General features: G+C 42.8%; 2 protein-coding genes across 6 annotated transcripts; both read left to right on the top strand.

Annotated features, from left to right (window-relative positions):
* The first annotated feature begins 4,548 nt into the window (after positions 1-4,548).
* Positions 4,549-7,764, top strand: unm_hu7912 (un-named hu7912). Its single transcript, XM_030789599.1, has one exon. The coding sequence runs from the start codon at positions 4,549-4,551 to the stop codon at positions 7,762-7,764; it is 3,216 nt and encodes a 1,071-aa protein (XP_030645459.1).
* A 2,806-nt stretch (positions 7,765-10,570) lies between these two features.
* gapvd1 (GTPase activating protein and VPS9 domains 1) lies at positions 10,571-41,798 on the top strand. Of its 5 annotated transcripts, XM_030774569.1 has the most exons (29): positions 10,571-10,694; positions 18,618-18,833; positions 19,671-19,938; positions 20,320-20,895; positions 21,025-21,111; positions 21,296-21,430; positions 22,642-22,834; positions 24,124-24,204; positions 25,321-25,478; positions 25,889-26,018; positions 26,468-26,593; positions 26,902-27,075; positions 28,647-28,784; positions 30,656-30,790; positions 31,723-31,842; positions 32,211-32,288; positions 33,463-33,815; positions 33,950-34,037; positions 34,825-34,857; positions 36,301-36,363; positions 36,507-36,647; positions 36,817-36,916; positions 37,311-37,423; positions 37,884-38,043; positions 38,532-38,719; positions 38,868-39,081; positions 39,196-39,268; positions 39,484-39,681; positions 40,799-41,798. In XM_030774569.1, exons 2-29 carry the CDS (start codon positions 18,649-18,651, stop codon positions 40,937-40,939), a joined length of 4,449 nt encoding a protein of 1,482 aa, XP_030630429.1. In that variant the 5' UTR covers positions 10,571-10,694; positions 18,618-18,648; the 3' UTR covers positions 40,940-41,798. The 5 variants fall into 5 exon arrangements, with proteins under 5 accessions (XP_030630429.1, XP_030630444.1, XP_030630452.1 ...); XM_030774584.1 differs by lacking the exons at positions 24,124-24,204; positions 34,825-34,857 and having other exon boundaries at positions 25,324-25,478; positions 36,501-36,647; XM_030774592.1 differs by lacking the exons at positions 24,124-24,204; positions 34,825-34,857 and having other exon boundaries at positions 30,659-30,790; positions 36,501-36,647.
* Positions 41,799-60,948: the final 19,150 nt, after the last annotated feature.

The raw sequence follows: 60,948 nt of genomic DNA, 5'->3' as shown, positions 1-60,948 counted from the left end.
TACATACTACCCACATCATATATTTTGTATTATGTGTTGTGTTTGCTGTTAAAGTAAGTGACATAAAAGTATGAAGAAAGCCATCATATCCGTGTAGAACTCATGATACCACACATATCACAAATTGACCTGTATTACATAGCCTAATCCATATTAAGGATGTGGAAATTAGTGAATAATTAGGGGTGATAAGGCTTACCAATGCTATTGCACATACAGACATCAGTAGTCATCTGCTCTCTTTTGGCCTTTTAAGCAAATTGATGGTCTTATAGTGCATTCCTGCCTGTGAGGAGAACACAGAATGCTTTATGAGTGATGATACTTTTTGTGACAGATGGGTGATTATCTCTTAGTGTGGGACTGGGTGTTCAGCACACAATCACAAGGACAGGAGCCTCTGCAGAGAATGCTCAAAGCTCCAATCTTTAGATCTGCCAACTTTCATAAGGGTGGGAAATATTGAACATTCTCTGGTTTTTTTTCCCTTTAAACTGTCACAGTAAGCGTTTTTTTTTTAGAAAATACATTTTTTGGGGCAAAATGAAAGATGATGTAGAGACAGATTTGAAGCTGCTTGTGCGATTTTAAAATTGTTTTGGGTGACTTAGCAGAAAATCTCTGTCAAATTTATTTCAGTATATTTGTACTTGTTTCAATTCTTCCTCTTAAAATTGGCCCTTTTCCAACATATATTAAATATTTCATCAAGATAGTTGATTGTCCTGAAAACAATATTTTGTGCTGTATATCTGTTCTCAACAAAAGAACTCAGTTTGCTTCAAACAAGTAAATGTTATTGCTGTGACAGATTACAGTAATACCAGTAACAATTTGTTGCAGATTAGAGAGTAGTTCCAATGACAGAACGTTTCGCAGTGCAAGACAAATAGTTTCCGTGCCTCAGTGGTTCTTTGACCTAGAATGCATCTACAGAAAGGGCTCGGAGTCGTTTCCTGAACTGGCACTACCTCACACAGAGGACACTCCATACCCTTAGTCAGCTGGAAAAACAACTTGGGGCAACAGTTGATTTCAGCATGTCACACCAGAGAGAAAGCTGATTTGTAAGCACCTTCCTTGAGGGACAATGTGTTTATAAATACCCCCGAGAACGTGCAAGTAAGGGGTAGTCGCAGAGGGTGATCCACACTTGGTGTAGACCTACGTGTGGTTGTCATTCTTTAAGCGCTGTAAAGGTTATCACCATTCGGTCTCGAATTATGCAGATTTTTGCAAAGTCATGGCAGACCGAAAGAATACTGGAGCTGGTGCAAATCTCTGTGCATCATATTTTTGCCTGTACCTCCATCCTCATCAGAAGCACTTATGGGAATTGAAAGATGTGATATGCTTTCAAATGGTTTTTATGACCTTGTAATGGCAGTTGGAAGTGTTTACCTCAGCTGCTTCACTTTGCAGTGTTTAATTCAACTGCTGTTTCTAAAAAAAAGTTGGCTTACTATTGATACTCTATAAATCTGTCAATTTACGACACTGGACTTCTTATGAATTATTGACTAAAACACCAGACACCCTGAATGGGGAGTTTTGGACACTGTAACGGAAACATTTGTCAAATTGATTAGACAATATTTACACATCAGAAACCTTGTCTGATTTCACCATCCATGAATAATCTGGACAGATATCAAAAGAAATGAAAATTAATTTTATTCTGGATACAAATTTCAATAACATATTTGTCTGTTTGTCTTCCTGATTTATGGCAGACTTTATCTAAGCTTAGGATTTATATGAGGTAACCACAAACAGTGATAAGACAATTTCATATGCTTTAAATGAAGGCTGGTTAATTTCAAGTAGAATTGGTAGGGGTGTAGAGAGTTAGACTATATAGACATGGCATGCTGTTGTGTTTGTGTTTGTGTGTGTGTGTGTGCGTTGTCCTCAGGTGTGTGTTGAGGAGCGAGTGAGGGAATATGAAGTAGAATGCTGGACAGTCCTTTCTCGGCAGGAAGAACAGATGGTTCTCAGGACAGGCCAGTGAGAAAGAGCCAATGGGAGGGCATCGCTGTGGTATCCTCTGTTATTAAAATGTGCCCTGAGAAGTCAGCCAGTGCAAACAACCCTTTGAAAATCATTTGTCACTGTCATACACCATCATATTTGCACAAGTATGAGGCGGCATTTCACAGCACCTACACTGTCATTTCTTATGTGATGATTAAGTAATGATGACAGTTGATTTAATGTTTAAATTGAAAATAGGTTAAAAATACCATTACATTCTAAATTAGGTCTACTCTTGAAGCTCATTGTCAAATATGATGGATCAGGCGACTTTCTTATAGTGAACCTAGCTGCCTGCCTCGTCCAATGGGAACAAATTGTGCCCTCCTATAAATACCCCACTAAAAATATACATTTGATTAAGAAGGGAAAAAAGCTCATTATTAACATGCAATGTGAATTCAGATCACAGCAAACTGTGATGTCTGCACCCTTCTAAAATTACTCTGAAAAATGCTGACGTCGCTCTCGATATGCGATTTATAGCACGCACCAGGAGAGACGCTATCAAACAAGAGACAGAGATCCACTTTGTTCTCTAGTGCTAATAGGACATGGAGAACAGATACTCAAGGGGACGAGACACTGCAGAACAGAGTGAAAGAATTAGAGCAGTCATAAATTTAGTGTAACCACACACCCTAGTCTGTACTATTGCAGTTCCTGAGTGTTCTGTGTGTAGGAAAGCTTATTTCATGCAAAGGTGTCTACTAAGATGTCTAATTCAATCACAGTTATTTACAGTTTTTCTTTTATATTTAGTTTACTTTTCAAGAGGCATCTTCTAATGCAATTTCTTTTTAACTCATTTCCAACCAACCTGTTATAAGTCCCAATAAGATTAAACGGCACAGTTTAATCTGTTTAATCACAGTGAATCTGATTAATATAGCTGAATCTAACACCAGTTGGTCAAACAGTATTGTATTTTTAAGTTTGTGTTGATCTTGGTATTGGTGTAGTATATTTTTATACAAGTCTTACATTCACTCTTTCCCATCTTGTTTGTTTAAGTTACTTCTACTGAGTATCACTGTAAATACTGTGATTATACATGATTATCGTGACATGAACACAGGATTGAAAGGGATATTTGAAGCTGACACCTTTTTTATCTTTTTGATTTAGTCTGTTATTTAATAACGCCAAGTATAGTTTGATCTTGCTAACTTAATATGCAATGAAAGAACTTGATTGATGTTTATTGATGATTAAGACTCAAATTGGTTTGCGAGAAAAAAGCTGAGCACTGCAGGGTAATGACTGCTTTAGCTTGTTTTGTCTGTTTTAGACTGTTTCAACAGAAGCCTCAGACAGAGAGAAGAGGGTGGAATAAACTCATTCATTAGTACAAATCCTCCTAATTTATTCCTTAGAGGGATATGATGCTCCCATTCCTTCATAATTAATGCTTATTTCTCATTCAGGGTTATATTACATTATTTATCTCAAATTTTGTGATTTCTGCCGCATAGATTGATGCATGAGAGAAACATAAAATTTAATAAGATCAGGAATGTACAGGCATATTTCAGGAGATATTAGAGAACACTTAATATAGCAAAGGCATTTTGTTTTCCTTCACTCTATGTTTAATTTGTGCTTGTTTTATTATATTTTAATGTATATCGCCAGACCTTTAGCTTAAATGGGTCCAACACGGGCAGACATTAGACTAAGTAATATGATAGCTAAAATCTTCTTTGCCAGTGCAGGACTAAATGTAATTTTTTTGGTTCCCTTGAGCATGAAAAAAGAAAAACAAAAAAAAAAAACAGAAAGCAAAACATTCAACAGCAGAACAGTCCTGTATTGTCTATGTGTGTGATTGCAGTTCAAATAATTGCAACCTCAACTGGAGTATTAATTTGTTATGGGTGAAGGACGATGGTATATCAGTAAAATCATAGCTTGTTCCATTTAGCATTGCTACATTTAGTGAACCATGTAAACTTAGTCTCATAAAAGCAAATTTATGTTGCAGTTAAAACTTCAACATCATTACTCACTTCCCCCAAAAGTCAGAATTTGTAAGCAAAAGTGAAACTTAGTGTTGTTTGTGTCTGTTTAATTATGGTTTCCCCTGAAAAGCACATCCAGGATTCATCCTCTGTAAAACATTTTGGCAATTACATCTCAGCTAAACATCTTGTTGGGCAGTTAAATCTTAATTCCTTCCCCTCCACAAATTAGAATAACCTTTCACAAGGTTTTGCTGTTTTTAATCAAGACCTTGATGCGTGTTCACTTGAAACACAGCATGGGGTGATGAAATTAGACCCTTCATCTGGTATTTACTCTGTGCAAACTAATGGATTAGAAAATGCCGGCATCAACACACTTCACGAGGTGCGGATAATGTTAGTTTTGAGAGTACATTTAATAGTTTGTTTACTTGTCAAGGTCTTGCTTGTGTTGTAATACGCTTCTAAATTTATTTTTGATTATCTTTCTTTCCAGGTTCCATTATCTCTAAGTCAGTCTGAGGGGGAAGAGTAGAGGAGTCCCATTAAGATGACACGGACAGATCCTCCTGACATACTAGTATCAACACTGTACCAAGACATAAAATTATCCCCAAACTCTGGGCCATCAAAGTATACATTGTCATCCACACAATGTGATTCCCAAATGGTCGGCACGCTGGAGCAAAACTTTGAAACCATCAACAAAAGGCACTGCCGTAGCTTTGATTTCATCGAGTCATTGGATGATCCAAAGATATTTTCCTCTTCTATGGAGTATCCTTACAGGACTGAACGGCAGACGATTAATAAAGATGTTGCCTGGAATGGTATCGGCCAGCAAGGACACTTACGGTTTTCCTCCCCTGATCTGTTCAATAGCAGGCTTTCCCAAGCACAGACCAGCACTGACATGACCAGTGAGGCAGCAAGGAGTGGTCCTCAAGGCAAACAACGATCAAAAAGTGCCCCTAGAGTTAGGGCCACCCTTACACCAGTACCCATAACAGTCTCTCCACCCTCAGCCAGGCGGGGTAGAGACACTCATAGGACTCCAGCTGACACTCATAAGAGACCTGAAGTGTTACCCCAAAATAGAGAGGCCTCCCACCCTCCAAACAGGGCTCTGGTCAATGAAGTGCACCCTATTAAGCTACAGCCTCATACACCCCTTTATGTCTCTGATTGTTTTGAGGAGACCATGCAGGACAAACCAGCCAACACTCCTCATGTCAGGTGCCGTGTGGATATTAAACCAGACGCATCAGTTATTCAGCATGCTACAAGAAAGCTACCAACTGCCAGAGCTGATGTGCCCTGGCAGCGATATTCTGCATCTGGAATCAGGAGTCTGTCTGTGCCCCGACAGATATCTACATCTCGGACACCAACCCCCACTGAGTGTTATAACATGGACTACAGGCAGTATCCTAACTACATACCTAGAAGCTACATTCAACCTGTAGATATTCCCTTGGGAAGGGCCTCTCCCAGAGATCCAAGGGAATTCAGGGAGTACAGGACTCTATCTAATCCTAACATCCCAACTAAATTTTTCTATACTGAGGATCCTTGCAGGTACCCTGTTCAGCCACCGGGGAGAGCATACTATCAGGATGACCAGTATAGTATTAACAGCAGTACCAGCCAAAACCCTTCACTGAGTAGTCAGTACGTACATGACCCAAGGACTCGATGGGTTCATACCATGCCTGTACGCCCATATTACACTGAGCCTCCTCGTGACCCTGTTGAGCCTTTCTATGGTAGGCCTTACTCGGTGAGTGAGCCTGGGCCATACTATGGGCCTGCGTCACAAGCTAGACCATACTACAGGGATGATCCACGAGTATATGCATTCCCATCTGAGCCTTCAAAGATTTTCTATTCAAGACCTTGCCATTCCCCATCAGAATACCACATTCCAGTTAGAGCTTATTATACAGAGGGACGGCGACACCCCCGCTTGTCTCAAGTCTATGCAGATGACTGGAGCCGGTCAAGCATTGCTGGATATTCTAGTCAATACACCTCTTCACAGGTAACCCCACAAAGAGTCCCAGTGCCGACCCCGTGGTTTCCCAATGATTTCACAGAGCCAAGTCGACTGGGAACTGATGTCAGGAACTATTCAAAATCCTGGGACAATATTCTCACGCCACATATGGAAAGGGAGCATGCAGTTCCACGAGGCCGGAGCTATGAGAACCTTTTCCATCAGGCAAGGGCAGGTGTTTCCTCTGACATCAGACAACAGCCAATCATTGTTAACCTTTCGAGTTCACCAAGACGCTATGCTGCTCTGTCCCTCTCTGAAAATTCTCTGGAGAAATGTCCTAGTGATGGAAGGAACGGCATGGGACGACATTGGTTTGTAACCCCAGAAATTACAATAACAGATAATGACATCCGCACAGGCAGCAGTAGGAAAAAAGAGGCAAGTTCAGTCAGTTGGGATATACCAAATGGAGTGAGGGTTCAAAATTCTAAATTGGATCAACCAGCAAATCCACCAGAAAATACCGACAGGAAACATAATAGCTACTCACTTCAGCAGAGTCTTGAGCAACTGGACGAACTTTTAGCAGACCTGGTGATTGATTACAAACCCCCAAATAGCAGAAGGCCAAGTGAGAATTTACTGGATCAACTCAAACAGCTAATTACTGATGATGATGCCAAAGGAGAGAAAATTGTAGGGCAAGAGGATTCAGGACTTTTAAACACACATACAACATCCTCAAAGACAAGCCCAGACACACCTAAAGACCCAGACAGTGGTTGTGATGGCTTACAGAGAAGCACTGAGGAACTTTCTTTGAATCATAGCACAGATGAAGATGACGCCATGATATGTGCCAACAGTAAATGTCGGCGCAAGGAAACTCTGTTTAATGCCTGCCTCTATTTCAAGTCATGCCACAGTTGCTACACCTACTACTGTTCCCGTAGCTGTCGTCGGGAAGACTGGGACACTCACAAAGAGAACTGTCTCTATGGACGTGTCAGTAGCATTTGCAGGCATATCCTAAAGCATTGCAGAGAAAACTCTGAAGTGCATAAAGCGTTCTCCCGCATTGCTAAAGTTGGCTACTTGTCTCGAGGCAGAGGTGTCCTCTTCCTGGGGTTTCCAAACACTGGTTCTGCTGATAACTTTTTGCAAGTTGGTCTTGAGGGCCTCCTTATGTCTCCCACATATTTGTCCCTCCGAGAGTTGGACAGCTTCAAGGACAACTTAGGTGAATACTGCAAGGAGCTACAGGAGGCTGGAAAGGAATATGATCCCAATGAATGTTTCCTCTTGAATGTATCCATAGCTGTAGGTGACATAGTGCCTAACAGACCCTCACCAAGACTACAAGCACCAACAGTACGTAAATATGCTAAGGTGACCTTGGCCTCCTCAAGCCCAGATAAAAAAGTCTTTAAAAAGGAGACTGACATGGAGACACTTATTCTTACGCCACCCCCTGGAACATCTGACATTGACAAGGAAGGGGAGGAGGGCAGGAAGGCAAGAGAGATCTGCTTTATCAACATCCAACGAGAGCTCAGGACCAGAGGGGTCTTCCTGCGACACGAATACCCACAAATATACAACCAACTCTGTGAGTTTGTTGAAAACAACAAGAGATTCACACCGACTACTATTTACCCCATAGACAAGAGAACAGGGAAGCAGTTTATGTGCATGATAATGGCAGCTTCTGAACCAAGAACACTGGACTGGGTTGGTGCACCACACCTGCTAGATGACATCATATAGTCCCATGTAACCTGTGTGCCATTGAGGTGTATATAAATATAATGTATATAATTCAGTAAACATATTTATGACTAATGTTTATAGATACATATTTTAATACAGAAATTGTATTTATTTATGATTTCCCTCATGCCACTGCGTACTGCTCAGAAAGGGAATTGCTTTTGGGATGTACGGTCCATTAAAAGAACAGAAAATAATTGGCCAGTGATTGTAATCATCACTATGATTTCTGAAATTATTTCTGGATCTCAGCAATTATTTGTGTTATTTATTTATTTATTTATTTATTATAGTAATACAGAGATCAAAAGTTTAGGGGCTGCAATGTGTTACATTTTTCAGTATGATTGACTATAATCTCTTGCCTCCCAAGAAAAATGGACAGATTATTATATGCTTGAACAGGTTATTATACAGCTTGCATGTACAGTAGAATGCATGCAAGGAAAACTCACTGGTATTTCTTCATACAAGTATATTAGTGCATCATGTATTTATTAAACTGAGTATTTCAGTTCAAATATATTATTTTTTTGCAGTTACTTTACAGGTAATAGTAGAATATGAAAGAAAAAGAGAGGGCGAGAAAGAAAGAGAGAGAGGGTGGGAGAGAGAGAGAGAGAGAGAGAGAGAGAGAGAGAGAGAGAGAGAGATCGATCTAAATCTACATCAGACAAACTCAGACATCTTTATATGGGATTTACTTACATTTTAGTCTCTTGAATTAGCCGAGAGTTATTATTATTATTATTATTACTTCACATGGAGCCACATGCCACAGTTGTGACTTGGATAACAAAGATATGAATGGCAATTGCATATTGTATTGTGTTTGTTTGATCATTTAAAAAGCTAAAGCTTGTCTCAGTTAAACATGGTGTTTGAAACTGAAGTATTCTTAGTGAACAAACTATTGACTAGAGTCACGTCTAACAGTATCCTATTTATGTACCAGTTTATGTAACAGAATGAAACAGTACCCAGTAGCAAAATGACTGATCTCATAGAAATGTTCAAAATTAACAAATTGAGCTATCCACAGTGCCAAATATAATTTCAAATGCAGATCATTCTGGTGAAGTGCATTCAACACTGAAAATACTCACCATAACATCAGAGGAACCTCTATATTTGTTTACTTACAATTTATAAAAAATAATTTTGTTTCAGGAACGTTTCACTTGAAATGATTGTTTATATTTTAATCACCTAATGATACTTACTTAATAAATATGGCTATATTTGAAATCTAATACTTTTATTATTAATATACAATTCTGAGTTCAGGGAAAGCAGCAAGTCTTCATTAAATATAAGAACAAGTATGCAATATAATCAAAGTTACCAAGCTATAAATGCCAGAATTGTTCAATGAAATGCTAAACATTGTTTCATGTTCACTTAACATATTTTCTACCCCGTAATAGATTTTGTCAGGCAAACATTACAGCACAAATATTATAGTGACACAAAGATTCTTGAAGTGATTCTTGTGTCTGTGATCACACAGAAAGGTATATATTTATGTCTAGTGTTTTTATTTACCCTTTATTTATTTACTTTTCCCTGCATATATGATGTTGTTATATTTTTTTAGCTCATGTAGTTTGTTTGATAGTTTAAATACACATGTTGTCCTGATGCATTTAACTTACAAAATAAAATCAAAAGTCTAATAAAACTATTCCTGAGTTCTTTTCATTCAGCTGTGTACAATGAAATGAAGCTCAGCTTGATGTCTATGATTGTAGCAGAATGTAAGCGATGTGAATTTTCATGATCTAATGTGTGTTAAACAACGAAGGTCACTATAAATTTGACAAGGAGGACCTATACAAATATGTATACTATATAACTATAGATGCATGTACAGTGTCTCGTAATTACAAACCTTCCTTGTTGGATTGTTAATAATGCATATACCGTGTTCATTTCCAATCGGACAAGAGGAACATAACGTTTTTCAACAGAGATGCACAGCTATTTCTCGGTTAGATGTTGTGATTCAGAGTGATTTACACCCTTCCTTGACAGTAACAAACTGACTGACCTCAAATAACCTGTGATTTGCAAACGGGGCCCACGCCCCTCATCAACAATGTGGCGCATTGAATCGCTACAGCACAGCGTCAGTCCTTGAGAAATAGTTTATAAACTAGCGCCATCTGCTGACAAGAATGAGACAGTAAAGAACATTGTTGTGAAGCCATCAACATCGGAGACGTTCAGGTCCTGTTCTTTCATGTGATTTGACTACCACCTGCTGGTACAATGGGATACTCCCATAAATCCATCAACAATATGCACAACATAAACAAACCTGTTTTGAAACCCCGTTTAAGAGAGCTTTAATGACACTAGGTGGGTAAAATGCTTAAGCAAAAAGTTACTTTAGTAAAATTCAGTCGACCTGAGGGCTCACTCAAAAATGTATTAATGGTGATCCAGCTGCTTTTCACTCGAGCCACGAACACAGAGACATCAACAGCCACACAGAATTCCGATATCTCTATAAATAATGTCTCGGACACTATTTTGAGCCTTCGTTAATTTGATCTGAACGCTGGCCATATGTAAATGGTGTTCTGAATGTAGTGTAATGCAACACCTTTGTACAGGCGCATTCATATTCAAGACGCACAGTCAGAGGTCGCCGATTCACCAAGGACCCAAGCTCCACAAACAAGCCTCTACATCCTAACCCACTATTCGCTTGTGCGCATGCGAAGCAACGTCCCCTCGTGATGACAACTGTCGTTGTGGGTTTTAGCTAGCGAAGAGAGGTAGGTTAGCCTTGCAAGCTTGAGGGCTTGCCATCTCTCTCCAAACCTAGGACCTTGGAATACGGAACCAGAATAATACTGTTCGTTTTTACCAGAGCCACTGACAATCGGGTGGATTTTGCAAAACAATTGTCAAGTTTGTTGGTAAGTTCAGTCGGCTTGGCGTTGTTTGAAATGTTAATTTGGAAAGATATTGTTAATGCTAGCTATCCTAGCTTTCCTTATAGTCATTGATACCTGGTATTTGAATGGTAACTCAGCTATGCTAACTTAGCTAAACGGACCTTGTCTTGTTTTCTAATGTAGCTAGCAAGTAGCAGACCTTTGCCAGCAAGCTATAAATGTAATTTGTTCACTGAGGACAGAATATTTTATGTCTCTCTGTAGACCTGCTAAACTGAATTGTACAAACTGTTTTGATATGAGCCAACGGATAGAGCATTGTGTTTATTATTGGTAGCTTCTTAGCATTATTTTTTCATATTAAACTTGCCTTACTTGTTTTCAAACGTAGATGGTTCGTTAGCTATGCTAGGTAGCTCGTTTTACTAGCTAAGCCTTTTTTTTTGGCAGGGATCATATTATGCTGTAAGATGAAATTAAGTGGTATTTTTAAGTAATTGCCAGCGATGAGGAAACGAAATGCAATAACCAAAGTAACGTCAGATAGCTTACCCACCCTGTGGCACCTCACTAGACACGAAAACACAGTCTATTTTTTCACTGGTTACTAAGTGCTGAACTTGAAGCTTCGCTTTAGATAGCAAGGTAACTCCACTGTTCAACGTATGACTTCTGTTACTTTAGCAAAGTTATTGTGAACCTAACTAACATACCTCAGTTACATGTGGAAGGATTCTGGCTCGAATCATGACATTTAGGTCGGTCGCCCAGCTAGCGTAGGTATAAGCTCAGACTTTTTCTAGTAGGGAATGGGACATATTTTTTTTATCCCCCCCCCCCGAAGCAGTTGATATACATTCTCACGGTTGATTATAACTTCATTGTGCACGAACTTACATTGCACAAATAACTAAATAATGAGTTGTGTGTTTGTGTTTTTACCTTTCCCTAACAGAGAGAGCTAACAAACTGGCAAGCTGTAAACACTCCCTTTGTAGTAAGTCGATGTCTTGTTTTGGTATAGGCAGATTTTTGACCACTGTATTCATTTGAAAGTCAGTCCTTTCCATAAGTACTATGGAGGTATAAGTACTTTTCTGTTGTCATATGGAGGTAGTATTTCTTATTTCTTGGCTTAATGAGAGGGAAGTTGGTGCAATATAAACTTGTGAAGTGTTATGTTGGACACATGATGCTCAAATTGCTCGTCACACTGCTTTAAATCTGGCATTTTTGTGCCGGCTTTTGTGCGCTTGACGTCATTCTGAAAATTAGTTAGTAGATAAATTAAACGTTCAGTGCAATTCTCAGAAATTACAGTTTTAGTTGCACCCCATATCAATTTTCAGGCAAATATTTGTGGTAGTTCAAGGTTTACGATATTTCGGTGGGACAAGAGGAGAAAGAGGAGATGTTTGGGTGAAGAGTAGGGGGGTTGTAGTCCATTGAAGGGCAGCTGCAGTTAGGACATGCAAACACACACCAACTCTGTCTCTCAGAGGCTTGCCAAATGCTGCTGCTCCCTTGTGTGTGTTGCTCTTCCCACACGCAGCTGCCTAACTGGCGTGGAGCTCTGCCCCCTTTCCACCCACCTGTCTCCTCTTACCCTCGCATGGGAAGTGTCAAGTCCCATGCCAAAGCCCAGCTCCAGATCCCGTCTGACTTTGGGAATGTGTGAATGGGACGAAAGTAAAACTTTCAATCAGGACACGTGGACAGGACTTGGAAAAAGACCTCATCAATTTTCACATGCTAATCTCTCTCTCTCAAAAAAAAAGCCTTCACGACGAATGCAGTTTGACCACAGGGAGTTGGAATGCATCTGTGTTTTTATAAAGAGATAAAAGTGGTGGTCCTCCTGCTTATTCAGCCCTGACTTTGTGCTCATGTGTCATTGTCATGCTTAAGGATTGTTTAATGACAAATAGCAAGCACAACCACAAAGTTGACAAAGGATGAGGCTGATCAGAGATTTGGCATCTGACTGTTCTTTTTCTTTGCTGCTATCTCTGCATCGGGTTTCAGCGTTTGCATCGCCGTATCATGTTGGGGATAAGGTGGTAATAGGAAGTGAATGAGCATGGTGTGCCTGGTGCTGAGTCAGAACAGCGGATGTCTGACGCGGTCAGTTTATTGCCGGTCATTGGAATGGGAGTTAATGCGGGATGCTCTGCTGCTCACTGACTGTCAGCGTACGCTGCAAAAACGTCAAGAGCAAAAACCTTCTCCTCCTTAAGGGCTAAACCACACCCCGCACAACAACATGGGCTGCTGTATGTTTGTCATTCACCCGTCACAATCTTTACCGAGAAGCCAGAGTCATTGTTGATCTCACTGTGGCCGAAACCACGTTGTAGCATCTTGATGTTGTCACATTTTACAGCTTTGCCGGAGAAAGCGAGGCATTTCCTCGGATTAAGAGAGAACTGTATTCTTGTGCGCTCCTGTGAACTGGCCGCTGCATCTATATGCGGTGAAGCAAATAGCTTTGGGAGAGGAGATAGGGGTCAAGAAGGCTTTGTTTTTTTTTGACACTGTCGGGAAGCTGAATACTCGAGAGGATGTGCCTGTATGTCTCACACACACACACAGACACACACACACAGGGAAACATTCAAACTCAGGCCGAGCCTTCCTGGCGCTGTTTGGCCTGAATTTAGCTAAAATCAGAGAGGTCATTAAACAGTCCATGGCTGGAACAGAATGTGCTAGTAGGCCATGGGATGTCAATGAAAGCTAATGGGGTTTTGCCTCTGCTCACATCCCTGACTTGTACACTGCTGCTTCAGTTGGAGGAAATTTCTGAAATACAAATCTACTGTTGTTACAGCATAGGCACTATTACAGCTATTGCTCGGGCCTGTTTCTCTGCAAGATTTGTGAAACTTCCATAGCAACGTGTCCACCTGCCAGGGTATTTGTTTTCTTTATTTTTAGGTCTCTCACACTCTAGGGGCAGACGGACTATAAAAATTAATATTTATTCTTTCACAGGCTTGACATTAGCAATGCAAAATGAGGTGGAAAAGAGCAATACTGGATGAGGCAATATGGTGCAAAAGAGCTGGTTTTGAAGCTCATACTTGAAATGCAAAATGAATTTGCTGCCACCACTGAAAAGCATGCAATTTTGATGCATCTCTTTGACTTTTTGATCGAAGGAGGCTATCTTATATAAAGCTACATACTTCACCACTAAGAGATTTTGTACAGAAAGAGAATCTTAATACATTTCTGTCACAGAGTTTTACTTTGTAGGGTGCACCTTTTCTTCTCCACGGGCTTAATACTGTTGGATTTTCTTTGTTGAATTTGTAACTCTGTCGTACTGTAAAGTTTGCGGAATGATTTGCTGGAGAGCTTCGACATTGTTTTGGTTTGTATTTTGCTGAGTCGGCTGTTGAGAGAAAGCGGCGGTTAGGTTTGCATTTTTCAGTCAGTGGAGCAGCTGCAGCTGGACATTTGTAAGCTAACATTATCAGGTGACTGAGATACAGGGATGACACGGGATGTCCGCCACAAAGCTATGTCACTGCTTTATCAGCTCTGTTTACCCAGACTGTGTTTAACAGTGCCATATATACCATTGCAGTGAACAAGGAATGTCTGTCTCAAATGCCCTTCAAGGGTTGTCAGATTACCAGAATGGTGTCTCTCATTTAAACATGGTGTTTTTCTTTATTTTGATATGTGTGGGATACCCAAGTCTGTTATGACCAGTGATGGTGTTACAGGGATGTACTGAAGGCCCGGTGTTTGTTTACTGTGGCTCCTGACTTGGTAACAGTTATAGTGGAGTGATAGTTAGAGAGACGTAGTGGTTCTTAGTGTTGCTAAGTTGCTATGTGAATGGTTGCATGGTTGAACATATAAAATTCATAGCTCAGGCTATAACTAACTGATGCGTCAAAGAAAAACATACATGAAGTATATGTTCATATGTTGAGAAGTGTTTACTGTGAATTCAAAGAGAAACCTGGACCCACCTGATATCTGGCACACTTCCCAGGCTCCTATGGCCAGCCCCAGGGGAATGAGTTCTGAGAAAGGCAATCTGATTAAATTTGGGGGATTTCAGTGGTTGACCAAAGCTCTCTGGGAAAGCAGAAGAGTGGATCCAGCAAAGCTTTCGGAACAAGTCCTCATAACGAGAGCTCTGTGTGTTTGTATGTGTGTGTGTGTGTGTGTGAGAGAGAGAGAGATCATTTGTTACCTTGTTACCATATATGTACCATGCTTCCTGAGTGGCTTGAGTTTGTAATTGGGTTTGAAGTGGTTGTGGTACAGGTAAAGTCACGGCATGGTTTCAGTGTGCTTCCTGCACTGCCTGTTCCTTTAAATCTCTGGCCAGAATTTGTCCTGAGACTCGGAGCAAACTTTCCGTGCTTTAATGAACAAGCTAAGGAAACCCGAAATAAAATGTGAATTAGGTGAGGTAGATGTCGACAAACTCCCGAGTGAGCAGGACAAAGGTCCTGAGTTTTGGGCTGTAAACATGAGAGAGAGAGAAAAAAGAAAACCTGATGCAGCAGTGATGCTGTGAATCATTTTCCAGAGAGTTTACTGAGACTCTGAGAGCAGCAGGACATAAAGAACGCAATTAGAAACAAAGAAGTGAAAAAAAAAACCGCGTTTTCCTGTACCTTCTCATACCTGGGTGTGACAGCAACCCTGAGTTTACTTGTTTCAGAACCTTTCTTTCTTTTTTTTTTTCTTTTTTTCTTTCTTTTTTTTTTTTTTTTTTAATAAAACGTCCTTACAGGCCTGGTCTAAAAGAGGGCTTGTCGTGTTTGCATTTTTTTTTTTTTTACTCATGCAAGGCCTTTAGGTAATCATTGATTGGCTAAGTTATTTGAACGTGGTCAGTCATTAGTCATGCTATTGGTTTTGCACATGCATACAATTTTGCATGCAAAAATGGCTTGAAGTGAGGTTGGACTAATATTCAGGCTAATAAAGTAACCAGTGTTTTAGACCTTACATTGTTTTCCTTCGTGCTTAGTGCCTACAGAACAAGCCCAGTTTGTCTTTCTTTAACTCTCTCTATCTCTGTCTCTCTCTATCTCTGTCTCTCTCTTTCTGTCATTTTCTGTCTGTGTCATACCTCAGGCAGTGGCCTGCTTTACCTGTTCTGGTGCTGTCTGGTCTAATCCAAGCTCAGCAGGGAGCCACAGTGGGGAAGTGAAAAAGGGGACCTTGCTCCAGTTCCCGAGTGCCTGTAGAAAGTGAACCTGTCTCTTTTCTGATCTAAAAAAAGCTCTTCCTACTGCTGCTAGCCAGCGTGTTTAACAGCGTAAATAAAGAAATAAAGAAAGAAAGAAGTTCAAATAAAATAAATAAAAGGAGGGGTGGGGGGGCTACTGAAGCAGCGCTGTCGAGTGGAATCGTAGTGTATATAAATAATCCATGTGCTGCAGTGATACTTGCTGGAGAGCTGGTCTCAGTGTCTGCAGAACAGTGCACTTCAGCCAACAGACAGGATACAGAGTGGTGACGGGATTGATGGCTTTGCAGAACATACAGGTCACTGTTTGTGCAACATGTGATGCCTAAAACCTCTAAAGAACCTGTCAAAGGCTGTTGAATGCTTCTCTTAGATGCTTTATGTGATGCAAACTCTGGCTCTAATGAATCGACAGTTCTGCTGGGTAAATTGTACAAGATGTAGGCTAAACTACGGGCTTTTGGCCTTGCTGTTAAGTAACATTTGATTTTAATAGTTTGCTTGGATTGTTTGCATGGTGCCTAGTACAGTTTGAGATTTTTAATAAGAGTGAAAGCACGTTTCCACTGTCATAACTCGCACAACCACTTTTTCTGTTCTGCTCTAGAATTCCCCTTACCTTTCCAGTCTATATGCGTGTTATCTCTCTCTCTCTCTCTCTCTCTCTCTCTTGCACTCTCTCTCTCTCTCTCTCTCTTTCTTTTCCTCTCTCACCCACTCAGACTTTCTCTCTTTCACTCACTCACACTCTCTCTCTGTCCTTTTTTGTCACAAAGTCCTAGGGCTGTAGTCTGCATCCATCATTCTCAGCTGTACTGCTGATTTACTGTCCTCTTTACTCTCAACCCTGACATGAAGTACCCCACATGCGAGTTTTGAGGTCTGTCTGTTAGTGTGTGTGTGTGTGTGTGTGTGTGTGTGTGAGAGAGTTTCACTGGTACAAATCAGTGTGCTTAAGAAGAGAATTTGGGGTACATGTGGGATGAATTCACGTTTTATAACCCCCGTTTTTTCAGTCTGCATTTGAAAGCCGAGCAAATAAAACCACAGTAACGTATCACTGCTCATGCTGTCATTATTTGGGTCACTCTTTTCATTTACAGCAAGCCCTGTGATACATCACTGCCTGGAATGGTTGTTCTCCCTGAACCATTTGGCTAATTTTTAACCCCACACCACATATTCTCTGACACACTAGTCCGCAGATACTTTCCAATTTGTAAAGCTATTTAAAACCTTTAAATCATCTCTCAAGCTGACCATGTCAAATGATTCCACTTTGGGGTAGGGCAGATAGTGGATAATGGGCTGCTGGGTGGCCTGGTCCCAACATATGGCCCTAAATGCCTTGGCCCCCAGGCTTAAAGCTCCACAAAGCAAATATGCCTTAGCACTCAGCTGTGAAACCAAGCAATGATTTGCTTCATTTGACATGAAAAGATTATGTCATCCCCCGCCGACGTGCCTGAAACCATCCTCATCCATACATTATCTGCATTAATGTGTGCACAGGCTCTGGGTCACATGGCACAGGAGCAGTAGCCTATAGACCCGGGATGCCCATTGGTGTTTACGTACAGATTCCCTGCCTTGCACTGTAAACGTCTGAGCTGCTCTTTCGGGCCTCCCTGTCCCACGCATCAGCCTGTTTTTTCCCCTCAAGCTACCCTCCACAAAGACCTCTTTGTGTCCAAGAATGCTGCCGGAAACCATTTACATTTTGTGTGTTTTCTCTCACTTGTGTGTCAGTGTGTGTGTGTGTGTGTGTGTGTGTGTGTGTGTGTGTGTGTGTCTTCTTCTCTCTCTCTCTCTCTCTCTCTCTCTCTCTGTCTCTTTCTCTTGCTCTCTATCCGTGTGTGTCTGTGCTTGTTTATGTTTGTCTGACGTTTGTAGAAGAGAGGGATGGATTAATGGGATTTGCATATTCACATAGGCCATTCAAGAGCCTGTGGGACACTGTTAGGCTTTTGGAGGCCCGGCATTGTTCTTGTATTAAGGCCACAATGTGTCTGTTTTTTTCCCTCCTCTTCCATTCTCAGTCTGTTGATGGTACCATGAGTACAGTGTTTCTGATGGAGTTAACCTGCTGTCTGAGAGCCCAGGCTGCTCTCCTCGTCTCTCTTCTCCTGAGGAAATGAAGCAGGTTTCCTGTTTGCGTCTCTCTCTTAATTTTCCACAGTTACACTTTTAACCCCTCCCCACTGTGCTTATTGACATATACGCGTTTTTTTTTTTTTGTGTGTGTGCGCGGGTGTGCGCGTTTGCGTGCATGCTTAGTTCTGTAGGTATTAGGCTACTTTACATCTAGAGTTTGTCACGTTTGTGGTGACAAAAAAAAGGAACTTCGCTGACGACTCTTCGTTCTGCTTTTTTTTTTTTTTTTTATAAAGTCAGCCTTTTTAATCTCCTTTGATTTAAAAGCACTTGATCCCATACTGTGAGTCATACTCTCCCCAGTGACTGAAGCTTCATTTGGATCACTGAGCATTGCAATCACAGCAAGCCCAGGTCCAGAGCGGCCTTTGTCATAGAGTTCCCTCTCGTTTTGAACTTCCTTTAAAAATCCTACACATTGTTCTGCCTTTCTCATCGTCGACCTCCAGGTCCAGGATACTCCATCTCTACTCTCTGTCAGATATTAGATTTCTTTTTATTGTACTCATCCTCACTTCCTCTCTGTCTCTCTCTCTCTCTCTCTCTCTCTCTCTCTCTCTCTCTAGCAGTGTGTGCTCTCTGTGGCTGAGCTGAAAGATGGTGAAGCCAGACATTCACACTCTGGCCCACCACCTGAAGCAGGAGCGGCTGTACGTGGCCTCGGAGAAGCAGCTGATCCAGCGGCTAAACGGAGAGGTGCTGAAGACGGCCGAGAGGCTCTACCGCGCCGCCTGGATCGCCAAGCAGCAGAGGATCAACCTCGACCGCCTAATCCTCACCAGGTGACCACAGTACTGAAGCCTGATTTCCCCGTTTCTGCATGGCCTGAGCGTTCCACCAGTCAGGCTCCATGGCCCTCGATGAGTGTCTGTCCAAGTTGCCGCAGCGTTTTAAGGGCTGAATCATTTACCCTGTTAGCTGGTTCTATAATTAGGTTAATTTGTACCATAAACAAAAGGTCTTCCGCCAGCAGTGGAAGTCATCTAAGAGTTTTTTTCCAGAACAAAAAAGAAATCAGCGTGCACTTAGAGGTGTGCTGATGGAAATTAAATTTGCAGATTTCCAGAAATCAATGTGACCTATTCTTGTTTGACCTTTCAGGTGATTGCATTGTTTTTGGCCATTTTGCTTGTTGTGAGAGCAGAGCTTTGAACACATTAATGTCTTAACTGCGCATTTATGGATTGGTTGCTGTCTGTGAACTTTGATACTTTAAAACGATCAGGTGGTTGATTATGTAAGTTTCGTTGCAGCGCCCTATTAAATCTTCAAATTCCTGAAGAGCAACGAACCTACAGCTGTGAACACTGGGCTTATTTAATAGCTTCATATTCTTCCTTTTTGCTGTTTGTAGCGATTGCGGCTTCCATTCTTGGCTTGACAGCCCTGCGCTAAAATCTGCCGGTCGGCTCGATACGTGACCCACTGAACTTCAACAGTAACTCAATTTGTTCTGTCAACAGCATAACTAGTTCAATTTAATGGATTGCTGACTGGAGGGTGCAGTGGGTAGGAAGAGAGGGCAGGCAATAAGCCAATCGGTTCTTTCCTCCGTCAGACGCAGAACCTTCATACTCGAGCTCTTGTTTTGAATGACGACAAGTTCTCTGTCCCCTCAGTGCCGAGGCCTCCCCGGCCGAATGCTGCCAGCACGCCAAGGTTCTGGAGGACACACAGTTTGTGGATGGCTACAAGACACTGGGCTTCCAAGAGAGCATCTATGGGGAGTTTCTCGGGAGGCTGAGAGAGAACCCACGACTGGTGGCGTCCTGCCTGGTCGCTGGAGAGAGACTGAATCAGGAGCACACACAGAGTGTCATCCACACTGTTTTCACCTCACTCTATGGCAACTGTATCATGCAGGAGGATGAGAGCTACCTGCTACAGGTACACGCATTCACTGTAGTAACGGGTTATGTACGCGTGCACTGGTTTATCCACTAAACTAATAGGAGCCTTGTGCAATGCTCTTCTCTTTTCTTGTCTTGGCAACATTATTTTGCCTATAAATTTGGCTTCCACACAAGCTGCATACCTTTGTTCGGTACGTGTCACAGAACTATTGCTGTCTGTGACCACATTCCCACTCTTTCTCTAAAAGCTACCCGTCTTGCTTCACGCTGCTCTTGTCACTAGCTGCAGAGTCACCGCTCTCAGCCCCAGTGCCATAGCCAGCGCCGTAGGAAACGTGGTTTGACACAAACATTCATTCAGTGCTTAACTCAGCGTCCCCTGTCACAGCTTTGATATGTCACACCTGGTTTCTAGGTGCTGCGTTACTTGGTGGAGTTCGAACTGAAGGAGAGCGAGAACCCACGACGACTGCTGAGGAAAGGAACTTGTGCCTTCAGCATCCTCTTCAAACTCTTCTCAGAGGGCCTGTATTCCGCCAAGCTCTTCCTCACCGCCACGCTCCACGAGCCAATCATGCAGCTGCTCGTGAAGGACGAGGACCACCTCGAAACGGACCCGGCCAAACTGACCGAGCGTTTCACGCCGGCCCAGCAGGAGCGCCTCTTCGGCGAAAAAGGCTCTGACGGATACCGGCAAAAAGTCCAGGCCGCCGTGGAGGCCAACGAGGCCAAGCTGGTGGCCGTGGTGAACTCCTTCATCAGCTACCTGAGACAGAACACCTACTGCTTCCCCCAGAGCCTCCGCTGGATCGTCTCCCAGATGTATAAGACTCTAGCACGAGTGGACAGACTGGAGGTGGGGGAGGTTCGCACCATGTGCACCGACCTGCTTCTCACCTGCTTCATCTGCCCGGCCATCGTCAACCCTGAACAATACGGCATCATCTCCGACGCACCCATCAACGAAGTGGCACGCTTCAACCTCATGCAGGTGAGTTGAGCGTCAAATGTATCGGCTCTCTCAACAGAAGGAGACAGATTAATGGGAAAAATGTCTGTTTGACTGTAGATATTCTAATAGCGTGTTGTTGTTTTTTTGTTCGATGTTTGAATCTTTTAGGTGGGGCAGCTGTTGCAGCAGTTAGCCATGGCAGACACTGATGATGGGGACCCACGACGGAGAAGCAATTTATCTAAATTTGACAAAGTAAGATCAACTCTTCCATTTACCAGTTCCAGATCCTCCAGTCTTTTGTCGTGTTTTCCATGAACTATCTCTGCAGATGCAGTGGAAGTGAATGGCCTGAAATGTTATGCTTATTGCTGTCAAATCCATTGTTGCTGCTTGCACCCTCTTAAACGCTTCTTATTGGCTGATTTGATCCACACAGAATTGCGTAGCTGCCTTTTTGGATGTTGTCATTGGAGGACGAGCAGTAGAGACCCCACCCATGTCCTCTATGAACTTACTGGAGGGTTTAACACGAACTGTGGTGTATATGACACACAACCAGCTGACCACTCTGGTAAGTGGAAGGGAATTAGCATCATCAGTCTTAAAGACTATGTGGCTCAAAGCTGCGCCGTGAAAGGTGAATCAGCCACTTCTGAATTCTTGTCTGTAACCGTCATGTGGCTATGGTTTGACCATATTTTTGGAAGACATGCTGTCTTCTGCCCTATGAAGCAAGAAAACAGACCAGTTTTATTGCAGCATCACACTGTGTTCTAATGAGTCAAGCCTGTTGGATTCCTGTGTCAGAGAGAGACAAGCTGAAGCCTGTCGGACCAGAAACAAACATTTCACCCACATATTGGTTCAGCATGCACTGAGGCTGCCAGTGAAAAATGATATACATGTACACTTTCGTCGGCGTGTGTGGAGATCTCCAATATGAGTGACACTTAAGAACATGTTTGAGGCGCGTGTGCTCTGCAATTGGCAAAGTTTCAAGAAAGCAAGAATATTGAGAGAATTGGCCACAGGAAGTGAAAACATTTACATTAGCTGAAGGGGATGTTAGTGAGTACTAACTGACAGGACAGCCAAACTTCTACATGTACAATTTCTCAAACTAATTTTCGGTTATCGAAAAAGCACATTATGTTTAACTTAAGCCTATATTCTTTTCTTCCACACAGAGAAGATCTTAGATCCTGAGAGATTTGTCTGTGTGTGTGTGTGTGTGTGTGTGTGTGTGTGTGTATCTGTATAAATATATACACATACTTTTCAATGCATATGTGGTTTTATATAGCTAATCACTACAAGTACACGTGTGTTTAACAGAACAGAGCATCCGTCGTGGTCACCATGTTGTCTGCAGAGCCGGTTTAGCTGTTTCCCATGCTGTTTGTACATTACACTCACTGTATGAACGTGACTAATGATGATCACCGAATGATGACACTCACCTGCTTTAATTATGAGCATTCATTTGGAACAGCAGCTTCAAAAATGAGCCTCCTCCCTGGTATTAGTTTCCACACTTTAAAATGAAGCATACTACATCTCTTTGAAGTCTCAAAATGTACCTAATTAATACATTAGTCTCTAGTTCATTCATCTGTGTGTTTTGCATGTTATATAGATTTCGTTTTTCAAACCACTTTATTATTTTTGACTGAGTTATGAAGCTTAGTTTTACTTTTCTGTCTCCGTGGAGGGTCCAGCAGCGCTGGTCAGCCGCTGTATGTGAAGAGATGAGTGTCATCCCCTGTGTTTGGTACCGTGCAGGTGGACTTTGTTCGGAACGTGACGGCGGGAGACCAGCTCCGAGAGGAAGACCACCAGGCCCTGCAGACCCTGCTGGCCAACGTGCCCAGGTCGCACACCGTCAAGAGCAACAGTCTGGAGCTGACCCCTTCCAACACGCCACAGCTCTCTCCTGCCACAACGCCGGCCAACAAGAAGAACAGACTGCCCATAGGTACTCCTGTTACAGAGCAGGCCAAGTACTCACTCTTAAACACTAACCAGCCTGTTCCCAGACTAAGATAACTCAGACTCTGCATGATGACCTCATCCTACCATGGCTTGTTTTTTCCTGTCAGGGTGTGCCTCAAAATAGGGTGTAAATTAGGCAGAGCCGTGCACTGGTAGACTCGCTAGGTTTGCATTTCGCTCTTGTCGTTGCTAGCAGCAATTTTTCGTTTTGAATACGACGACGTGCCAGTTTGCCAAAATTCATAAGCAGTTACTCATCTCTCCGAATGGTTTATTTGTTCATAACCGAAATTTTGACGATGATTTTCCCTCAAGAACGTAAACAGAACGTTTCTAGAATGTCACGCGTCAACTAGCGAGTGACTTCAGTTGCATGCTGAGCTTTCGTTGTGTTGCGTAAGGACTCGCTGCCCAGGTCTTGCCGCATACCTTTCCACAGGAGCGTGTATAAACAGTTCTCTCAGGCCTTCACTGGTCACCTGTTAGGATCGAGCCAATGGGAGGGAAGTGGGAAAATCTGACTGCAGCACATCACTCTCCATACAGTGGTTTTCTAACCCGCAAAAATATCGCTAGTTATTTAGAACCGTTCCTGCCTCGTCGTTAGGAGGCAATACAAACCGTTCGTGATGCGGAGTTATTGAGCAGAGCGAGCCCTAATGAGTCACTCTGATAGACGGCCAATTAAGAGCATCAGAAAAGGGGCGCTATTACAGAAGTGACAGCCAATTATACAGCCATATACTAATGCACTCCCTCTATCTGTAACGGCCGCGGCTTGAGAAACGAACGCCTCGGTTTTGCCACAGGCACATACATGAACGCAGCGCTTCCAACAGAAAACAAAAACATTTTTAAGGTGAGGCCCAGCTAGAGGCTGAGTCATGTCTTAAATGGCTTAAAGTAGGTGGGTTAAGGAGGGGTTACTTGTTAGTGTTCAAGATTTTTTTTTTTTTAGTGTAATATTAGTGCTGAATGTTTCTTTTGTTGTAAGAAACCACAATGTTACATATTTTTGGTAAATTTTTTCATTTTATCGTAATGAAATTGAGGGAATCCAAATGCGGTACAGTGGTATCTGAAATGACTGAACTGAACTACAGCTCTCATCAAATACCTTCAAAACCTCGTTCCATTTGACCTACGATGTTGTGACAACTTGATGTATGTTTCTCTCCTTCATCTTCACCTCCTATTTTTATGCTTCCTTCTCTCCTTTACCTCATTCTCTTCTTCTCTCTTGTCCTCCTTTGCTGCCAATGACAACATCAGGACAGCAGTTAGCTGCCATAACGTGTTGGGAGCCTTCTGCCACAGCCTTGTCTGCTCACATTCCTTTAGTTACTCCCTTTGGTGGGTAGCCCGCTGCTCCACTCTGGGACACTTAACATATTACCCACAACCCCCTTTCTCTGCGTCTCCATGCCGCCTCTCAGCTGTTCGTGTGTGCTAGCCGCTCGTCACTGTGACTGTTCATATGTGCTAGCCGCTCGTCACTGTGACTGTTCACTCTGTGCTTTCATCATGCTTGCTCTTCATCTACAGTTATACTAGATTGTCCTGCTTTTGTGGAGGTGTGTGTGTGTGTGAGCGACAGAGAGAGAGAGAGAGAGAGAGAGAGAGAGACTGCATAGCAACATCTTGGTGGGAGCAACAGACTCAAATTAGTTTTGGGTTTTCATATTGAACCCATATCTCATGGGTCTAATAAGTCCCCCCTTTTACCCATTTCCTTTATTCTTTTCATTGTTCCGAGAACAACTATAAAATCAGTCTAACTGAAGGGGCATGGACACTATCATTTGAAGTATAGCAGAGAAATTGAGTATGCTACTGCATTGTATATCTGTGTAACTGGATGGATATGTTCTTGTAACTGATTTATCTTCTGTATTTTGCTGAATCATCATCCGTAAATGTACTTTTACAAATCATCTCTGTCCGTGGCCCTCACTCACTACTTCCCGCTTCAACTCCACATGTTCTATGCAGTGTGTCTCTGGACCGAGGAAGTGAAAAGTATCAGACTGAAGCACTGAAAGGAACGTCATTTGAGATTCACCTGTTTGCTCATTAGCTGGACTGAATCTGAATTGACTACTCATTGGGTGTTGTCCCTTGATAAATTAATGTAGACGGCCCAAGAAAAAGAGAAAATGAGAAACGAAAAGGCCGGTTTGTAAACTCCCAAAACAACCTCTGTGTGTTTAAATGCATTATGTGTATTATGTAGCGTGATTTGTTGCCCTGCCTGTGGTGTGTGTGTGTGTATTGGCATTCGAGTGTGTTTGCATACCAACCAGCATGCTTCATCTCTGTGTCTCACAGGCTTCTGCTATGCTCAATCTAGCACCGGCTTCGCTTAGCTTGAGGCGACAAATGTGCGTTAACATTCAAAGCTAATTTGATCTTCTAACAGAGCTTCCCTCCCACCCCCCCCTCTCTCTCTACCACCCTCTACCCCCCTAGCAGCCTCGCGTAGTCGCTCCCGCACCAACATCGCCCAGGAGGGAGAGCTGGAGGCCAACTCGCAGGACTCGCTGCAGGAGGTGATGCCAGAGGAGGTGTTAGTCATCTCGTTAGGAACAGCCCCTCAGACGGTCCCAGGGATGTTGTCTGAGAGCGAGGTAAGACATGTGAGAATTCCAGTAAAGGCTCCCTTTTCCAACACGCTGACCTCTGCTTGTGTCCTGTCATTCATGAACACAGCCCCACAAATTGGCCTAGTGAGGTGAAAGCTGGGTGATAGTATATTTGTCCAGCGTGACCCTATGAGAGTAAACAGAGGCAGGGAAGGCTGGTCAGGCTGTGGCTGAGAGCAGCTCGACTCCAGATTGCGTTTGTCCATCATTTCTTCAGTTAAATTATCAAAACCTCAGCACAGTACAGAGGAACGTGTTTGTTTACTCCATAGCTCAGAGAAGAATTAGATTACATGGAGGATTTATTTGCTTAAACCTCTTGAGTGCTTCACGTCAGAGTTATCAAGTTCCGTTTTCGGCTCACGGGACGGCGGCGTTGTTTGCTCTGCTCTCAGGTGCTGACACTGCAGCTTTCTGACGGCGCCCAGGGAGACGCCCCGGCGGACGACGCCAAACTCCACGGCAAACCGGACAAAACGCTGCGCTTCTCCCTCTGCAGCGACAACCTGGAGGGCATTTCCGAGGGTGCGTGTTTCTATGGCAACCAGCAGAGGGCTCTCTCTCCGTCTCTTTCATGTCCAAACCCACCATCTATCATAATGTCAAGGAGCTTTGTTTCCATGGTTATTTCTAATGGAAGAGTGGGGGAAAAGGAGAGAAATTGCTTTCTTTCTTTTTTTATTTTTTTTCCATCTACCGCTTCTTCTAAGTTAAACTTTCATGCAAAAAAGAAACATCAAAGAGACTCGGCACCGGGGGAAAAAAAAAAGCTTCAGAGGAGGTCTATAAAAAATAAGAAAGGTTGCTTTTTGAACGATGCAGAACTATTGCCTGAGTTAGAATAAAACGTGTGGCTTTTTGAAGTTTACTGATTCTCAGTGTGGCTTTGAGAGAGATTAAGGAGCAACTTGTGCTCCAGATCAGAAGCATTGTGTGTGTTTGTGTGTTGATCAAATCCTCGTGTTTGGGGACAGGACCGTCAAACCGTTCCAACTCGGTCTCCTCTCTGGACCTGGAGGGAGAGTCTGTGTCTGAACTGGGAGCTGGACCGTCCGGCAGCAACGGGGTGGAGGCTCTTCAGCTACTGGAGCACGAACAAGGTTAGTGTGTGTGTGTGTGCGCGCGCAAGTGCCAATACAACTTTACATACAGGAGCCAGGAGTATCATGGCAAGAATGCCGTTAGCAAAATATTTTTTCCAATGAGAAAATGAATACTTGATGTGAAAATAAGAAAATGAATACTTGTAGCAGAAATGATCTCATATTTGTAAACTAATATAAAAGGTTTTGTTTACTGTTATTCTATTCTATTCTATTTATTTATTTATTTATTTATTTATTGCCTAATTAAAGTCTTTGTGTAGTAGAATATGAAGCAAAAGGTGAATTTGTTGCGTTTTTTGCAGCCACCACCCAGGATAACCTGGACGATAAGCTTCGTAAATTTGAGATCCGGGACATGATGGGTCTGACGGATGACAGGGATATCTCAGAGACGGTCAGTGAGACGTGGAGCACGGACGTCCTGGGCAGCGACTTTGACCCCAACATGGACGAGGACCGACTGCAGGAGATCGGAGGTCAGACACTTCCCCGCCTCCTCCTCCACCTCCTCCTCCTCACAGGCCATCTCTCAAAGCTCTCTCTCTCTCTCAAAGGGAGTGGTTATTAAGTTATGGAAGGACAAGCATTGACAAATGAATCACGACAACAGTGTTGCTCCGAAACAAACCTATCAGGGTTTGACGTTCAGTTGTCTCCTCTCATTTTTGTACAGTCAGTCTAAGGTCGAGTAAGGTCTCTCATCTGCAGCCTTAGCACTAAAAAAAAAAGGCTGAATACTGCCACCCTGTGGACACTTGAGGTATTGGTCTTGTTCAATTCAGCCTGACGTGTCAGCTTGTAATTGTACACACAATACTGCTGGAGTGGTACAGAGGTATTAGAAAGGACATCTGTCTTTTAAACTTTACTATTCAGCTGAACCAAAATCCCCCTATTTTCAAGATCTCATCACATTCTGAAGTATCAGTTTTGGATCATTTCATTTTCATTAAATCTCAAAATCTTCATTTTAACGGAGAATCACATTCCCATCCCGTTTTATCTCTTCTTTCCACTCTCTCCTTCTCTTTCTCTCTTTCCCCTCCCATCCCTTCTCTCTCTCTCTTTTCTCTCTCTCTCTCCCTGTCTCTCTCTCTTTCTCTCTCTCTCTCTCCCTGTCTCTCTCTCTTTCTCTGACATTCACGCGGTCCCAGCAGTCTTATTGACCTTGGTTCCTTCTCATTTGCATCCTCCATTTTTCATTGCTCGGAATATGGCGTTGGGGGACTTTTCCATCATTAAGTGAATTTACAGCGATTTCCTTATGTGTTTTCTCTGAGGGACTGGGTTATGAGATGCACATTAAATATCCATTAATACCTCATTATCCCACTGATAAGATTACCATGATAATGAGGCAGAAATTCTAATTGTTTCACTTCTGCGGGTGCCACTCATTTAATCATGCACCTGAAAGACAGGCAGCGGAGAGCCCCTGCTTCCCTCACTGTAAACAGGGCCAGCAGGAGAAGGCTCTCCTGCAGCCAGAGCCAGCCTGCCCCTGCACAGGCCTGCCGAGCGCGTGTGCGTGTGGAAGAGTGGAGTGAGGTGGAAATGTGGTCTGCTGGGAGGTGCCCCAGCATCACATCGTGCACTCACGATCTCTTCTCTTACCTGGCTATCAGACACCCGCACGCAAACATGCACCTGCCCTCTCTCTCTCTCTCTCTCTCTCTCTCTCTCTCTCTCTCTCTCTCTCTCTCTCTCTCTCGCCATCCTTCCGCCTTGTTAGGCGTGCGTGAGGCGGAGGAGGTTGAGGAGGTCTGGGTGGGAGGCTGGTTGAGAGGGTAATGAGCTTGTGAGTAATGCTCAACTCACTCCATGCCTCAAAGTCATGACCCCAAGGATACACCCTCTGTGTGTGTGTGTGTGTGTGTGTGTCTGTGGGTGTGTACATGAACACGCACCCAGATGAGGAGAGAGTCAGCCATTAACCTCCGACTGCACACCCTCCACCGTCTGCACTCTCACAGGTTGGGGTTGGGGAACCACCCATGACCCCACTCTCATGCTGTGTGTGTATATGTGCTGTGTGCTTTATCATCAGGAGCAGCCACTGAGAACATGCTGGGGAGCTTGCTGTGCCTCCCGGGGTCCGGCTCGGTCCTGCTCGACCCCTACGGATCCACCATCTCTGAGACCACGAGCGAGGCCTGGAGCGTAGAGGTCCTGCCCAGCGACTCAGGTCGGTGCCCTCTCTATGTGTGGGTAAAGCTATGATGCAACCAACTGCCAACAGCCAATTTCGTCTTATCTGCCAATCTGTGATGTCTGAGTTTTCTCAGTACATATGTCATTTTTTCTTATAAAGCCAATAATATATAGGCGTTTGTCAAACCCGAGGGTCATAAATGATACGTTTCAAGCCATCCAGGAGTGACTGCGAGTTCTGAAACGTCTGTCTTTTTACAAACAGGAGAGTCATTTGGAATCACAAACGCTCGCACCTGTGTGTGCTTTTCCGCGAGTGTGTGGGCACTGTAGGTGTGTGAGGTTGCTTATCTCCATATCACAAAGCGTTGACAGCTTAATGTGTGTGCAGCAGTGTCTAGAGGCAGATTTGACTAAGGCTTGATGAGGGCTCAGCCGTAGAGTCGAGCTCCCTGGAGAAAGGCCCAGGTGTGGGCACACCTGCAGAGAAGAACGGCATTGTGGGAATAGAACTGCGGAACACCCACACTGCAGTGGCAGGCATCTGTCCTCGTCCTTGGCCCTGCACTCTGCGGCATTTCTTACACTCACACACACACACACACACACACACCCTATACATGCTCAGACGCAGGACTATGCAGGCTTGTCTCTGTGTGATACTGAAACTCTGAAACATAACCAGAGTACCCCTAGTTCTTGAAGAGGCTGATTTAAACTGCTAAAGCAGCGAAGGCCGGCATGAAAGAGCTGAATTCAGTAAATGATGGAACCAGACAGGTTTGGGTCTCTTCTAAGACCAAATACAAGCTTCCTCTGGGGCTGATACAGCCAAGTGAAGAAGAAGTGATACTATAGGGAAGTGCGGTAAGATGATGTGTAAACAGTCTAGACTCAGAGATACATACAGCAAGAGGAGACACAACCTTCTGAAAGGAGAAAGATTTCCACATTTCACCCCCACCATATTAGAAATATTAACATTAGGTACGTGGATTCTCCATCATCTTTTATCAAGATGCTCTCCTTCAAGAGATCATTTGATTTGATTTTTTTTTTTTTTACCTTAATTTCCCTAGTTCATATATAAATACATTGACGGTCTATAAATTTGAACTAAGTATACAGACCCTATAAGAAAGTGTCAAAAGGAATGTATGGCATGCAGTTAGAGAGATGAGAATTTGAGAAAAGAAAACACTTTCTGACAGGAGCCCTCACCCTGACATAGCTGTTAATTGAGAAATCATTGGGCTTTCCTGGTACTGTGTTCAAATGGCATGCATGAATGTGCACTGCCAAAAACCTTTTCTCTGTGTGTGTGTGTGTGTGTGTGTGAGAGAGAGAGAGAGAGCGAAGCTTGTCTGCGGTACAGGGCTTGTTTCATGGCTAAGCAGCAGAAAAGTAGACTCAGAAGAGCAGTTGAGAAACACATTATTACAAACGAGCGAGTAAATGAGCTGAGAGCTTTCTGTCGATCTGCTCTCTGCTTGCCAACCTTAATGTGTCTGCGTCTGCGTCTGTGAGAACAACACCACTCGCTGGTCTCATCACAAGCATTTGGAGAAGGGTTTTTAGTTTGTGGACCACGCCTTCATTTTCCCCCTCTTTTAACCAAAGTCTTTTCCATTCACTGAATGTAAGATACCCAAAACGTAAGACAAATAACAAATAATCTCTTCAGAGAGGCCGTCGGCAGGTCTAACGTGCTGTTATGTAACAGAGGAAGAGAAACTTGTGTAACTTGATGACTTGCATAGCATAACCCTTGCGCTTTCACATGTGCAGACTCTCCATATAAGTAAGTCTGGAGATGTTAATGAATATGTGTGTGTGTGTGTGTGTGTGTGTGTTTGTGTGTGTGTGTATATGTGTGTGTGTGTGTGTGTTTGCTGTGGCTTGCAGAAGCAGCCGATCTGAAGCAGGAGGAGCGTTTGCAGGAGCTGGAGAGCTGCTCGGGCGTGGGGAGCACCTCTGATGACACAGAAGTGAGAGAGGTCAGCTCCAGGCCCAGTACTCCAGGACTCAGTGTCGTCTCAGGTACAAACACTCACAGGCACTCTTACCGACGCCCTTTCACTTTTCCTCTGGACCTTTCCTTCAAAGAGTGTCAATAAAACCTCAAAGCAAACCAGACCAATCACCCAAACAAAACATAATTATTCTCCAAGATTGGAGTTGTTGTGCACTTATTCGTCCCACAACGAAACCCCGAGACTCGGCTGTTGAGCGCTGTTTGATTTGCTTCGCTTGTGCTAACGCTGACACAGAGTTTCACTTTAAGATTAAGACGCCTGTTCTGAAGACGCCACAACAGGTAGTTGACTCATCCCCGAGGGGCTAAAGCTGATGGATGGTCCTTTCCCTCATCCCTCTTTCATTTCTCTCTGCTTCTGTCCCTCGTTCACGCTGTCTGACCTCCCCCGAGGATTACTTCGGTCCTCGCGTCCCCTCCTCTCCTCACCCTTGGGAGTGATGCCGCGATTTCTCCCCCCCCCCCCCCCCCCGCGGAACCTCGAGCGAGAGGAGCCGTTCAGCATCACTGGCACTACATCACAAAGCACTGCAACATGTCTCTCTCTCTCTCTCTCTCTCTTCCTTTCTTTCTCTCTCTCTCTTTCTTTCTTTCTTTCTCTCTCTCTCTCTCTCTCATGCATTTTTTTCCCTTCACAGCGCCTCAGTCATGCGTACGCGCACATTCATAAACGCTCAAGTACACTTACAAGCACATGCACACACTGAAGCCAACAAACAGGCTTTTGCCTTTTTTTTTTTTTTTGGCTCAAGATTGAGTTGTAGAAAAAGTAGACCAGACTGTTTTACAAATGTAGCAAAATCTTGTTTGTTTGGAGTTTTATTTCTTCGATATCCAAGGGGATATCTATCACTGAAACTGGTGTGTTTGTCCAGGAGAACCGGATTGACCTGTGTTCGTCTGTGTGTGTGAAATGAGTTTGTTTGTCTGATTCCAGGTATCAGTGCCACGTCTGAAGACATACCAAATAAGATTGAGGATCTTCGCTCAGAATGCAGCTCTGATTTCGGTGGAAAGGACTCCGTCACCAGTCCGGACGGAGAGGAATCCGCTCACGGTACGATCGCGTCCGTTACGCCTTCTCCTCCCCCAGGCTAATCAAGCCGATCGCTCAAACCGCACTGTTAATCGATCCGAGGCATTATTTAAAAACGCCCGTTTCCAGCACTGTCCCTGCATTCAGAATCAGACCTGTCACGCTCCATGTGAGGAGGTGATTTATTTTTCTCAGGGCGTGGTGCTTAAAGTCTCAAACAGCACTTTTCACTTAATGTCTCACTGGAAGATTTCTCTGGCTTTCTTTTGGTGTTGGGATAACAACTCTCTCTCTCTCCTTTCTTTCTTTCTTTCTTTCTTTCTTTCTTTCTCTCTCTCTTTCTTTCTTTCTTTCCTTCTTTCTTTCATCCAACCCCCCACCCACTGCAGGAGGGCACAGTCTGGCGTGTGCTGCCGCCCAGTCCGACTCACTGCTGGCCATGTTTGATCCCCTCTCTTCGGGTGAAGGTAGTTTCTGTTCCCAGCATGCTCTGCGAGGTGGTGGGTGGGTGGGGCGGGGCGAGGTTGAGTCGGGGTAAAGAGGCACGGCACTCGTTTGGCCCCGGAGTGCCGAGGAACCGGGAGAGCGAGAATCATTAAGGCATGTCTAATGACGTGAACTTGCCAGAAGCATGAGTGGAGAGAAATGAGGCATCCGAATGTGCCTCTCCTCCACATCAGTTCAATTCTGGGACGGAAATATCAGCAATGCTGCAGAAAGAAGCGTTATACGGAAATGATGGCTGTACTTTCTCATTTATAAGAGTGTCCTTTCATTAAACAAAAAGGCAAAAGTGCTTTTCATCCCAATCTAATCTTTTTTTTTTTTTTAATTATCCTAAATTAGTTCTTTGTACTGTGTGGTTATACAGGGCAAAGCATGATGTGGTGAGATGGTGAATGGCAGTACATGGCTGTGTGTGTGTGTGTGTGTGTGTGTGTGTGTGTGTGGCAAGGTGAAAGGGAATGACAGGTTGCTAGACCTCACCTCAGGCATTTTGGCAGCACGGCAGGTCCCCACTGTGTTTGTGGCAACGTGCTGCCATTGGAAAGCATGCAGCAGAGATGACGTACCCTTGGAACAGGTGGCCTACTTTCACCTGGGCTCTGTCTCTCTCTGACAGCTCTCTCAAGCAAACCTACACCATGTGTGTTTGTGTGTTTCGCGTCTTCATGACTATCAATAAGAATCTGTGTTTTGCATAACGCGCGTATCAAATACTAATCATACAGACCAATTAGGACACAGCATTCTCCTATTTTAGGTGAATTAAATACATCATCCTCTTTTTAATCTTCTCATTGACTGAAGTCAAAACCAGATTGACATCTATCAAATAGATCAAGGAAAATGATTGATAATTTGAATAATGAATTTAATTATTTCATTAAGTATTTCTGGCTGTCCACTAGACAGCATATGCCACCTCAGCTTTTCTACAACTGGTTCAACTTAAGTACAACTCAAGCCCTGATAAACTGAATTTGGGGTAATTATTAAGGAATGGAACAAAGAAAGTTTATTTGACTCCGTGGAACGAAAGAAGAGAGACCCAGCCCCTAACTAAAACTGACCTCTTTTCTGCTCTCGGCTGTCTAGCCCTGATCACCACGCTCTCTTTCACCCCCGTTCACTCTCCAGGCTCCTCTACTGGCACTATTGTGAGACCCAGGGTGCACCACCCCCGGCCCCCGCACCCTCCCCCGGACCCCCCCATCCCAGAAGCAGGTATTATTCCACCGCTGGAACCCGGTCGTCCATCCCTGTTCGGCCCTCACAGCTTGGCCCAGTCGGAGCTAGAGCACAGCAAACAAAGGCACTCGTACCCCGAGAGGCTGGTCCGCAGCCGCAGCACCGACATCGTCAGCACGGGCCGGCGGCCCAACAGCGACCCGGGCCTGAACCGGAGGACCATGGTGGACGAGAGGGAAGCCGCCGGGGTCTTCTCCACAGGGCCCACCTCATCACCCAGCAAGGACTCACTCAAAGGAGAGGTAAGGAGGAGAAGGAGGAGGGGGTTGTCTCTGGCACCGTGCCTCATGGGGTTTTTCACAGTTTTACCTGGCGCCGGCGATGTAAAATTCTTCACATGCTGTCGTTTTGTGTGTGCGTGTGCGTGTGTGAACAGGCGGAGGAGAGGAAGGACAGTGACGATGAGAAGTCCGACCGCAACAGACCCTGGTGGAAGATCCGTTTTGCCCCTGCCATTCCTAAAGGTGAGCAGGAGCCCCGCTGTTCAGTCTCCATCTGACCGTCCCATCACTAGGAGTCTGCTTTTGTCCCGACAGGACGACATTGTCCTGTTTGATCAGGAGCACCGCATGCTGACTGCAGTGCTGAAAGAATCACAGATATAATATCAAACACTGGATATTAAGAGGAAAAAAAAAAAAAAAAAGGCTCATTCAGCTTTGATATCTGAGTGGAATTCAGTTGTAATGCTAAACTGTTTCGCCATCAGTCAGTCTAATTGATATTCAATAGTCTACATGCATAACTTATTGTATTGTTTAGTGGACGCATGGCTTATTCTGCCTGCCTCGCTCCGACATTAACAGGCTAATGGACTTCACATATATAAATAATTCTGTCATTTGGTGCTGTTAGATTATAGATCTCTTGTTGCCACACACCAGTGCTACCATCGCTCATGTTCAGTGTCTGTCAGATAAACAACCAGATATGCCACGAAGATCGACTGCTCCGAGACGCAGATGACTCTCATTAGCAAATTGTATCATAACGTGTGGATCTTACTTAGCATTCTAATACTTGAGCTTGGCTAGGTTAAATCAACTGGCTCTGCTTACTGCAATCCTGCACCAGCAAGGAGATTCAAACTAATTAAGCTCAATGCGAAGTTAGCCAAGCTAATTAGCGTTAACGTCACATTTACTTACCGCCTAACTCTGGATGGCGAAACCGGTTAGCAGTTAGCCTGCTAGCGCATGCGAGGCCAGGTCTGTGTCTAAGGCCAACTTGTGTCTTGTGTTCCTCACACAGTTCTCTATTGGACAGCAGAGAGCGAAATACCAGGTAACACACGTCACAGTTAGTGCCACCCAGTAAGGGGCTGAGTATATGTGTTAGCTTCATGCTAGCGCCTGTAGACACCCATTTGCTCATCTTGTTACCTTTGTGTCATAGCTCTAGTATTGATGCAATGCTTGATATTCTCATTCATGAGAACATGTGCTTTAATTTTTTTTGTTTGCGCCCATTGTCATGAGTTAAAACCGGAGCTTTCAGCTCCTCAGGTGTTTTGTTTTGTTGTTTTTTTCCTCTCATCCCAAGGGGTCTCAGAACCTTCTGAGAATAAGAGAATGTTCTTTGAACTTCTAAGAGTAAATTAGCTTCTGTCTATAGTACAAAAAAAAATTGTGTTCGGGCAGGATTCATTTTGATATACTTTGAGTCGGCTGTAACGGCTATACTTTTTGCTTTGCTCAGATACACAACACACTGGTCTTTAAAAAAAGATCTCTTTTATGGATAAGCTTTTGCATGGAGCCACAGGCATCTTATCAAAAACCTAAACACTTATGTCTTTTTTCTCATTATAAATCTGCTACCAAGACATGACTCATCTGCTTATTTGTGAATATACATGCATATACACGTCTGTGTGTATATATGTATATGCTGTGAATATAAGTGGTTTCCCCTTTGGAGGTTGACCGTTAACTCTGCAGTTGCCTGATAATTCTTTTCTTTTACTGCGTTTTTAAGTTGCCCTGTGGAAGTGACATGCTATTTGACAGTGCTGTGCTGTAATTTGTTATTTATTTTATTTTCCTGTAGACTGCCTAGTGTTTTGTGAAGTTGATATTGGCGCTGTCCTTCTTGTGAACAGAAAAAAAAATGTCTTTTATGTTATAGGCAGTCCTTGTCCCTGAACGTTTATGTAACAACTGAACATTTTTTGTTACAGATATACTCTGTATAAATATGATGCAGAAACGCACTGACATATAAAATATGCCCTGACCAAAATACTCCTTAAGTACTTGCACAATAACAGTACAACTTTTTCTTTAAAGAATTTCTTGGTCTTTTTTTGGTGCTTCAGGAATGAACAGTAAGGTAACATGGTATTGAAAGCTTGCCTGCATATTCAGATGACACTTGTTACAATCAAACAAACATGGCTCTTTATCATGCTGTGTTATCAGCTCTTTTTAGTAAGTTGAAAAATAGCTTGATGGAAAGACACAGAAACCTATGTGTTGCTTGAAATAAGTGATACACTATTGAGATCAGTCATGTGCCGCTGCGCTAAGCTTCCAGTGAAGTGTGATCCACTGTTACTCTCTAATGGTGTCTTTACATTGTGGGCCATTCTTCCTCTGTAAGGTAAGACCAAAACAATGACCGTAGTTCAGAGGACGCTACGCTGCTGTGCAGACGCGGTTTGGATCTTTTGAGAGAGTTTGGCATTTTTAGAGCGTGCGCTGACAATTCCACGTGCTGTCTCTGCAGCTCCATTCAAGAAGCGGGAGAAGCCTGATAAAGAGGACGCAGGAGCAGAGAGAGCACCTCAAGGTCTGTTAGCGTTTCCCCCTCGCACTCACAATACACGCTTCTCACCGGCCGCCCCCACAGGGCTGCGCCACCGCGGAGGCCCTCCCCCCAGCGACCGTCACAGAATAACAGAGCGGTTTCACTCTCCGCGTGTTCAGGGTTAGGTATGTCCGACGAGCTGGCGCAGAACTCCCAGGCACAGGCGGCAGAAGACATCCTGGACAAGTACAGGAACATCAAAAGGACCAGTCACAGTAACGGGACGGCCGGCGCGTCCAATTATCCAGCGGATGAGCTGACCACAGGTACGTTCTCATAGGTAACACTCTGTTTTCAGAAATGCAAACCTAAAGCGACACAGGCTTTTTTTTTTTGGTCTCTTCGGTACGTCTCAGCTTGCTTATCTACTCACGTACAGTAAATTGCTCCCTAGTCTCTGACTAGTTAAGTGTGTGTGTGTGTGTGTGTGTGTAGATTCAGGCCACTGTGACATGAGGAATGAATGCCCTGAGCTACTGCAGCTTGACTCGGTTGACGCCCCTACAGATGATGCTCCGGAGAAGTTCTCCTTCAGGTCAGCACAGCACACGCCTTTATGAAATTCTTAAAGATACTAACACTCCATTGATGTTCTTTCCATTGTGGTCCGTTACACTGTATCTGTGAAATGCAGTCAACTGTTTCTCAATGCATCTGGAGAACAGTACCCAATACAAAACAATACGAGATGAAGGCTTGATAAACATAAGCAAATCAGAAAAAGTTAAATATCTTAATGTTCTTACTTATTTATTTGGATTGGCACAGCTTCTTACCGTCTTCTAGTAACAGAGGTGTATTAGAAAGTCTTAGTCTTGCTCTAGGTAATCCTTTTGCTCTAGAGGAGTAGAGTAGAGAAGCCCTGTATCACTGGAGTGATGTTTTTTGACACGTGTCTGAGTTTGTATTCTGTCTTATTCTGTTTCCAGTGATGCTAAAAAGAAGCTCCGTCTGGCACTGTGCTCAGCAGATTCTGTTGTCTTTCCCATCATGCACCCTGCTACCACACGCAACGGTCTCCCCGATCACACAGACCCAGAGGGTAAAATTTCCACACGTAACATACAGCCACGAAACGCAGCAGCCTCCTGACAGTGGCTCTGTTAATTAATACCATAGTAACATTAACATAATAGAGCAGCCCCGCACAGGCTACTGAGTCCACCCGACTCAGCTAACCACTGACACGCAATCAAGAGGTTGACTGGGCTGATTCAGGTGTCCCAGCTCTTGGCTAGAGCAAAACCATTTATGGCAGGAAGAGCTAGAGATGACACTTTGAGAATCACAGCTTTGAAACAACACTTTCCTGATTCCATAATGCAGCAGTGTGGTGTTCTCACTTTCTTTGCCATAGACTCCGCCGTTGTCTTTTTTTCGTTCCGCCCCGGTTCCCGTGAAAACACACTGGTGGTAGGCCGGTAGTGTTAAAGTAGGTGTAAATCATCTCTGAGGCTTTATATTCATAGCGAGGTTGTAATTGTGATCTCTGTTCTCTCCAGACAATGAGATCGTGTGCTTCCTGAAGGTGCAGCTGGCAGAGGCCATTAACCTGCAGGATAAAAACCAGATGGCCCAGATCCAAGAGACCATGCGCTGTGTCAGTCGCCTGGACCCGCGCACCTGCAGAAAGCTGCTCACAGCCATCGCTGAGGATTACAGGTACCTTCACTCTACTGCTCTGAGATCAGGGGAAAAGCCACGGAGAATGTGTGTCACGCCTACTCTCAGGAGTTGTATGTTAACTGGAGGAGGAAAAAGAGAGAGAGAGAGAGAGTGACTGAGAGAAGTGGTAATCCATCATAATGAACTTTGAGCGCATGCATGCTTTGTTCATGGCGGTACGTGTGTGTGTGAGTGTGTGTGTGTGTGTGTGTGTGTGTGCACACGTATCCATTTGTCAATGTATGCGTGGTGGCCATCTGGGTAAGTGTATGCTGTGTAATTTTATTTATTTATTTATTTTTTTGAGTTTGTATGTATGTCTTTTTAAGTATGAAAGTTAAATTAATTAAAAGTTTATGAATCTGCTTTTGTCCCTGTTTCGGCTTCTGTGTTGGAGTCATTGTGGTTGCATTGTGGAGTCAGCGGCCGGCTCTCACTCTCTTTGTCTCCCTCTGACTGTCTGACTGGTTTTTTTGCCGCGGTAGGAAGCGGGCTCCGTACATTGCGTACCTGACCCGGTGTCGACAGGGCCTGCAGACGTCCCAGGCTCACCTGGAGAGGTTGCTCCAGCGCGTCCTGAGAGACAAAGAGGTGGCTAACCGCTACTTCACCACCGTCTGCGTCCGCCTGCTCCTCGAACACATGGAACCCAAAATGCAGGAGTTCATCAGAGGTGTGATAATTGTGATATATATATATATATATATATATATATATATACACGTGTGATAGATGTGACACGTGGATGGCTGTCTGATTCAAACACTCTTTACCTGGATGAATCCCGCTCACTGTCAGTGTGTGTGTGTGTGTGTATCCAGCATTTCAGAGCTACACGGCGTCGGACGAGAAGACTGCGGCGGTGGAGGACTTTCTGCGGGACCTGTACGGTGCCATGGCCCATGATGCCATCTGGCAATACGCTAGTGAGGAGCAACTGCAGGACGCTCAGATGGCCATCGAACGCAGCGTCATGAACCGCATCTTTAAGCTGGCCTTCTACCCCAATCAGGACGGAGACATCCTCAGAGATCAGTGAGAGACTCTCTCTTTCATCCCCAGCCTTGGCCGGTGAAGGCTGTATCTGGGACGTGTGAGCTTGTTTTCATTCGTTTCTCTAATCTGTCGATTATGCTTCCTCTCCTCTAGGCTCCTACAGGACCACATTCAACGGCTTTCCAAAGTTGTGACTGCCAACCACAAGGCCCTGCAGATCCCTGACGTAAGAGAGAAAGAGAGAGAGAGAGAGTGTGTGTGTGTGTGTGTGTGCGTGCGCTCAGACCTTACCAGCCAGTTTGCTACTTCGGCAGTAGTTGATAATGCACACAGTAACATTTTGTTGATACTTTGTATAGGTGTGTTTTGTGCGTCTGAGTATATGAATATGTTTTGACTGTGTGTCTGTGTGTGTGTGTGTGTGTGTGTGTGTGTGTGCAGGTGTATCTGAAAGAGGCTCCGTGGCCGTCGGCCCAGGCGGAGATCAAGACTCTGAGTGCGTATAAAACCCCTCGGGACAAAGTGCAATGTATCCTTCGCATGTGCTCCACCATCATGAACCTGCTGAGCCTGGCCAATGAGGACGCAGTACCAGGAGCAGATGACTTTGTCCCGGTGCTCGTCTTCGTCCTCATCAGGGTGAGCTCACACACACACACACACACAGTCACACGCAAACACACACACACACACACACACGCCCACAGTCACAGAAAAATGCCAGCAGAATACCAGAGCTATAGGAGCATATGTTCAAATAGAAATTGCAGTCCTTTTCCATTTGACGCACTTGTTACCAGGGCCACTAGTTATGTATGGAAGTGTACTGAAGTGTGTATAGTAATTTAGGTGCAGTTCAGTTAATCAGAACGTGTATTTAATAGCGTTTCAAGGAATTTTCTATCTAATCAGTTCCCAGTGTGTTCATTAGACTAATGACAGAATCACTGTATTATTTGAGCAAATGATGCAGCCTCCATCAAGGCTATTCTTAGCAAGCAATGAAACTCTAATTCAGCCTGTACATTTTTAGCATTGTTATTATGAACATTGGCTGAGCATATGCAAAACACGCGCAAACGCGCATCCCGCTCTTTTCTAAATGAGAAGTGTACAGTAATCCCCTCATTAAAAAAGAAAAAAAGAAAAAGAAAAAAAAAAGGAAAAACAGCAGAGTGTCTTTGTGCATTCATCTCCCTTCCCCACCTCTTTCCCGCAGCATCATGTGTGTAAAACTCAGCTTCCTGCACTCTGTAAATCCACTGGAAAGGATGTGCGCATGAATAATTAATGTTAAGTAGTATTAAGAGCTTGCTACATTAAGCTGGATCTGCTCACAGTTGTGTACAGTATGCATAATGTATGAACGTACCCCCTTTACCTCCTGGGGCCACGGGCCTCAGCCTCGCCGGCGGCCTTGTAAAGCTCCAGGTTTCCCTGCTTCGCCCGTCTCCAAGGCCGCACTGTGTAAGCAGGCCTGAAACCCACACCGTAAGCCTCTCGCTGAAGATCCGCTCCGTCTTCGGAGCGGCGAGTTAAGCTTCTACGCTTTAGCAAAAAAAGAAATCCGCACAAAGGCCGAGATGTTTTCTGTTTTCCCTATGTTGTGCGTTCCTATGTTTTTTTTTTTTTGTGTGTGTGTGTGTATGTATATTTGACTGATATAATGCATGTGTGTTTGTGAGTGTGTAACAATGTTTATACATATGTGGATCTCAGATGTTAATGCCTTCCCTCTTTCCCTCCCTCCCTCCAGGCAAACCCGCCTTGCCTTCTGTCCACCATTCAGTACATCAATAATTTCTACGCCAGCCGACTGAGCGGGGAGGAGTGCTATTGGTGGATGCAGTTCACAGCAGCGGTGGAATTCATTAAGACCATTGACGACCGCAAGTGAAGCAGAACAGCCACCTGTATGGGCAGACTGCAGACAGGGAAGAGAGAGAGAGAGAGAGAGAGAGAGAGAGAGAACGAGAGAGAGAGAGGAGAGAGGAGAGGAGACGAGACATCCCACAACCAACTGCTCATCCCTCTGCCAAAGCCCTTACCGCGAGGCAGAAAATGCCTCACTCGTCCTCTCAATCTGTATAGCTTGTACATAGAGCCAGAGACATTTAACGTTTCAAAAAGTTTCGGAAACTATACACAAATTAAGTGGGGATTTAAAAAAAAAAAAAAGGACAGTTTTACTTTGGTGGTGTGACTTAAAATAAAAAAAAGTTGGATAAAGGAAAAAAAAACGTTAGAGCTGAGGAAAAAAAAAAACGGCTTTTGCGTTTAACCGGCCAACGTTTAAACCGCTGATTTGCATATTTTGCTCACATCTCTTTCTGTGTTGGTGAGGTGTCGGGGGAATTTATTAAGACATTTTATATCAGAGAAAATCATTAAGAGGTAAAACTGAATTCTTTAAATGCAGAAATCAATAGAAAAAGGGACCAGGCCTCCTTGCGACGATCATAATTGTGAAGGAGCAAGGAGGAGCTAGAAAAGCCTTGTGGTGAAATTGTGCAATCATCAAATTGAAAAACAAACAAACAAACAAACAAAAGAACATATCATTATGCAGAATCATATCTGAGGCATTCACCTATCTCCATAGCCATAGTCACATTAAAATATTCATCTAATCATGCTAATATTTGTGATTGCTACTCTTATTCAGTCATTTTATGGGGCAGCTTGTTCATTGAATGTAAACAAGTCTTGTCATTGTGCATTCATTCTTTTCCCAAAAAAAAAACAAAAAAAACCCAGAAAAACCTTTCTTTCACTAACATTTTGGACAATAAGAGTCCACATATATTTATATGAAATAAAAATGTATTTATTACTTTCATCCTGTATTTAATGATTTTGTTTTATTTTTTACCATTTAAGTATGTGGCTTAGCCGTGAGAGAAAAAGGTTTAAAGAATTATATGCATACAGTTGATTATAAAAAAAAAATATTACAAGGCTGAGAAAGTATTAATGAGTTGTTGTTTTTTTTTGTTTTTTTTTTCTTTTTTCTTCTGAAGTCACCGCAGATCAAATTAATGACAGTGGAAGAGAAAACAGGGTTGACATGTGTTTGGCACATGCTGTGTGTTACTGTTCTGAAATCAGTGCCTTGCTAAATTGAGCTTTATGCACGAGTGTGGATTTGTCACAAAAAAAAAAAAAATCTATTTTATTGATGTTGGTTTCCAATGACCTGTCTCCCCAAGGCTATGAGATTCCCAAAAGTCAATTGGAATGATTTTAATCTGACCAAAAGATTCTAAACAAACTCTGGTTTAACTTTAGTTGTAAATTCTTGTAGATAGGTTTTGATGGTTGCTGGAGTTTTAACCCTCTGTGGTCATCTTGTCTTCCTGTACTATTCAGTAAGGTGTTTTTACAGAGAACCGCTTGTTGGTAGTCATCATTTTTTTACCCAGGTATATGAAATATCATAATCAATGGGGCTTTAGAGTTATCGTCATTACTAGGATTATAATGAATCATATGAATTTAAATTTTTCATTCTGTACTACTGCTGCTGTTGCTGATGTGCGAGGTAAAATGATGTTTGATGATTTAAACTGCCTTTGGTCTTTGAGAAAGGGCGCTTTTAAATTTTGTCTCATGGCAGAAACTCAAAATGAACCCAGCTTTTCACACTAACCAATCAAATTCATGACCAGACTATGTAACAAAAACAAAACCACGCCCCTCCAGTATCACTGTGTTAACCCAGAATGGCATTTTGGCACAGGTAACGAAGATGTCAAAATGACTGATATGTCTGTAATTGATTGCAACACCTTAATATCGACTAGACGCTACCTCAGATGACATAAACCTTTCAGAGCTAGTTAATGTGCCACGTTTGATAGTAATATCTTAATATATTAATTCATAAATAACATTTGGGAGACAAAAATGATATGAATGCTCGGCATGACTCATACTACATCTATTTTTTTGGGGGGGGGGTTTATCTCACTTCTCATACACTCATAAACTAATAGTCATGCCCTGGGTTTAGTACATCAGCCCTCCTAGTGCCTGGCTAAATCCAAACACTTCAGGTTTTTGTCAGGATTCTGGATTGGACACTTTCTGAAAGAGCTTTGTGTAACATTCTGTCTGATTTTGCTCCAGACGAGGTCTAACACGCTTGAGTCCACTGAACTGATCGGCTTAATTTGGTACATGTAAGGTTATGACTCTGCAGGAGAAAAGTTGCCTATCCAAGTGCAAATTTTAAAAACATGCAGGACTCGGAGGAGAATTTCAGAGACTTAGCAAGACGGATCAAAGCATACGTTTTTTGTTTAAGTAATTTGAACAGTGTTATTTTTGACAAAGGTTTAACCTAATCTTCATTTAGAAGTCATTACTACCTCCTTATACAGTTGGATTAAAAAGAAAAGCACTTTCTGTTTCAATTCATACCTTTGTTTTTGTTTTGTTTTATAGTGACTTAGGTATCTTCATTCCTCTACCCTAGCCCTGTTATTGCCAATGTACAAATCTCCATTGTGTACTGATAGTATAGCCATGTAAGGCCTTGTTTAGTCTAGTCATACAATATTGTATATGCAAGACAAACTGCAGGAATTTCATCGGCAGTTAAGTTGCAGCTCACTTGCGGAAAACTTGAAACCGATTGTTGGTTTCTGTTACGTTCTTACCTTTTAGGCTACATTCACACGTTTCCTTTCTCCAACACAACTTTTAAAACAAATGAATCTAGCTTCTTTTTAAATTATTATTATTTCTTTATTTTTTATCGAACAAACTTGTCCTATTGAAATTCACAGAACATATTGGAGCTTTTAACCTGTAATATATGGTTAATGCGCAAAGTCCAGTGTAAAGTCATAAGAAAGAAAAGACATCTCACTAACATTTTTGATTTGTTTTTCAGTTTTCTAAAGCAAAGGCCATGTGATGTTATGATGAACTGTCATTTTTAGGAGTGCCATGCAAATGACAGACTGAGCTGTTTTGGCACCAGTTAGCTTGTTCGGCGGGGTTTTTTTTGTGGAAAAACCAGACTCAAAATGCTGAAAACAAATTCAGATTAATTTCACCAGAATGTGCAATTCAATATTGAATCAATTTTGGGGTACATATGTTTTTTTTTCTTGTTGTTTTTTTGTTTTTGCTTTGTTTTCGTGTTCTTGACTTTTCACCCTCAAGAGAAATGCTAAAACCAGGAAATAAAAATCAGTGGGAAGTTTCTGAAATGTAAAAGGCTAAACAAAATGCATTTGCTATGACAAGCATTTTTTTTTTTTTTTTTTCCCTGTCAGTTTTTAGCAGGCCTTTTGAGCTAGGATATGCACTCTGATTTCTATGTGGATGCTGTGTTCTATACGTCTTAGATTGAGCTTAAGAGATGGGTAGTGTTTTCGGGCCTGAGTTATACTCCTGGGCTACCGACATACACTGATTATGCACGCGTGTACAGTTGTGAACTATCGCAAGAGAGTTTTGAGCTGTGTTCATTTGTTTTTTTTTTGTGTCCCCCCCCCCCCCCCCATCCTTATATATGTACATTTGACCACATATTTGGTAGGTGGTGTGTTTGTATATACGGCATTTTGTACAAAAGAGGTTATGGAAGACAGTTCCTCACCGTGCAAAATTGAACTCTAAGGACGAATAGATCAAGTTATTTTTGCTGAAGGGAGTTCAAATTGAATGTGAAACACAGGGCCCAGAATGAAATGTGACTGACAGACATTTCTGATTGGTTCTTGGACAGCCGGTATTGAAATGATTCAGTTGCCGTGCTGTGATTGTGCCAGTGTAAACAGAAGTGTGCAGACTAGCATTACAAGCTACACACGAGAACAACAGTACAAAAAAACAAACTCCGATCAAGTCTTAGAACCTTATTCAACTTTCTGAAGCTTTGTTTTGATGGTAATACTATGTCCCCCCCCCATTTCTTGAAAAGTATGTAGTATTTTTTCTCCCCCTCTTTCTTACTGGAGCATTGGATTGAAAATGCCATGGCAAGTTGTTCTGAATAAGGCTCATTGTGTCGGATCGGAATACTGTGATACCCTCTTTTCCCTGAACATGGGCAAAAACGGCTCCACGTACGCATGGACATTCACTATTACATTGGCCGTAGTCTGACTTGAGATTTCCGTTTTATTTATTTAATTTTTTTTTTTTAAAAATCCTAAACACAAATACTCTGTAAGAAGTTGTGGCGGTCAAGGACTGGCTCTTATGCATGCTTAGCTCAAGTCAGACTGTGACTTCCTAGTGAGATGAACTGAATTCAGTTGATCCAGATAGGCTGTTCCCACAGCAGTTTGAATACATGTTCCAATGTTCTATTTAAAAGGGTCTGGCATTATGCTCAGTCTGTACTTTAAAAGCTTTATAATCTTTACCATAAATCGTTGTTTGCTACTCTATGTGAAGAGTAGGCTAATCGCACAGGACTTATGAGTAGCTTTTTATTATTAGCGTTAGTAAGCTTGCACAATTAGGCACATATGGGGGAGGTATACTGTCTGTCATGTGATTATTGTATCATATAATTCTTTAAAACTATTAAAAGCATTTTCTGTGATCTCCAGTGGTCTGTTTTGTGTTTGTGGAGGTTGAATAACATTCTGTTTCTCATAAATGTCATTTTAACGTACAGAATTTTTTTTTTGTTTGCTTTACTTGTTTTTCTTGGACTTTTTGTGGACAGTCTCTAAGTTTGAGATGACAAAGGAGCATAAACCATGCATGAAAAATTCTTTCCACATCTCTACTGCCAAATGTTAACATTGCAAAGAAAATTCTAGAAAGTCACTTATTCCTGCTATGGATCTCTTTGTCTCTCCATGCATCTGTTACATAGCTCACCCAGGAGTTCTCTTAGCAATCGATACCCATGATACACCGTGTGGGTTAAGTCTTCACTCTGCAGAGGACCTGTAATAGCCATGACAGGAAGAGCACACACACATACACTTACATTACCTTAGTGACTCTTTTAACTATCTTCCCAGGTAAATGTGAGCTGTTTCTCCCCTGTTTCTCTCGGTACAATAGGAGGAGCATGTCGACGGAACTCATCCATTCACTTTACCGCGTGAAAGAAAGAGAGAGAGACAGAGAGAGAGAGAGAGAGGCAGAACAAGATGGCTTCAGCACCATGCTACAAATAGCAATTGCCTCTCACCAAACATTTAATTACCACTGACAAGTGTATGGCGGATTTGTAATTGGAGATTTTTGCAGTTTAATAGTCTTGCTCTCATCCAACCTCTAGTGCTTACCCCGCTTTAATTGTAATCTTTCTCTATAAAAAATAAATAAAACACGGTGGGGTGCCTGGTATCTCTTGATGCTATCTCCAATTGTTCATTTAAATTCAAATTTAGCCAGGAAAGTTAATTAGTTGTATTAATAAACTAAACGTCTACCCTGGTTTCGAGATAGTGGAAGGTTTTGTGTAGGGTAATACAGTGGTTGATTTTTTTTTCGACTCCCCCTGCTGTGAAACAGGTCTAAAATGAAATGAACCACCTCTAAAATGATGTTGATTTGCACTACATGTCACTCCTGAGTCTTCAGTTTCACACCACTTTCCATCATTCACTTTTTTTTGCCCTCGGTCTATGATTGTTCCAATATATGTAATGGCAAAGTCTTGTGGATCTCCTCCTCGTCAGAAAGAATATAGAGAGTGGATTTGGACCGGGCTCGTTCTGACGCAAGTCTGTTACATATTGATGTCAGTTTGTTGCGTGAGGATATAAACAGCCTGGGGCCAAGCCCAGATGGTACTGGAATCACAGATCATCAGTCCAGCAAAGCTTGCGCATGAATGAATACACACACACAATCTCTCTCTCTCTCTCTCTCTCTCTCTCTCTCCCTGTCACCTTGTTGCAGAAAAGGTTTCTTATCAATGTACACCACTAAACTACCCTCAGCAGTTACGAGCCAGTAAACACATTTTCCATCATGAGTTATACTGGTTGGCCATTTTCTCTGATGTGGTAGCGCTACATAAAAACCAAGTAATTGGGTAGTTGGCTGTTTGATTGAAAATTATTCAAGTCTTGGAATAACAGACCATTTACTCACTGCAAAATACTGCATAAGAACGTCAAATACATGATCTCTGATGAAGTCATGCAAGGACAGCGTAACAGCTGTAGGGAGGGGGGTATTTCTGTACAGGACTGATTTACGAATTAGGTCCAACTGAAACGTATCTTTGAACAGGGTATTAACGGTAGTTTGCGCCTCGCGCCAGATTATAACAGTCCGCATCACAGAAGTCACACAGTACAACATTAAGTTTGTCAAATGCAGTCGTTTACCGTTTTATCAACCGTAGCATTCAACAATCTTAATTATGCATTGTTGGAAAATATACATGCTATACACTCTACGACCGGCAGATGGCAACCACACCATTCGTGACTGTGCCGTCGTTTGGAGACAAAGAGAAGGGAAACGATGTAATAAGAATCGAGCAAGACATCTCGTATGCTTCAGGTTCTTGGTGCTAAATAATAATATTTTGAAATGAAATTATCCTTAATATTGTCAAAGGCTTTCTTTTTTGGTAGGTTAAACGGCTTACAAGAACGGCCAAACACAAGATCCAGTGCATTTAAAGTCATATCTTTATATCAGCCTTTAATGTTGCCTTTTACTACATACAGCTGTATTATTATTATTATTATTATTATTATTATTATTATCCGTGCGTAACTGCTCATATTTTTGCCCCACTAACACCAAGGATGGTGAAGTAGACATCGTTCTCTACGCGTCAGACAGGTATTATATGTAAGTTTGGGTTTTTTTGTTTGTTTGTTTAACGTAAAGTTCTGAAAATATGCGAGTCATACAACAGGCAATTCTATGTTTGCCACTAAATTCTGATTAAATGTTTTCATATTATAATAGACTGCAAGATTGCCTGCATACCACCTGTTCATGTAAACTTTCCTTATTTGAGCACCATTGGAATCTCTGTTTAAAAAGTAGTACTGCACAAGGTAGCCAGTTTTATCCAGTATTTGCGCCAGAAACCACACTGATGCACACTGTGATAATGTCTTTGGGCGAGTGAATTAATCAATCGGCACTGTCTAATCCAATAGAAATAGTAAAAGGCATGCGTCATCATTAATTAAGGTAAGCTAGTTCGCAATCACCGTTGCACTCAACCGCTAACCGCAAGAACCGATGCTATTTACAGATTAATGCCTATTCCCGTCCCACAGCACTACATCCAAATCATTGGTATGAGAGACAGAATCAATGCGTGCATTTATGTCATCTATAGTCTCATAATTTCTTCAAGTATTTTTAATTCAATCGGTCAATTGATCGAGCTACAGACAGTAAGCCTGCTGAATGACTGCTATATAGGTGTGTGTATACAGGCCTATTTATTTTGATTCGATAACAGAAATAAACTTTGTGTGTATGCGCGCGCGCGTGCTTGCGTGCGTGTGCACGTGCGCGTGTACGTGTAGGTGTGTTTAGATTTGACACAATCAAAATGCAGTTTATATTTGCGCCTCATACTTATTGTAAGCAGTCCACAAAAGAATTGCAACTTTTGAGTGTAGAGTACCATGATAAAGAAGACAAACAAATAAGTAAATTAAAAAAAAAAAGTTGGTGAATGTGAGTGGATGAAATCTTGCTACTGACGAGAGAACAAACAAAACAAAGCGCCAGCGCGTCAATTAAATTAAAGGGGAGAAGGCTAAATGAAGAAAACGTCAAATGCACATATTACAGCTAAATGAAATAGCCCGGAGGACGCTGGTAGACGTGTAGATTAGAACTCAGGAGGATCCACGGTCTCTTTGCCGCAGGTGAGAAAAACAGACGTAAATAACAAGGGCCGAGCTGAATTGCACATTGTCTCGCATATTGCCTGAAAGAGCAGCAGAAGCCCGAGAGACGTTCTACACCCCTGAAGATTTCAAGAACTCTGTCTCGAGCTCTGTTCCACTCTTAAAAAAAAACCCCAAAACACTCAGAGAAGAGTAGAAAAGCTGTGAAAACGAGATGAATAAAGGTAGTTATAGATTTTATAATGAAATTTAGCATGAGGCCTTAAAGACAATGCACAGTTTATTTTCTGTTATTTATAATATACAATATTCTATTTATATTTGAACGTCTATATCATTCAAATTGAAATTCAGATAATTTTTTTCATTATATGCACATTATGCATACTTAAATAAATGTGAATTAAGGTTGCTGACAAATTGGATGGTGAAAATAAATGTACGCATGTGTCTGCAAATTTAAGCGTAAAATTTTTGCACATTAATAAGCAAAAATAAGAAGATTTGAAAAAAACAACTCATGTGCATATGTGTAATAAAATAAATCTAAAAGAATGCTGAAATTCTGCTACTACTGATGCAATATTTCTACTTACGGACAGTTGTTTGTTTGTCTTGAAGAAAATGAAAAAAATATTTCATCATACTACTGTACATATAGAATTGTACACCATGGCATTTATTGATAAACCTTTTTGTACACTGTGTGTGAACATCTCTAATGTCATACTGTCAGTCATAAATTTCCTTTTTTCTCTTGTTGTAGGGCCAGACAAGATCAGTACTACTTATGTAATGCTTATTAATCAATACAAATGTTTATTATGCTTATCTTCATCTTAGAGGTTCTGTCAGTTCATGTCTTCTGTATCTTTGGAGTCCAGTGCCTCAGTCCTGCGGTTAAACATCATTCATTGGCATTGGCTGTGTCACAGTGAGGGCGATCTGCCCTAAACATGTGTGGCTTATGGCCGTTATGTTGATTTTTGTCATCACGAATCTGAACAGTCACCTCCCAGCTAAAGCGCTGAAGAGACAAGGAACATTAAATTGGCTCGACAAATGTTTCTTTTTCGCCAACGTCCCCTTTCACTGTGTGAAGGCTCCTACCATAGACAACCCCCAACACCCCCCCCCCCCCCCCCCCCCCCACCACCACCCCACCCGTCCTGACTTGACCTCTTGTTTTGGTCACACTGTCTTCCGAGCAACAGGTGACAGAAGTTTCCCAGGCGGGCCGTGTCATTGGCCCATGCCTGCTGGCTCTGGAGACCTCGACCCTTTTCAGAGGGAGAGAAAAAGGGAGGGCTGGCTGGCAACGTGCCCGATAGAAAAGTGATCTGTCCCGGTTGCTGACATGCAGTGAACCGGGAGATGTCATGTCACGTCTTCATCTGAGAGGAGTTCAATTCACATCTGAGAGAAGAGAGAGAGAGGGAGAGAGAGAAAAAAAAAAGCAGAGTATCTTGTCGTGGGAAAGATCTAATCTGGAACTGGAGCCTCTCATGGGAAGATGTGACTCTAACCCTGCTTTGACTTCTAAAGCACAATCTTATCCTCAAGACTAAACCAGATCTAGTATAGATTAACATGACTGGTATATTGTTTAGTTTGAAAATATTACAAACAGCGGCTTCTTTCATAGAATGACAGATATTAGTAATAGCTACAAACAACAAAATTCTTGGGCACTTGTGATTACTTCTAATGTATAAAGAATAAAATAGACAAAAACAGTGTTTGACATGATAAATCATTTGCCTTTCTGTCTTGCTATTGCTTGTGTGTGTGTGTGTGTGTGTGCGTGTGTGTGTGTGTATGTGTGTGTGTCCAGTTGGATATGTGGAGCAGTGTGGCCCATGAGGAGGATTACTCTGAGGATCTGCAGAATCCAAAGGGAAGCTGTCTGCTATTCAGTTTACAGGACCACCGGTAGAGAGGGAAATGTGTGTGTGTGTGTGTGTGTGTGCGTGTGTGCAACTATAAGAGAGATTTAACTGCCAGTTGGGATAGAGGTTTTTTGGGATTGTTTTAAACAAATACATATTCTTAATTCCTTAGACAGCAATCAGCAATCAATTCAGATTTCTGAGAAATAAGATCAGTTTTGTACCTGGCGGTGGTAGCCTCACTGAAGTGAAGAATTCATCTAAAATGCACAACATTTTGACTGCGCAATCTTAAATCTGTTCTGGGATAAGAGAGTCGTTTCCTCAAATATTCGCATTAAACTTTGTAGAGTTGCTCTAAAAATACAGATAAACGGTACACACAGATTCTGCTACCACACATATGGATAAGACGTGATGAGGTCAGTTTTGGTGACGTTATAGATGTCTCTATTATATCAGGCAGGTATGAAATAGAAGCAGAATGGAAGTGCTCATTATTCCATATGGGAATTCCACGTCCTCATCTTTACATTGTTTGATGCCCTAATTCCTCTCCCCCTTTCGTCCCCTCCTCCCGTTCTGTCCCCTGCAGGTATTTAACATAGGCACTAGCTCTGCTGTTTCTTTTTTTTTTTCTTTTTTTTTTTTTTTTCTGCTGATCGGTGCTCTTTTGCAGAATGCTCGTGTTAAGCAGGGCTGAAGCTGGCTTCCCTGCCCTACCTGTCAACCTCTGAGACAGTCAGAGGTTACGGCTAAGTATTTCAGATTGCCCGGGCTGGTGCGAAGCTGCTCTCAACCTTTGCTACCAGCAGAGTCCAGTGAGCATCCTAACTGCCCTCGACTTAAGACTCAAACCTCAGACACCGATAAACGACAGCCTTTCTCTCTGTGTGATCTGGACTCTGTTTGGATTCTGTCTCGATTTTGCACAGTATTTAAATAGCAGGAATAACCAATGGGCAAAGAGCCCTCGGGTCGTGGTGGTGTGGAGCACAATTCCTTTGTTTGCATTCATCTTTTGTCATTATTAGGAATGGGCAATACTCAGATTACAGCACACATGTACTCAATCAACTGGATTTCTGAAAACCTGTCATTTTTGTACATATTATGCATGGAATAATGCACTGCTCGTCCTCTGCGTAGTAGTAATGCATTTAAATTGAATAATACTGAAAATAAAATAAGTAAATAAATAAATAAATAAAATAAGCTATACCACACAAGACCAATGAAGTAATCTGATTAGACTTCTTAAATGGGAAATCTAACATGAACTAACTCACAACTCATATAAATTTGATTTCCAAAGACATTAATAGAGCTGCCTAATGGAAAAAAATGCCAATTAAGCATTGATTGCCCCGAAATGAATGTGCATGGTGCTGTAGGGAATTGGGGTGTGTGTGTGTATGTGTGTGTGTGTGTGTGTGTGTGTGTGTGTGTGTGTGAGTGCCTGTGAGTATGTCCGTGTGTGTGCACAACTGCGATAAGTGTGTGACCTCGGCCCTGTGACAGGCAATGACGCAAATTCTCCAGGAGACGCTCTCTCGCTCTCTCTCTCTCTCTCTCTCTCTCCCTCTCTCGCTCTCTCTCTCTCTCTCTCTCTCTCTTTCTCTCTCTCCCTCTCTCTCTCTCTCTCTCAGCCACTTTGTCACAGAGCCATTGCTGCTCACCCATGGAGGAGACAACAACACTATATATTAATTGAGGGTTTTCAAAAATAATAATAATAACAATAAAAAATATCCCTCCCCATTTCTCTCTCTCTCCATCCAACCCCCTGGTGTCAGACTACATTAAGAGGTGTACACACACACACACACACACAGAAAGAGAGAGACAGAGAGAGACAGCACCTCATCTCTCCTGGAACACTATAGCAATATCCTCCCGTTGTAACAAGGTGCAGCCCTAAACTGATAAATTGCAGATTAAATGACAGCCACACTCCACTTGCCCCCCCCCCCCCCCCCACCCCCACCCCCTCCCTTTTCCACTCTTCTCCACCCCTACACCCTCTTTCATTTCTCCAGCTCCCGCTATTCGCTGCCTTCTTGGCCTGTCAATTCTGCCTAATCGTGAGAGGCACTGAGACACCAGACTCTGACAGAGACAGATCAAGAATGATGAGCATCTTTCAGCACCAAGAAAAAAAAAAAAAAAGAAAAAAAAAAAAACGCTCCTAATTCCTAACTCTACTGGATGGCTGCCGCCGTCACTTATGCAGAAATCAGTGGCGTCCCATTGCCTGTGAATTATACTAGCTGACAACATAACCACAAGATACAGATACTGGTACAATATTGAGAGAGGCCTTGACGTGTTCTGGTTTAACAGCAGTCAAACGGAGCTTGCAACACCTGCATACGGGTATCAGCCAAAATAACAGAAACACCAACATCGCATGTTTTAATTGCATGCTTGATCAAGTTTCTAGAAGCTTCCAGAATACCTTTTGTACACAGATTGACCGTCGTTTTGGTGGTGGTATCAAATACTATCTCTGATGTCACTCTAGAATTTCCCATAAGTGTACAATTGATTTGAGATCTGATGACACGAGACGGTAATGACATATATTCACAGAATTTTTATCCACGTCAAACCGTTCAATGAAGACTCGTTCCCGGCGGATAGGGGTATTACTGGTCGAATTTGAGGAGACCGCTCCCATCAGGACAAAAGTACTTCCTCATAGATTGAAGGTGATCGTTCGGGTTGGCTTTTAGTTCACTGCCGTTGACCCTGGCTTGCAGAGGATAAGCTGACTTAAAACCGACCGTACACATGACCAAAGCCACCAGAGCCCTTCAGTAGGGGGCCCCGTGGGTATCTGCATGCTGTATGCCGTGTGCCATACCTGGACCTTTCTGAGGATGAAGGATGAGTCAAAAGACTTATAAGCACATTTTCAGTCACATAGCTTGGGCATATCTGTTTTATTATAGTCTACCAGCCCGAGGCGCACGGCCGTGATATGTTCCTCTAATACAACCCCATGTTCCTCCACCTACACTATCTCCTGTTGTAGATGTCATATATTTACTGTTGGTATTATCTAACGTGAAAAGCTTTGGGTGAACCTGCGGGTCTTTGGCTTTCTTCGTGGTTTGACCATGTCTTATTCTCTTCATTCTAACTGCACCTTGAAGTTTGAGTGTTTAACCTGGGGACACTCGTAAAAAGCCCGGTTTGAGTGTAGCTCTTTGTTAGCATCCCTGATTAATAAATGAATTGTATCAGGCGCGTGAGTGCTCTGTTAAAACCGAAACACAATGTCAAGTCAGCTCCTGGGACTTTACTTTAGAGACACTTTCCTAAGCCGGATCTAGCCTGAGGGCTATGGGAGGGATACCGTGAATACGACGCGCTCGACCCGCATTCGCGTTCATTTTTTTTTTTTTTTGCTTCCGTTCATCCATTTCACAACGGTGACACTCAAACTGACGGAAGGGAAAGAGAAAAATAATTAGAGACGAAAAAAGAATCCACATATTCAGGAACCTAATTCCTTCTCCGTCCCACCACCCAGCAACACCACCCCCCCCCCCCCCCCCCCACCACGATCACCATCAAAAAGAGAAAAGGAAAAAAGAAAAAGAAACAGGGTCATTAAAAAGCAAAACAGCAAGGAGAACGGTGTCTTCTGCAAAGCAGATTTGTATTGTGTATTCTAATTTTCGCTGCCTAAATTAGGAGAAATCAGCATTCGCCATGTAAATTTATTCAAGGCTAAGGAAGAGAAAGAGTCTAGGGGGTGCGCTAAGATCTGCCAGATCATGCATAATTTCGGCGGCGTGGGCCTCATTTCGACATCAAGTTCCTGCTGTAGCGCCTGGTCATTAAACGCTAAAATAATGGCAACCTCACAGCTTTCCAACGGCCTAATTGCCTCTTCTCCACAACTGCATTCTCAAGACAATAATAATGCAGTGCGCCTGTAGCATGTGTCTGCCTATTAATAAGATTGTATTTCTAACTGAGAAGGGACACCCGCCGCCTTTGGAGTTCAATTCCACTGTGTATGTGGGAAAGGGATGGAGGGGGGGGGGTAGCAAGTGAAGGCTCTACTTCTCTCTCTCTCTCTCTTTCTCTCTCCCTTTCTCTCCTCTCCTCACTCTTTTTCATTCTTCCCATTTCCCCTCTCTCTTTTTGCCTCTCTTTCTTGCTCGTGCAGGATGAGGGAGAGTGTTTACTGTTTTTCTCTGTCTCTCTCGTGCTTCTGTGTTTATGTTTGTCGTTTAATGACTCGAGGCAGTTCAGAATTCTGAGAGTGCATGCGGAAATTATGTACGTATGTAGTGTATCCTGGGATTTTTGCTTGTCACCGTTAATCTGAGAGAAATCAGAGAGAAATCAAAGCGAGGAAACACTCATTATTGAAAAAATCCTGTTGGCCCATCTTCAGTGCATACTCTGGTCGAGTGAAGAGAGAGGGAGAGAGAGAGAGAGAGAGGGAGTGAAAGAGAGAGAGAGAGAGAGAGAGAGAGAGAGAGAAATAACACACTTGTGCTATTTTAATTAAATGCAACTCTCTCTTTCACTCTTTTTCTTTTTAATTGCCTGAGTTTAAGGAAAGCATAGAGTGCAGTTCAAAGCAAGATCAATACTCTGAGGTTATATTTGCTGGGAGTTGAGGAGTTTTCTTCTCTCTCTCTCTCCTTCCTATGTTATGGGATTCAGATGTAGTTGTAATAAACCACTATCTTGAAAGGCCTGTGATGTGCCAGTGTGTTTTCATTCTGCACACTTCACTCCTTAGCATTCAGATCAACAGCTTCTGGCTTCAGCCTCAGCTTCTGAAATCAGCCAGGGGACCAACCGCAGAAACACACACACACACACACACACACACACACACACACACACACACACACACACACACACTCGGATAAAGTAATACACCGACTAGAACACTCTGGCCCATATATGACAGATAACAATCAGTCAGCAGAACACATTACTGATATCAAAGCCTTGTCTTTTTATGTGAAGCTTTCAAATGTTCCATGGCATTCTTCTATCAAATCTATTGATCATATGCACATATATGTGATATGTGAGTGTGTGTGTGTGTGTGTGTGAGAGAGAGAGAGAGAGAGAGAGAGAGAGAGAGAGAGAACGTGAATACGGTTTGGGAGGAATTTTAATAGCTCACACTTTAAACAATCAAATCATCAAAGCTGTCTGACTTTATGAAGTCTTTCTTCAGGGCTCTTAAGGTTTTCTCTCACGAGTGAACGATCTCAAGAGGCCTGCCCGGCATTGTCTCTTACCTTAACTCTCTCTCTCTCTCTCTCTCTCTCTCTCAAACGTTTAGCCCTACCTCATCTTCAGATCCTTAAAAGCTGGAAATTAATGACAAGCTCGTGCGGCCGCTCATTTATAATTGGTTCATTATGCGCCGACGTTCTCCTGACAATAACGGTGTTTGTGGTGTATTTCTAATTATGCGGCTTTTTTTTTTTTTTTGCGCTCGTTATCAAGGACTTCAGGTTCTCCTAATTGCGTAGAAAATAATGACTGTCTGTAGCAGCCCAGCTCACTGCCACGTCTCTCTTGGATTGCATCATAAACACTCTCTGGGTAAAAGGCTTTGGACTCTCGTCGGAAAAAAAAAAAAGCAACATCTTTCTCCATCGTGTCAAGCGTTTGTTGTGTTTGGCTTTGAGAATCATCAGCTCAGCCCTTAGGCTTGGTCCGTTAGGAAGTTCAGTCCAGTAAACCCCCCCCCCCCCAAAAAAACACCCCCCAAAAAAACACCCCCCCCCAAAAAAACCCCATAAGAAATGAACAAATTTTGTTGCAAGTTGTTGTTGGTCTGTGTCTGTCTACCTGAATCTTTTTTTTGTGTGGTATCTTTTTTTTGTACTTCCAGAATTAGTAGCTAGTCATTTTATACTGCTTTTATGTTGTTTTTTTGAACTCCAACATCTGTGATCTCCAACTCCAGCTGTTAACAGAACCCCATTGATCAACAGCAAGACATATTTTTCAAAAACTATATTCTCCCTTCTTTTGAAACAAGCACATCACCACCGACACACATCGAGACAAAGATTATTTTAAACAGCAGGGTTAGAACATTTACAAATAAACAAACAAATTCAAACAAACAGGGGGAAAAAATATAATTACAGTCAACAAGACTCCTACGGAGATAATCGAAGTGCAGAATGACTGAGAGGAATGACTTTAGATGATCCATCTGCCCAAATATTCCATAACTATAAAAATAACGACAATAATGATAGTGGTAATACAATTGCTAATAATGGCATCTTTAAAATGGACTTTATTCAACTGCGATACAGATTAAAAATTGCGCACTTAATACCCACTGGGCTTTGGTGTTCTTTTTTATTTTTCATGCTATGTTGCCAGATATGGATAATGACATTATAATAATTAAAGAATATTACACACTGTGAGAACGCTGCTGTTTGCAATGAGGCATAATAGTGACCACCATAGCTACTTCTGTTTGAACAAGTCATTCATATGTGCAACAGCAATACACCCCGAGGAATGGAAATGTCATTTTTATTCTTCTATACAAAGAAAGAGAGAGGGAGAGAGAGAGAGAGGGAGAAAGAGAGAGAGAGAGAGAAAAAAAAGGGGGGGGCCCTCAGCCTCTCTCTCTCTCTCTTTCTCTCTCTCTCTCTCTCTCATTCTGCTGTACCAGCATCTAACAGTACCCTAGTCAGAGCCCTGTGAGCCAGACTTAATTAGTTGCTAAGAGAAAGCTGCCAGTAGCAGGGAGCTCCTGGTAGTGTGCAGATTTGAGTTTTTACTCTGAACTTTGCTAATTATCAGGTAGTCTGTAATTTTCTTTGCTCCCATGCGGCCCCTGACAAAGAGCCACAGGAGCAGGGAGGAATGGAGGAACAATTAAGTGGAAAATAATGCACAGATTTAGAGAGAGAGAGAGAGAGAGAGAGAGAGAGAGAGAGAGAGAAAATACACATGGATAGACTGATATGTTTTCTTTCTTTTTTTTTTCTCACTCCCCCTCTCTCTTGCAGCGAGCTGGTCGATGCATTAGGCGTTTCATTGTTTTGAAATTGTTTTGCTGGAGCGAACAAACGTCAGAGGTTAAGAACTTTTTTGACAGAGAAGTGTTCAGAAAGTTAGAGCGGAGTATTGCGTTAAAGCTCCGAGAAATCTTCCCAAAAAAAATATTTATCTTTCTTCCATTCCAGTAATGTCACGTAGTTGTCCTTAAATTGCATCATCTGGGTAGCACAGCTGAGCATTCAGCGCAGTTTTACATGTCTCTGTTGCAGGGGGGAAGATTTATACTGTGACACATCGCCACGCTAATGATCCATGCGGTAAGGGCGTGACTGGGTGACAACACACGACGCCAGTCACGTGACGGACAGTGATAGCGTTGCAACAAAACGCATTTCTCTGCATTTATGCCACACCAAGACATCTAAGACATAGAGTAAGCTTCCTTGGGTTGTATCATTAAATTATGATGGCAACGACATGTCCAAAAGTACTCTTCCGACTACATTCTGCTCCGGTTTCAAAAGGACAAAGTTGGAGATGGCCTTGACATTGACCTGACTAAACTAAAATTACGCCGCTCCAGACAAATTAAGAACTTTGTGGGGTTAGTAGGATAAGATGGATGTCTGTAGGTGCAAGTTTGATCTGAATACGAACGTGTCTTCTGCTTTTTACAATGTTCTTTGAGAAGACAGGGAGACATTCTAATGCCCTTAGTTCTGAGGCAAAAAAGGGCTAGATATTTTGGGTGATGCGTGTTTTAGTTTTAGTTTTTTTTTATGGTAGAACGTCTTAAATGTGGAAAAATCATACCGATGCGTTCTCTCCCGCCAAAAATCAAGCTGACACGACATGGCCTTTAAGTCTCGTTTGCAAATGAACCTACAGCTTAATGGTCTTTTCTACTAATTTGGGTCCGTGCTCTGATTTCAGACATTCGCAGTTCACCAAATGATCATCAGAGAGGATTTCAATAAGACGTTCATCTGCTATCAGAGAAAAAGAACTGAAAAAAGTGTGAGTCTACAAACCGTATAAAATGGTGCTATGCTTAGGTATTACTAAAAATTCATTCTCTTGCCTGCTTGTCTGCCCGGTTGTAAACTATTTTTTTTACTATCCTTTAAACTGTTGAAGACCCCCTTTCTGTCCACTTTGTCTTTGCAGAGGGCTTCGTGGCATTGGTATCAGGGGGTAAGGCAGTTAATATGCACACCAGTGAGCACTGAGAGACATAGAGAGAGGAAGAGAGAGAGAGAGAGAGAGTGAGAGAGAGAGACCACCTCCTCCATACTAGCTTTAATTGTCCCTTAGAGACTTATGGAATTGAAACCTAAGTGGAATAGCAGCCTTACCCACTCTCTCTTTCTTTCTCTTCCCGCCCCCCCCCCCCCCCCCCTTTTTTCTCTCTTGGGTGGTGGATTCTAGCTGAAGACGGGAGGGGAGGGGAGTTTTCTTTCTGAGGCCTCGCGATTCGGCTCCTTCTTCACTGCGCTTGCCCTCTCTCTCTTACTCGCTCTCTCTCTCTCTCTCTCTCTCTCTCTTACTCGCTCTCTCTCTCTCTCTCTCTCTCTCTCTCTCTCTCTCTCACTCACTCGCTCTCTCGCTCTCTCACTCTCTGTTCTTGTCTTCTCGCGTCGGGACTGTTCGGGTTTATTAACCCCTCTAAGCATGGAGGACCTGAGGGAGGTCAGACGCCGGTCGTTAAAAATCTATTGTGACTCGTCGGTAAAAATGAATAAATGAGCACATTATTTCCAGCCCCTCTATTCCGAAGGCTTCTCGGCGTGCTGTTTGTCTAATCAAGTGCGGAGCAGTGAGGTGAAGTCAAGCGGTGCTGACACGCGCATTTTATTTAAGTTTTTTTGTCTGTCAAAGAAGCTTAAAAGCGTAATGAACAGAAAGGAGTGGCCATTTGAAATATAATCCCATTACACTGATGAAATTACAAAGACGACGCTAGCTGGCAAATCATGCAGTCGGTGTTTTCCATCACTAGAGACGCCCCCGCGGAGGTGGCGGGGCGAGGCGCAGGCATCGACGGAAGTGAACGCTCCCGATGAGAAGTGACAGCACAGTACATGGGACCAGGGCCAAGGCCTCAACGCACACACGCACGCGCACACACACGCACGCACACACACACTCACACTCTTCTCTCCATTAGAGCGAAGAACATTCGGAGCTGCCGAGGAACCCAGTTTACTTCGCCGCGTTCAGCGCTGCACACAGGTGCTATGGTGGATTAGCTTAGCATGCTAACAGTACCATCGCGCAGGATCGACCGGCTGTTTCTGAAAACCGAACATTTACGTTTAAACCTCACAAGACTGATGACGTCCAACCAAATCTCTTATCCAAAGTGTGTCAGACTGTAACGTTTCTCAAATGAACGTTTACGGTCGGTCAGTGGGAGATAAAACGTATGACAAAATGAAAAAAATACTGAAGGTGCCTTTTCCTCTCAGGACTTGATAAGACAATGAAGCATACTTTTACTGTTCTTTAGTTTGTAATTTGTCACGAATTTCATGTGGTTGGTTTGTAAACTGGGAAACGGTTCTATGTGATTTCTAAAATCGCCTTCTCATATAGTTCCTGTGTAATGTCACGAGTCAGTCTGTGGAAATGCAAGTGTCATGAGCACTGTTCTATTTCTGATAGCAGATAGACCATCCTTCTTTATCTTCTTCTTTTCTTTTTCTTCCTCTTCCTCTTCTTCTTCTTCTTCTTTTTCTTCTTCTTCTTCAATGTCTTCACTGTCTATAACTTCCTACTGTGATTGTAGAAGGAAAATATTTAAGGGATGAGTAAAAAAAAAAGAAAACATTTGAAAGTTTTTCTCTTTTATTCTCTCATATTCTTTTCAGTTGCTGTTTTAATTGGACTTCATACATGCCCTCTAACAGAACAACACATGAGGCGAGTAGGACTAAAAAAGCTACATCTGGCTCCAAAACGATAACCATTTTTAACATTAATGAAGGAACCGGCTCTCACTAGCCGTTGCCAAACTCCAAGAGGATGTTCTGGGTATTAAACTTCCGCCCTAAGCTGCAACGTGGAAAGAATTTTTTTTGTTGTTGTTGTTCCTTTAAAGCACATTAGAGGCCTGGAAGTTGTATGAGGTTATTTGTGTTTAATTGGAGACTGGAAATGCAGCTGACTGTTCTTTA

Source organism: Chanos chanos, chromosome 1 (assembly GCF_902362185.1).
Source record: "Chanos chanos chromosome 1, fChaCha1.1, whole genome shotgun sequence".
NCBI lineage: Eukaryota > Metazoa > Chordata > Actinopteri > Gonorynchiformes > Chanidae > Chanos > Chanos chanos.
Note: the sequence above shows the minus strand (reverse complement) of the source record. Positions and strands in the feature narration are given on the sequence as shown.

Coding starts and splice junctions, on each gene's coding strand:
- unm_hu7912 (XM_030789599.1), top strand. CDS start 4,549: ATGACACGGACAGATCCTCCTGACATACTAGTATCAACACTGTACCAA.
- gapvd1 (XM_030774569.1), top strand. CDS start 18,649: ATGGTGAAGCCAGACATTCACACTCTGGCCCACCACCTGAAGCAGGAG. Junction 18,834..19,670: donor GACCGCCTAATCCTCACCAG/GTGACCACAGTA, acceptor CTGTCCCCTCAG/TGCCGAGGCCTCCCCGGCCG. Junction 19,939..20,319: donor ATGAGAGCTACCTGCTACAG/GTACACGCATTC, acceptor CCTGGTTTCTAG/GTGCTGCGTTACTTGGTGGA.